This window comes from Salmo salar, chromosome ssa11 (genome assembly GCF_905237065.1).
Source record: "Salmo salar chromosome ssa11, Ssal_v3.1, whole genome shotgun sequence".
In the NCBI taxonomy this organism is placed as follows: domain Eukaryota; kingdom Metazoa; phylum Chordata; class Actinopteri; order Salmoniformes; family Salmonidae; genus Salmo; species Salmo salar.
In genome coordinates this window covers 84593848-84665936 of record NC_059452.1, presented here as the reverse complement: position 1 = coordinate 84665936, position 72089 = coordinate 84593848, and the positions used below count along the sequence as shown (strand labels likewise).

Genomic DNA, 72089 nt, shown 5'->3' with positions numbered 1-72089 from the left:
TGGCTTTGTAAGTTCAGAGATAGATTTCACTTCTCCCTTCTCTTTTTTCTTCTTTTCTTCTTTCTTTTTTCAGTATCTCTCCCCGTCTTTTTGCAGATGTTCCTGGTATCGTATAGGATCATTTTTTATTTTGTTTCTATGTCTGTGACCTCTTGTGCTGCTTATGTGACATCTTCTAAAAACAAAGAAAAATACTACTTAAGTTTTCAACTTGTGCACTCCTTGGAGTATTTTCTAAACAAATTTAAAACATGATTAAATAAGCCTAAAGTAAAAAAAAGTTATAACTAACAATATCATGGATTTTGGTCATTTCCACCACGTTCTATCATTTCTAACACAGTTAAGTTTGTGATGAAAATGACTGTGATGGAAATTATGTTTCTACAAGTTTTTGGAGAAAAATGACAGGCTGCTTAGCATGCCTTGGCTAGTATTACAGCTAGCATATAGTTTACACTAAAAACATAAAATATATACATATATTTTCTATTCTACCACATATTAAAGAAATTATAGCCTGTTTGGAAATGACTGACAATAAATATATTCTCTACACAAGCAATATTTATCTAGATTTGACTTAGATATCACATCTGGCACTTGTCATCTCCCGTCTGGATTACTGCAACTCGCTGTTGGCTGGGCTCCCTGCCTGTGCCATTAAACCCCTACAACTCATCCAGAACGCCGCAGCCCGTCTGGTGTTCAACCTTCCCAAGTTCTCTCACGTCACCCCGCTCCTCCGCTCTCTCCACTGGCTTCCAGTTGAAGCTCGCATCCGCTACAAGACCATGGTGATTGCCTACGGAGTTGTGAAGGGAACGGCACCTCCATACCTTCAGGCTCTGATCAGGCCCTACACCCAAACAAGGGCACTGCGTTCATCCACCACTGGCCTGCTGGCCCCCCTACCTCTGAGGAAGCACAGTTCCCGCTCAGCCCAGTCAAAACTGTTCGCTGCTCTGGCACCCCAATGGTGGAACAAGCTCCCTCACGACGCCAGGACAGCGGAGTCAATCACCACCTTCCGGAGACACCTGAAACCCCACCTCTTTAAGGAATACCTAGGATAGGATAAAGTAATCCTTCTAACCCCCCCCTTAAAAGATTTAGATGCACTATTGTAAAGTGGTTGTTCCACTGGATATCATAAGGTGAATGCACCATTTTGTAAGTCGCTCTGGATAAGAGCGTCTGCTAAATGACTTAAATGTAATGTAATGTAATCTGGAACAACTGCCTGCTGCAGCCATGTGCTTCAGTGTCACAATACATTTCCATGGTAACTAAATAACATTCTCTTGAAAAAAGTTTTTTAATGAGGAATTTGCCCTCGGTGGTTGAAATGACACCACTACCAAAGGACAGGTAGATTTTGTGTAAAAACAATATAAAGGGCATACTCACAATTATTATTGATATGGATTTTATTTAATTGACTCTTTCTCTAGTAGTAATTATTCATGTTTTCTCATAGAAAAACATACACTATAAAAAGTTGGGGTTCAACAAGGGTTCTTCTAAGATCCTCAAAGTTCTTCAAAGAACAGTAGGGTTCTTGGCACTGAAAATGCCCCTCCAAACAGTTCTTCCAAGAACCCCATAGGAGGTGGAGTTTATCGGGGAACCTCCTTAGTTGTGGGGGTTCTTCCAGGAACCTAACTGCCCAACTGAAACACTTTGATTTTAATTTGAAAGGACAGCAGGTGCAGGCACTTAACTGAAAAATGTAAAGATCTCCTCAATTTAAGGTAAGGTTTGTCCCTTATATGATCTAAATTGATATTGTTTTATGATGATACTATCTATCTTTTCATATTTGTGAAAATCTTTCTAAAACAGAAAATGGACAGAATTCAATGGAAATAATTAAACAAAGAGGTAAGACCATGTAGACTATAAGAATATGTTAAAGGCTAGGTGTATTGGGTGCAGATGACTGAACTGCTCAATGTTGTGTCTGTATCTGCAGGTACACAGACGAGGAGGCAAACAAAGGTATGGCAATTGGTATTGGTATGTTTTACAGATCACATTTACCATCCTCCTTCCTTACCTCTTCAATGAATATCCCATAGGCCTCTACATTATGGACAAGATATCTTTATGAAAACCATCATCAAAACAGTTTTCTTTTCATTCACATTCACCTCAAAAACCAAGGTATGAATTCTGTCCTGTGCATGTTTTGTTAATCATCTGTATAATTAATATTTTTTGGTTTCACAGATTTCACCCTCGCTACACCTCTGACGAATAAAACAGAAAACCTATTAGATCACCATGCGCTGCAAAATCATTCTGGCTATGGACAGAGAGAACATCAACACATTAACATCAACACGCCAGAGGATATACCCATTGGACTTGGGGCTCTACTGGGAGTTTACATCATATTTAGATTTTTTTTATTCTGCTTTGCCACTAAAATCATAATAAACACTGACAACTAAAATATTGTGTTATTGCTGTTATTGTTATGTATCACGCTTGCTCCCGCTCTCTCCCCCGGCGCTCGAGGGCGCCAGGCTGCCGAGCACTGCGCACTCCTGCCACCATCATTACGCACACCTGCTTACCTGTCATGTTCCCTGTCCGTTCCAAATGAAATGTTAACTCCCCGTACCTGCTTCTCATCTCCAGCGTTGGTCCTTACAGAATGCAGCAGCAATCAAATTAAGCATCGGGGAGGGCTGGCTTTTCGGTTGGTGGTGACATCGGGTCCGGGGGCTGCCGCCGATGGAACCGGGGGTGCCTTAGCTGGATCGTCTGGCTTCCTTGCCCTAGCCGGCTCGAGAGGTTCCCTTGTCCCAGTTGGCTCAGCAGGCGCTCATCCCACATCAGGCCTCACGCGGAGGTTTTTACGCCTCAGCTGGCTCACAAGGCTCCCACGTCCCAGCGGGATCGTCAGGCTGTCACACCTCAACCGGATCGTCAGGCTCCCCCGCCTCAGCCAGTTCGCCAGGCTCCCATGCCTCAGCCAGTTCGCCAAGCTTCTAAGCCCCAGCTGGCTGGTCCAGCGCCAATGCCTCGGCCGGCCTGTCAGGTTCATCCAGGTGGGACGCCAGGTGGCGCCCCTATAGGGGGGGGGACTGTCACGCTTGCTCCCGCTCTCTCCCCCGGCGCTCAAGGGCGCCAGGCTGCCCAGCACTGAGCACTCCTGCCACCATCATTACGCACACATGCTTCCCTCGTCACGCACATCAGCACCTGGACTCAATCACCTGTTTTATTACCTCCCCTATATTTGTCAGTTCCCTAGCTCTGTTCCCCGCTGCTGCATTGATTGTTGTATGTCCTTATGTTAGTCGGTGCAGACGCTGTACCTGTCCTGTTCCCTGTCCATTCCAAATTAAATATTGACTCCCCATACCTACTTCCCATCTCCAGCGTCAGTCCTCACAGTTGTGTATTATTAATCTATAAGGACATAGAAGTGCCCATAGTTGCAGAATCACCCAAATATACATGTAAGGTAGCCTGCAATCCAGGTCTGTTTATGCTTAGGTTTCACTCCTTGTACTCAGTGTCATATGCCAAACATGTGGCATTACAAGGAATTGGCAAGCGTTGAAATGATAGCCCAATTAGACGGATACCCATGCTACATGTAAGGCAGGTATCTTACAATGACAGTTGAAGAGAAACTTCTTTGAATAGAGGGTGGCATACTGTAGGTGCTTTTTATTTCAAATTACGAACTGATTACTAATTACTAAACATGGCGCATGGTTTACGCGCAGGAAAAAGTCATCCAGCTCCTTCATTCAAGACTTTTACGTGATTATAGACTATTCATAACGAATTCATATCGCACTCTAAGCACCACCGACCAAACCTTTTAAGAATATCCCAAACATTCATTGACGTCCTCTCTCAGATTGTGTAGACAACCTTAATCTGTCTGAAATGGTAATTTAGTTTTCCCATCAAAAGTGACAAACTTGTCTATATCATACAGAAGACTATTTTCACTTTCGCTTTATGATGCTTATCACCTATAGAAAACAGGCACATGCAAATATGAGCTCTACTTACCTTCCGAAGTGGGCTTTTGGGTCCCCAAAAATGTTTGTTTTACATATATATAAAATTAATTGTTGTTTGGTAACCCACTGTCTGCCACAAATCGTCGTGACGTCGTCAAACCGTCAGCTCTGTTCATTTGCTCTGTAGGCTACAGACTTCGGGCGCATCCTGTTGCGCCCCCCTTTTTAATTTTTTTTTTTAATATAAGGTAGAATAGTCTGTATACATACAAGAAGTACACAAATAGACAATGATAACATATGCTAGGAGGTACAACAAATTACAGATTACACAAATACCTTAAAATAAACACAAATATTGATTGCTTTAACAGCTTTCTTATTAGAAGAATGTTGAATGGTCTTAATGTACTGCTCGAATTCCTTATAGAAAACACGGAAGTGTGCTCTTTTATTAGTGAGTTTACATTTATGAATATGACATTTTGCCATTAACACAATTAGATTTATGAGGTAAAATTGTTTTTCTTTATCTTTATTATGGTTAAGGAAACCGAGCAACACATTCTCCCATAAAAAACAAAAGTCATCAAGAATATGAACAATTATAAAACTGTGAATATCTTTCCATAATTGTTTTACATGGAGACAATGCCAAAATAAATGCACCTGTTGCGCCTTTTTTCCTCCGTGCACCCGATTTAGGCTGCGTTATCGGTCGAGTGTGTGTAGCTACCTATATTGAACAAAAAAATATATACGGGACATGCAACATTTTCAAATATTTTACTGAGTTACAGTTCATATAAGGAAATCAGTCAATTGAAATAAATAAATTACGTCCTAAATACAGGGGTCCACTCACTGGGGAGCCAGTCCCAGCCAATCTGAATGAGTTTTTCTCCCACAAAAAGTGCTTTATTACAGACGCCATACACTAGCTACAGTAGTTAACTACATCAATCATCAACATCCAACCTGGTCTCAGAGCATTACATATTATTCGGTATGTATATCCGAGACACTCCATTTAGTATGATATGTTACATTTCGTATGGTATAGATTAATTTGTGGATGTCCATCATCCATTCCGTATAATATGTTACGAATGACAATTCTTATGATACGTTACAAATGTATCTTATGCTTCATGGAGTCGTGGCTGAACGACGACACTATCAACATACTGGTTGGTTATACGCTGTACTGGCAGGATAGAACAGTGGCGTCTGGTAAGACGATGGGCGGCGGACTATGTATTTTTGTAAATAACAGCTGGTGCATGGAAGTCTGAAGCTATTGCTCGCCTGAGGTAGAGTATCTCATGATAAGCTGTAGGCCACACTATCTACCTAGAGGGTTTTCATCTGTGTTTTTCGTAGCTGTTTCCATACCAACACAGACTGAGGCTGGCACTAAGACATTGAATGAGCTGTATTCCACCATAAGCAAACAAGAAAATGATCACCCAGAGGCGGCGCTCCTAGTAGCCGGAGACTTTAATGCAGGGAAACTTAAATCCGTTTTACCAAATTTCTATCAGCATGTTAAATGTGCAATCATATAGAAAAAAACACTGGACCACCTTTACTCCACACACAGAGATGCATACAAAGCTCTCCCTCATCCTCCATTTGGCACATCTGACCATAATTCTATGCTCCTGATTTCTGCTTACAAGCAAAAATTAAAGCAGGAAGAACCAGTGACTCGATATATAAAAAAGTGGTCAGATGAAGCAGATGCTAAGCTACAGGACTGTTTTGCTGGCACAGAGTGGAATATGTTCTGGGATTCCTCTGATGGCATTGAGGAGGACACCACATTAGTCATTGGCTTCAACAATAAGTCATCAATATGTCGTCCCCACAGTGACCGTACGTACATACCCCAACCAGAAGCCATGGATTACAGGCAACATCCTCACTGAGCTAACGAATAGAGCTGCTGCTTTCAAGGAGCGGGACTCTAACCCGGAAGCTGAAAGTAAATCCCGCTATGCCCTCCGACGATCAAACAGGCAAAGCGTCAATACAGGACTAAGATACATTTTTACATTTTAGTCATTTAGCAGACGCTCTTATCCAGAGCGACTTACAGTAGTGAATGCATACATTTTTTTTTGTACTGGCCCCCCGTGGGAATCGAACCCACAACCCTGGCGTTGCAAACACCATGCTCTACCAACTGAGCCACAAGGAAGGCCAAGATAGAATCATACTACACCGGCTCTGACGCTCATCGGATGTGGCAGGGCTTGCAAACCATTACAGACTACAAAGGGAAGCACAGCCGAGAGCTGCCCAGTGACAGGAGCCTACCAGACGAGCTAAACTAATTCTATGCTCGCTTTGAGGCAAATAACCCTAAAACATGCATGAGAGCACCAGCTGTTCTGGAAGACTGTGCAATCACGCTCTCCGCAGCTGATGTGAGTAAGACCTTTAAACAGGTCAACATTCACAAGGCCGCATGACCAGATGGATTACCAGGACGTGACCAACTGGCAAGTGTCTTCACTGACATTTTCAACCTCTCCCTGTCTGAGTCTGTAATACCAACATGTTTTAAGCAGACCACCATAGTCTCTGTACCCAAGAACACTAAGGTAACCTGCCTAAATGACTACCAACCCGTAGCACTCACGTCTGAAGCCATGAAGTGCTTTGAAAGGCTGGTCATGGCTCACATCAACACCATTATCCCAGAAACCCTAGACCCACCCTAATTTGCATACTGTCCCAACAGATCCACAGATGATGCAATCTCTATTGCACTCCACACTGCCCTTTCCCACCTGGACAAAAGGAACACCCATGTGAGAATGCTATTCATTGACTACAGCTCAGCGTTCAACACCATAGTGCCCTCAAAGCTCATCAATAAGCTAAGGACCCTGGGACTAAACACCTCCCTCTGCAACTGGATCCTGGACTTCTTGACAGGCTGCCCCCAGGTGGTAAGGGTAGGTAACAACACATTCGCCACGCTGATCCTCAACACAGGGGCCCCTCAGGGGTGCGTGCTCAGTCCCCTCCTGTACTCCCTGTTCACTCATTACTGCACAGCCAGGCATGACTCCAACACCATCATTAAGTTTGCCGATGACAAAACAGTGGTAGCCCTGATCACCGACAAGGACAAGACAGCATATAGGGAGGAGGTCAGGTACCTGGCCATGTGGTGCCAGGACAACAACCTCTCCCTCAACGTGATCAAGACAAAGGAGATGATTGTGGACTACAGGAAAAAGAGAACCGAGCACGCCCCCATTCTCACCGACAGGGCTGTAGTGAGAGCAGGTTGAGAGCTTCAAGTTCCTTGGTGTCCACATCACCAACAAACTAACATGGTCCAAGCACACCAAGACAGTCGTGAAGAGGGCACGACAAAACCTATATACTAGGCGGTGTCTATACTAGGCAGTGTCTATATCAGGCGGTGTCAGAGGAAGGCCTTACAAATTGTCAAAGACTCCAGCCACCCTAGTCATAGACTGTTCTCTCTGCTACCGCACGGCAAGCAGTACCGGAGCGCCAAGTCTAGGTCCAAGAGGCTTCTAAACAGCTTCTACCCCCAAGCCATATGACTCCTGAACATCTAATCAAATGGCTACCCAGACTATTTGCATTGCCCCCCTCCCCTCTTTTACACCTCTGCTACTCTCTGTTGTTATCATCTATGAATAGTCACTTTAATAACTCTACCTACTTATACATATTACCTCAACAAACCGGTGCCCCCGCACATTGGCTCTGTACCGGTACCCCCCAGTACAGTATATAGTCTCGCCATTGTTATTTTACTGCTGCTTTTTAATGACTTGTTACTTTTATTTCGTATTCTTATCTGTATTTTTTTAACTGCATTGTTGGTTAGGGGCTCGTAAGTAAGCATTTCACTATAAGGTCTACCTGTTGTATTCGGTGCATGTGACTAATCCAATTTGATTTGATTTGAAATTTGCCAAACGTTCAATATGTAACGAATTCGCTAAATGTAGCCTAGTGGTTAGAGCGTTGGGCCAGTAACTGGAAGGTTGCTGGATTGAATCCCCAAGCTGACAAGGTAAAAATCTGTCATTCTGCCCCTGAGCAACGCAGTTAACCCACTGTTCCCCGGGCGCCGTGGATGTTGATTAAGGCAGCCCCCCACACCTCTCTGATTCAGAGGGGTTGGTTTAAATGCAGAAGACACATTTCAGTTGAATACATTCAGTTGGACAACTGACTAGGTATGCCCCTATCCCTTACAATATGTTACGAATTTGCTAAACTTATGATATGTTACGAATTCAAGCTAGGTGGCTAACATTAGCAAGTTGGCTAATGTTAGCTAGGCTAGATTTTAGGGTTAGGCGTTAGGGTTAGCAAAAATGGGTAAGGTTAGGGTTTTGTGAAGGGTTAGCTAACACGTGTCGCCTAAGTAAACATCTGTCTTATTTAACCATACCAAACATAACATATCATACTAATTTGAAGTCGCAGATGTATTTTTACTATGTTACGTCTAGTCTATGAGACCAGGCTCCAACATCAATGATCAGTCTTTTCCGATGTCAATCGTATGTTTAGGAGGCACTGTAACTAGCTTGCTAACCATTTGTGATGATGAGTGAGTGAGTGTGTTGTTACAGAAATCCGGTACAGAAGCATTTGGTATTGTAACGAGACTGTACAGCCACCGAAACTCACACGTACAGGTAGTTTGTGAAAGAGATTCTTCTGTACTTTTGTATGCTTTTTATCCAGTAGGCTTGAAAGTAGAGCTCACGAGCCAAAAGTAGTCCCAGAAAAGTGAGTACTACATCAGTCACATATGTGCAAATATGTGCACCACATCATTGCTCTCGCTCGGGACATACTCTTTTCACAGCACTTTGATACAGTTACGGCCAGAAGTGATTTTCGTAGCAGGTTTTAAGACAGCATTTTTTGCTAACCGTAACCCTTTTCCTAACCTTAACCTCAGTCTCCTAACCTACCATGTTAATTATCCAAAGCGGCTACTTAAGTTCTCTTAACCTGCTACGAAAAAGCCGAAAAAGCCACTTCCGTTCTTAGCTGTATGCTCTGCTGTGTGTGAATCTTGCTAGCTGTCAATCAAATGGCGAGGGGCTGAAGCTCATTGGCTAGAACTCAAATTGCTAGGGGGCTGGCCCACATGGTGGAAAATGTATGAACTACTCATTGACACATCCAGCCCAAAGCGGGAGGTTACAAAAATAATTAGTAGTCACTAAAGTTACGGAGCATGTCTTTAACTAGCATAAACAGTCCAGCATAAAGGTTATTGTCCCCCAAGATGAAATCGAGGAGGGGACTGGGGACCTGTCTCTGTATGTCCATCTGTTTGTACGTTACAAGGAACCCAAACTGGCTGCGCGCATGCGCCATCGTGCATACATTTATTTTGTCCCCCCACACCAAACGCGATCACGACACGCAGGTTAAAATATCAAAACAAACTCTGAACCAATTACATTAATTTGGGGACAGGTCGAAAAGCATTAAACATTTAAGGCAATTTAGCTAGCTAGCTTGCACTTGCTAGCTAATCTGTCCTATTTAGATAGCTTGCTGTTGCTAGCTAATTTGTCCTGGGATATAAACATTGAGTTGTTATTTTACCTGAAATGCACAAGGTCCTCTACTCCGACAATTAATCCACACATAAAACGGTCAACCGAATCGTTTCTAGTTATCTCTCCTCCTTCCAGGCTTTTTCTTCTCTTGACTTTATATTGCGATTGTCAACTTTCATAAATTAGGTGCGTTACCGCCACCGACCTCGTTCCTTTTTCAGTCACCCACGTGGGTATAACCAATGACGAGATGGCACGTGGGTACCTGCTTCTATAAACCAATGAGGAGATGGGAGAGGCAGGACTTGCAGCGCGATCTGCGTCACAAATAGAACTGACTTCTATTTTAGCCCTTGGCAACGCAGATGCTCATTAGCACGCGAGAGCAGTGTGGGTGCAATAATTGAATAATATAGATTTCTACATTTATTTTGCAATGCTCACGCACGCAACACGAGCAATGTAGTCAGCCTGTTAGTCACACACGATATCTCAGACAACACTAGCCCGATTTTAACAAAACCTGGGTGAATGATGCGTCTTGCCATAGAGATCCGGCATTTACAAAATTACACTGATTGGCCCAAGGCGGGAGCTATAGTAATTAACTGAAATGTGTTAGTCACCCGCTATATCTCAGTTGGCCCAAGGGGGGGAGCGCTGCATCATTTGTGGGCGACGACATGTTTACCGTTGCCTTATTTCCCATTAAATAATCAAGTTGTCATTTATTTGGATGAACATACCCTTGCAAAAAAACATATGTCAAATGTGCAGTTTCACATGTGAAAATCACTTTTTTTTTCACAAGGACATATTGTTCTCTCTTACGATTCCCAAGCATGAAACGGAAAAGGGGATGTTCAGCTATATTGACGAAAAACAGATTCCAAGGGATCGAATGGTGGACTTTTGCACAGATGGGGCTCCATCTATCACAGGACGGCGGGCAGGCCTCTGCACTCTAGTTATGAATGTGTCTCCCTCAGCCATATGGAGGCATTGTATGATACATTCACTGAGCTATAATGGATACACCGAGACCATCTGGTGGCCAAAGAGCTGAGCCAGAATTCTGAGATATGCAGCAGGTAACTTTGATTGTAAACTACATTGCACACACCTGTTTGCAAAACTATGTAGAGATATGGGATCAGAGCATGACAATGTTCTATTTCACACCAAGGCTTGGTGGTTATCGTGGGGGAGTGTTGGAAAGATTTTTCAAATTGAGAGAGGAACTGTTGTCATTCACAATGGATGTAAAAAACAGACTTTGTTGACTTTCAATGTAATGAAAAGAAAATGTGTCTCCTGTAACGCCCTGGCCATAGAGAGGGGTTTTTGTTCTTTATTTTGGTTAGGCCAGGGTGTTACATTGGGTGGGCGTTCTATGCGCTCTAGACCTCCAGTGCGTCTTCAGGACCCGGTCTATCCTGTGCCTGTGCCTGCGCCCAGAACCAGGCCTCCTGCATGTCTCCCCAGCCTGGTGAATCCTGTGCCGCCTCCACGGACCAGGCCTCCAGTGGGTCTCCCCATCCTGGTCAGTCCTGTGCCTGCTCCACGGACCAGGCCTCCAGTGGGTCTCTCCATCCTGGTCTCTCCTGTGCCGCTTCCACGGACCAGGCCTCCAGTGGGTCTCCCCATCCTGGTCAGTCCTGTGCCTGCTCCACAAACCAGGCCTCCAGTGGGTCTCCCCATCCTGGTCTCTCCTGTGTCGCCTCCACGGACCAGGCCTCCAGTGGGTCTCCCCACCCTGGTTAAGCCTGTGCCTTCTCCACGGACCAGGCTTCCAGTGGGTCTCCCCATCCTGGTCTCTCCTGTGCCGCCTCCACGGACCAGGCCTCCAGTGGGTCTCCCCATCCTGGTCTCTCCTGTGCCGCCTCCACGGACCAGGCCTCCAGTGGGTCTCCCCATCCTGGTCTCTCCTGTGCCGCCTCCACGGACAAGGCCTCCAGTGGGTCTCCCCATCCTGGTCTCTCCTGTGCTGCCTCCTAGGACTAGGTCTCCAGTGGGTCTCGCCAGTCCAGAGCCGCCAGAGCTGCCCGCCAGCCGGGCGCAGCCATCACCGCCCGCCAGCCGGGCGCAGCCATCGCCGCCCGCCAGCCGGGCGCAGCCATCGCCGCCCACCAGCCGGGCGCAGTCATCACCGCCCGCCAGCTGGGCGCAACCAGGGTCGCCCGCCAGCCGGGCGCGACCATCACCACCCGCCAGCCGGGCGCAACCAGGGTCACCCGCCACCCGGGCGCAGCCATCGCCGCCCGCCAGCCGGGCGCAGCTATCACCGCCCGCCAGCCGGGCGCAGTCAGGGTCGCCCACCAGACCTGCGGCGCGGCCAGGTGCGCCACCTAAGAGGGCGACGCCGAGGGTGGAGCAGAGGCCACGTCCCGCACCTGAGCCGCCGCCGTAAGAAGGCCCACCCGGACCCTCCCCTTCAGAGTCAGGTTTTGCGGTCGGAGTCCGCACCTTGGGGGGGGGTACTGTAACGCCCTGGCCATAGAGAGGGGTTTTTGTTCTTTATTTTGGTTAGGCCAGGGTGTTATATTGCGTGGGCGTTCTATGTGCATTTTTCTATGTTGGTTTGTTTCATTGATTTTGGCCGTGTGGCTTCCAATCAGGCACAGCTGTAGAGTGTTGTTGCTGATTGGGAGTCACACATAAGTGCCTGTTTTTCCGTTGGGGTTTTGTGGGTAATTGTTTCTGTTTAGTGTTTTGCACCTGACAGGACTGTTTGGCTGTCGGTTTTCTTGTTTTGTTTTGTGTAGTGTTCTTTAGTAAATTAAAACTTCAATGATGAACACTAACTCCGCTGCGTATTGGTTCACTTTCTCAGACGATGACTTCAATGTTTCGTCTGACGACGAAGACAGCCGTTACATCTCCTTACTTAAGTAACAGACATACAGTATTTGGGAAAGCGAACAAACTGAACGCAAGCATGCAGGGGAAATATAAAACACTCTACAGATGAGTGACTGAATCAGCTAAATCCGTTTGACTGTGATCCTGACTGGCTCAGTTGACATGCCGGTAAGTGAAATCAAACAGCTGATTGAGCTGTCATGTGACCGAAGCATTCATGAGTCACTATGCAGGAGTTTTGGTTCCTGGGCTGCCTCCCTCCAAGCATTAAAACTCATCGTACGCTGATTCACTTTTCTCGTCTGCATTAAAAACAAATATCGTTCCAGGTTGGATGTGACAGGAGAATTGAGGGGCGCACTGTCGACCATGCCCCCTGACTTTGAGAAGCTCTGACGTGACATGCATCAAGCACACCCATCTCATTGGTGGTGGTGAGATAAGACAAATTATGTCAGACCAATTTGCAATTGACTGTCATAGCCCCACATTAAAAGTATGGAATAGTGAGTTGAGAATACAACCAAAAATACTGTTAGAATGTTTTGCAGTAGACTGCCATAGCCCCAATAAAAAAAGTTACAATTTGCTGTTTATTACATACATTTTTGGGGGGGTTGGGGTCACGAGTATTTTCAGATATCAAAATGGGGTCGTGGGCCAAAAAAGTTTGGGAACCCTCGCCTTAGCTGCTACATCCATTTTTGGACTTATAAATTAATGATATGTACCCATTAATTCTTGAAGAATATAACGTATAAATGCCCCATATTGGTTGTTTTGCGGTGTCGGATGTGGGACTGCATTAGAGCTGTCAAATCCAGAAGTGGCTCTTAGCATTATACATAAAGCAGACATTTCCATTGGCTTCACGGAGTCACATGAACAGAAATCCCATGCAGCCTTGTTTACAAGTTCGAACACTGGAATGTGAGATGTAATCTACACTTTGACTAGTATAATATAAATCCGAATTATTTTGTTTGATGATTTTTCAATTTGAGCGTAATTATTTCTATATAGCCTGTACCTTCTCATTCAGAACTTCTAATGCAAGTTGTGGTGGGTGTGGCTTCCTGACAATGATCTCAAGAACAGTTGCTCACTGATTTTATGACTCCAACGCAGTTCCACCTCCTACACAGTCAAAACTTCCGCTATGCGGGTGTCTGCTGTCACCGGTTAATGCTTGATCCGATTGAATCTAGGCATTAATTAAGGATTACTGCTTTAAACACGCTTAATAATGTTTAAATAATGTGTACATTTTTTACTTGAATAATGCTTACATACTGTACATACTTCTTATGTATATATTGTATTATAATCAAGGCTCACACCTTTTCTATCCATATACTGTCCCATACTATCCATATATTGTCCACATACTGTCCACATACTGTCCACATATGTCCATATACTGTCCACATACTGTCCACATACTGTCCACATATGTTCATATACTGTCCACATACTGTCAATACTGTCCACATATGTTCATATACTGTCCATATACTGTCCACATACTGTCCATATACTGTCCACATACTGTCCACATACTGTCAATATTGTCCTTATACTGTCCATATACTATCCATATATTGTCCATATACTGTCCACATACTGTCTACATACTGTCCACATACTGTCCATATACTGTCCATATACTGTCCACATACTGTCCACATATGTCCACATACTGTCCACATATGTCCATATACTGTCCATATACTGTCCACATACTGTCCACATACTGTCCATATACTGTCCATATATTGTCCATATACTGTCCACATACTGTCCACATACTGTCCATATACTGTGACGTCAATAAGGTATCATAGCTTTCATCTGGATTCACATAGTCAGTCTATGTCATGGAAAAAGCAGGTGTTCTTAATGTTTTATAAACTCAGTATATGATGGTGTGGACAGTATATGGACAGTATATGGACAGTATGTGGACAGTATGTGGACAGTATGTGGACAGTATATGGACAATATATGGACAGTATATGGACAGTATGTGGACAGTATATGGACAGTATGTGGACAGTATATGGACAATATATGGACAGTATATGGACAGTATGTGGACAGTATATGGACAGTATGTGGACAGTATGTGGACAGTATATGGACAGTATATGGACAGTATGTGGACAGTATATGGACAGTTAAATCCACTTTAATCAGTGTAGATGAAGGGGAGGAGACAGGTTAAAGAAGGATTTTTAAGCCTTGAGACAATTGAAACATGGTTTGTGTATGTGTGCCATTCAGAGGTTGAATTTTACCATACCCCATTCCTTTGAATGGGTTATGGTACATCACCAAGCTTAGGACCCTGGGACTGAACACCTCCCTCTGCAACTGGATCCGGGACTTCCTGACGGGCCTCCCCCAGGTGGTGAAGGTTGGCAACAACACATCCACCACTCTGACCCTCAACGCTTAGTCCCCTCCTGTACTTCCCGTTCACCCATGACTGTGTGGCCGCACACGACTACAGCACCATCATTAAGTTTGCTGACATCACAACAATGGTGTGCCTGATCACCGACGACGAAGAGGCAGCCTATAGGGAGGAGATCAGTGAGGTGGTGTGGTGCAAGGACAAAAACCTCTACCTCAATGTCAGCAAGACAAAGGAGCTGATCGTGGACTACAGGAAACGGAGGGCCAAGCACACCCCCATCCACATCGACGGGGCTGTAGTGGTGCGGGTCGATAGCTTCATGTTCCTCGGTATCCACATCACTAAGGAATTATCATGGTCCACACACCAACACAGTTGTGAAGCAGGCACAACAACGTCTCTTCGCCCTCAGGAGGCTGACAGTTTCATTAGAATTTTTAAAGGACCCTTGAATTTCTTTCTCAACTTCCTCTGGTAGTCTCTGAGCCACACATATTCATTTTCCTCATTCCTCTGGTAGTATTGAGCCACATATATACATTTTCCTCATTCCTCTTGTAGTCTCTGAGCCAGACATATTAATTTTCCTCATTCCTCTAGTAGTCTCTGAGCCAGACATATTAATTTTCCTCATTCCTCTGGAGTGTCACCTTTAGATGTAAATATTGCGGTTGTTTACCTTCCACAACCTTCCCACAATAAGTTGGGTGAATTTTGGCCCATTCCTCCTGACAGAGCTGGTGTAAGTGAGTCAGGGTTGTAGGCCTCCTTGCTCGCACACACTTTTTCAGTTCTACCCACAAATGTTCTATAGGACTGAGGTCAGGGCTTTGTGATGGCCACTCCAATACCTTGACTTTGTTGTCCTTAAGCCATTTTGCCACAACTTTGGAAGTACGCTTGGGGTCATTGTCCATTTGGAAGACCCATTTGGGACCAAGCTTTAACTTTCTGACTGATGTCTTGAAATGTTGCTTCAAAATATCCACATAATTTTCCGTCCTCATGATGCCATCTATTTTGTGAAGTGCACCAGTCCCTCCTGGAGCAAAGCACTCCCACAACATGATGCTGCCACCCCCGTGCTTCACGGTTGGGATGGTGTTCTTCGGCTTGCAAGCGTCCCCTTTTTTCCTCCAAACATAATGATGGTCATTATGACCAAACAGTTCTATTTTTGTTTCATCAGACCAGAGGACATGTGCAGTTTTATACCGGTTTTGGAGCAGTGGCTTCTTCCTTGCTGAGCGGCCTTTCAGATTATGTGAATATAGGACTCGTTTTACTGTGGCTATAGATACTTTTCTACCTGTTTCCTCAAGCATCTTAACAAGGTCCTTTGCTGTTGTTCTGGGATTGATTTTCACTTTTCACACCAAAGTACGTTCATCTCTAAGAGACAGAACGCGTCTCCTTTCTGAGCGGTATGACGGCTGCGTGGTCCCATGGTGTTTATACTTGCGTACTATTGTTTGTACAGATGAACAAGTTTTAATGAATCCAACCTAAGTGTATGTAAACTTCCGACTTCAACTCTATATATTTTACAGCATACATTGTTTTCGGCAAACAAGTCAATGTGTAGGCAATGAAACAGCAAGAGCCAACTGAAAGAGTCTGCTATTAGGTCTAGGTCCACGTGATGAAAAGGGGCCATATGAAATCCACATTCTCGATCACCTCTGTGGTCACCTGCCTCTGTGCAAGCATGATATGCTGTTTAGCTGTTATCTGACTGTATTAGATATTATCTGCAGGACAAGGTCCACCTCAGCCTAATACACAAGAACATACAAAGGTCAAAAATAAACGTTTAATTGATTCATGCTATGACAAAAGACAATGTCATTGGAATGTATTTTCTAATTCATGTTATATCAAAATTCTAATGCATTTACGTAGAAAAATATCCTAATTCGTATTATTTATTCATTTGGTCTTATATTATAACGGAATGAAGTAGCCAATTATGGATATGGCAGTGTATTAGGACAGCGGTTTCCAACCAGGGGAATTAGAACCCACAGGGGGTACTTGAGAAGACTCATGACCATAGGCCTACTGGTAACATGCACATGAGGGGGTACTTCAGGGGTACTCCAGGCAGAGCAAAATTCAGTTGGTGGTACAGTAACTGAAAAAGGTTGACAACCACTGTATTAGGAGGTAGTCTATCCCTAAAGGTCTGCCAACATCTGGTCTACTTTTTTCAGAGCCTGGTCAATCTGCTCCTGGCCAGTATCCCTTTTCTTCATAACCATGGTAAGGAAATCATCCATTTCATCATCCACCTCCATTGAAGAGGAGGGCCTGGGGAGCTGGGATGCTACAGGCAAAGGGCCTCCAAGAAGAGAGAAGAGGACACATTGCACAATATATATTACCAACTGATAGATTAAGTGGAGATCATGTTGCTGTCCTACACGCATGCCGGTGTGATTGGGATGTGTGAGTGAATTAGTGATATAGCAATATTTGTAAATAATAGGACAATTATTAGAGAAAAATGTATTAATAATAATGTTTAAGTCTGAAACTATGCCCCCATACACATTCCCCTTTATAATGGTTTACATTGTTCTGCCAGTCTTAAAAACAACTCAGTAAATAAGTGCAGTAAGAGAATCAGATCAAAAGTAGAGATTGTAACATGGTTTTAGACAGGGAACACACACTCTACACATCTTCAAATGTATTATTTAGCCTCTGAGCGAGATTGTTTTGGCTCATCCTTTTAAGAATCTCCAGTGTGATCTTCACAGTGCCTGGTCCATGTAAGCTGCTATCATCTTATCCACGGTGGTGTCATGAGTGTCATCATTCTCTACCTGGCCCTTTGGGATGGAGCGAAAGCCTTCCAATGCCTCCTGCATCAGGTGTCACTTAAATCTCTTCAGCTCTTTTAAGACCAGCTCATCCAGAATTCCCACCAGCAAATTCAGAACAGATGCCAGTGTAGGTCACTAGGCAAAAAATATTTGAATAGAATAGGGAAATCGTTTGATGAAGACACAATGGACATGCATTGGTTTAACTTTACATTACAGTGACCTTATTACTTTGTCATTATTCTTGAAATACAGTGTAGCAAGTACTGGCATTACTCATTACTACAATGTTACTGTAGGCTACTTAAAGTTACTTAGGGTTAAGGTTACGGCTTGGGTTACGGGTTAAGGATAGGGGAGGTCATGGTTACTTTTGTAAACATTGTAACTCTTTTCAACAATGAGTAATTACAATACTTGTTACACTGTAATTACACCCAGAGGTAGCATTTCTGGTGGGCAGAGACTTTAATTCGGGGAGACTTAAAACTGTCCTACCTCACTTCTACCAACAGCGCTAAAACTAGGCCACTTTTATTCTACCCACAGTAACGCATACAAAGCCCTCCCTCGTCTCCCTTGGGCAAATCTGACCTTGACTCCATTCTCCTGCATCCTGTTTACAACAAAAGCTCAAACAGGAGGTACCAGTGATGTGCTCAATCTCTCCTTATCACAGTCTGTAATTTCAACATGGTTCAAGCTGCCACCGTTGTCCGTGTTCCTAAGAGTTCCAAGGTAACCTGCTTAATGACTACCGTCCTGTAGCACTGACATCTGTAACAATGAAGCGGTTTGAAAGGCTGGTCATGATACACATCAACACCATTATCCAAGACACCCTAACTGTGTGAGAATGCTATTCATAGACTACAGCTCAACACCATAGTCCCTTCAAGCTCATCACCAAATGAGGGACCCCGGATACAACATCTCCGCCACGTTGACTTTCAACCCGAGGGCCCCTCAGGGGTGTGTGCTTAGTCCTGTACTCACGACCGACACTCACGACCGAGTTCCAAACTGCCTCTGGAAGCAACATCAGCACAAGAACTGTTTGTCAGGAGCTTCATGAAATGGGTTTCCATGGCTGAGCAGCCGCACACAAGCCTAAGATCACCATGGGCAATGCCAAGTGTCGGCTGGAGTGGTGTAAAGCTCGCCGCCATTGTGCTCTGAAGCAGTGGAAACGTGTTCTCTGGAGTGAGGAATCCCGCTTCACCATCTTGCAGTCCGACGGACGAATCTGAGAACGCTACCTGCCCCAATGCATAGTGCTTACTGTAAAGTTTGGTGGTGGAGGAGGAATAATGGTCTGGGGCTGTTTTTCATGGTTCGGGCTAGGCCCCTTAGTTCCAGTGAAGGGCAGTCTTAACGCTACAGCATACACTGACATTCTAGATGATTCTGTGCTCCCAACTTCGTGGCAACAGTTTGGGGAAGGCCCTTTCCTGTTCAGCATGACAATGCCACCGTGCACAAAGCGAGGTCCATACAGAAATGCTTTGTCGAGATCGGTGTTGAAGAACTTGACTGGCCTGCACAGAGCCCTGACCTCAACCCTATCGAACACCCCTTTGGGATGAATTGGAACGCCGAATGCGAGCCAGGCCTAATCGCCCAACATCAGTGCTGACCTCAATAATGGTCTTGTGGCTAAATGGAAGCAAGTCCCCGCAGCAATGTTCCAACATCTAGTGGAAAGCCTTCCCAGAAGAGTGGAGGTTGTTATAGCAGCAAAGGGGGGACCATGATTTTGGAATGAGATTTTTGACGAGCCGGTGTCCACATACTTTTGGTCATGTAGTGTACACTGGAGTTGCTTACCAAGACGACATTAAATGTTCCTGAGTGGCATAGTTAAAGTTATGACTTTAATCGGCTTGAATATCTATGGCAAGACTTTAAAATGGTTGTCTAGCGATGATCAACAACCGACTTGACAGAGCTTGAAGAATTTTTTCAAGAATAATGTGCAAAATATTGTACAATCTTGGTGTGCAAAGCTCTTAGAGGCTTACCCAGAAAGGCTATAATCGCTGCCAACGGTGATTTCTAAAAACATGTTTTCACTTAGTCATTATGGGGTATTGTGTGTAGATGGGTGAGAATTTCAGACTGTAACACAACAAAATGTGGAATAAGTCAAGGGGTATGAATACTTTCTGATGGCACTGTGCCATGTACACATTCACTCACACACTACATTGACACTCCCACACAAAACCCACACACATTCACATACATTGCATACGCGCGCACACACACACACACACACACACACACACACACGCACACACACACACACACACACACACACACACACACACACACACACACACACACACACACACACACACACACAACACATACGTATACCGTCACAACACAAACACACACACACACACACACATACATAAACATTACACACACACACTCACAGTTTTACACTCATAATTTTTGCTGCTTCTCTGTTCTTTATTTTACTCTTATTATAATCTATCCTGATGCTTAGTCACTTTACCCTGCCTTCATGTATCTATCTCAAATACCTTATTATAATCTATCCTGATGCCTAGTCACTTTACCCTGCCTTCATGTATCTATCTCAAATACTTTATTATAATCTATCCTGATGCTTAGTCACTTTACCCTGCCTTCATGTATCTATCTCAAATACCTTATTATAATCTATCCTGATGCTTAGTCACTTTACCCTGCCTTCATGTATCTATCTCAAATACCTTATTATAATCTATCCTGATGCTTAGTCACTTTACCCTGCCTTCATGTATCTATCTCAAATACCTTATTATAATCTATCCTGATGCCTAGTCACTTTACCCTACCTTCATGTATCTATCTCAAATACCTTATTATAATCTATCCTGATGCTTAGTCACTTTACCCTGCCTTCATGTATCTATCTCAAATACCTTATTATAATCTATCCTGATGCTTAGTCACTTTACCCTGCCTTCATGTATCAATCTCAAATACCTTATTATAATCTATCCTGATGCTTAGTCACTTTACCCTGCCTTCATGTATCTATCTCAAATACCTTATTATAATCTATCCTGATGCTTAGTCACTTTACCCTGCCTTCATGTATCTACCTCAAATACCTCGTACCTCTGCACATTGATCTGGTACTGGTACTCCCTGTATATAGCTCCACATTGGTCTGGTACTGGTACTCCCTGTATATAGCTCCACATTGGTCTGGTACTGGTACTCCCTGTATATAGCTCCACATTGGTCTGGTACTGGTACTTCCTGTATATAGCTCCACATTGGTCTGGTACTGGTACTCCCTGTATATAGCTCCACATTGGTCTGGTACTGGTACTCCCTGTATATAGCTCCACATTGGTCTGGTACTGGTACTTCCTGTATATAGCTCCACATTGGTCTGGTACTGGTACTTCCTGTATATAGCTCCACATTGGTCTGGTACTGGTACTTCCTGTATATAGCTCCACATTGGTCTGGTACTGGTACTCCCTGTATATAGCTCCACATTGGTCTGGTACTGGTACTTCCTGTATATAGCTCCACATTGGTCTGGTACTGGTACTTCCTGTATATAGCTCCACATTAGTCTGGTACAGGTACTTCCTGTATATAGCTCCACATTGATCTGGTACTGGTACTCCCTGTATATAGCTGCACATTGATCTGGTACTGGTACTTCCTGTATATAGCTGCACATTGATCTGGTACTGGTACTTCCAGTATATAGCTGCACATTGATCTGGTACTGGTACTCCCTGTATATAGCTGCACATTGATCTGGTACTGGTACTTCCTGTATATAGCTGCACATTGATCTGGTACTGGTACTCCCTGTATATAGCTGCACATTGATCTGGTACTGGTACTTCCTGTATATAGCTGCACATTGATCTGGTACTGCTACTTCCTGTATATAGCTCCACATTGATCTGGTACTGGTACTCCCTGTATATAGCTGCACATTGATCTGGTACTGGTACTTCCTGTATATAGCTGCACATTGATCTGGTACTGGTACTCCCTGTATATAGCTGCACATTGATCTGGTACTGGTACTTCCTGTATATAGCTGCACATTGATCTGGTACTGCTACTTCCTGTATATAGCTCCACATTGATCTGGTACTGGTACTTCCTGTATATAGCTGCACATTGATCTGGTACTGCTACTTCCTGTATATAGCTCCATTCTTGAGTATTTTATTTTATTCCTCGTGTTACACAAAAAAAAAATTAAACTCTGCATCGTTGGGAAGGGCTCATAAGCAATCACTTCACAGTGAAGTCTACACCAGCTGTATTCGGTGCATGGGACAAATAGAATGTGATTTGATAAGAGCGCACTGTAATGTAAAGTGTTACCCATTAATGCCATGGCAGAAAGGAAATGATCAATGCATACAGATGGGGCCACATTGACAGCATACACCCAGTTTGAGTCACTGCTGATTTGCTCTACAAACATAAAAAGATGACAATATCGTATTGATTGTACCCAACTTCCTATGACTGGAGAGATGTATGTTAAGCATACCAGGTATCATGGGCATAAAGGTCGGGGGGCCCGAGGCACATGCCCTGAATGCCCATTCGGGAAACCGGCAGTGTTTGCATAACTGCGCCACGTTGGGTAGGCTATTGGAGCTCCACAATGTCATTTAGAACGAAAAAATACAGGTAGTCTAATGTGAGTCGAAATCAAGGTAATGCCCACAGACACCTATTTAACTACAAGGGGGCATACTTTAGGGTTTTGGTTACTTTTAATGAAACATATCGCACTGTTCATTATGGCACACTGCCGGTTTACAAGCGCATAAAGACCATCAAACTCCTTCAATGACTTTTGAGGCCACTGATTATATATAGTATATTCATATAATAATTCAAATCACAAACAAATACCACGGACAATTAGCCTAAACCTATAGGAATATCTCAAACACCCTTTTACCTGACTTGGCGTTCTAGCTGCCTTCTGGAATGGTAGTCTTCCAAAGTTACGACTTTCCTTCTAGTTTATCCTACATGAAGCTATTTGTACAGTCATGGCAAAACGTTTTGAGAATGACACAAATATTAATTTTCACAAAGTTTGCTGCTTCAGTGTCTAGATATTTTTGTCAAATGTTACTATGGAATACTGAAGTATAATTACAAGCATTTCATAAGTGTCAAAGGCTTATGTTGACAATTACATTAAGTTGATGCAAAGAGTCAATATTTGCAGTGTTGACCCTTCTTTTTCAAGACCTCTGCAATCGGCCCTGGCATGCTGTCAATTAACTTCTGTCTCTTGAGGATTGACCACAAGTTCTCAATGGGATTAAGGTCTGGGGAGTTTCCTGGCCATGGACCCAAAATATATATGTTTTGTTCCCCGAGCCACTTAGTTATCACTTTTGCCTTATGGCAAGGTGCTCCATCATGCTGGAAAAGGCATTGTTCGTCACCAAACTGTTCCTGGATGGTTGGGAGAAGTTGCTCTCAGTGGATGTGTTGGTACCATTCTTTATTCATGGCTGTGTTCTTAGGCAAAATTGTGAGTGAGCCCACTCCCTTGGCTGAGAAGCAACCCCACACATGAATGGTCTCAGGATGCTTTACTGTTGGCATGACACAGGACTGATGGTAGCGCTCACCTTGTATTCTCCGGAAAAGCTTTTTTTCCGGATGAAACAAACAATCGGAAAGGGGATTCATCAGAGAAAATGACTTTACCCCAGTCCTCAGCAGTCCAATCCCTGTACCTTTTGCAGAATATCAGTCTGTCCCTGATGTTTTTCCTGGAGAGAAGTGGCTTCTTTGCTGCCCTTCTTGACACCAGGCCATCCTCCAAAAGTCTTTGTCTCACTGTGCGTGCAGATGCACTCACACCTGCCTGCTGCCATTCCTGAGCAAGCTCTGTACTGGTGGTGCCCCGATCCCGCAGCTGAATCAACTTTAGGAGACGGTCCTGGCGCTTGCTGGACCTTCTTGGGTGCCCTGAAGCCTTCTTCACAACAATTGAACCGCTCTCCTTGAAGTTTTTGATGATCCGATAAATGTTTGATTTAGGTGCAATCTTACTGGCAGCAATATCCTTGCCTGTGAAGCCCTTTTTGTGCAAAGCAATGATGATGGCACGTGTTTCCTTGCAGGTAACCATGGTTGACAGAGGAAGAACAATGATTCCAAGCACCACCCTCCTTTTGAAGCTTCCAGTCTGTTATTCGAACTCAATCAGCATGACAGAGTGATCTCCAGCCTTGTCCTCGTCAACACTCACACCGGTGTTAACGAGAGAATCACTGACATGATGTCAGCTGGTCCTTTTGTGGCAGGGCTGAAATGCAGTGGAAATGTTTTTGGGGGGATTCAGTTCATTTGCATGGCAAAGAGGGACTTTGCAATTAATTGCAATTCATCTGATCACTCTCCATAACATTCTGGAGTATATGCAAATTGCCTTCATACAAACTGAGGCAGCAGACTTTGTGAAAATTAATATTTGTGTTATTCTCAAAACTTTTGGCCACGACTGTACTTTCGTTTTCTGAGTCTACTTTAGCCTTACCAGCAGATGGTGACATGGTCTCTCCAACAGGCAGACTTCACTGGCCTTTTATTTGTATTTATTGTGCCTTTATTTAACTAGGCAAGTCAGTTAAGAACAAATTCTTAATTCTTATTTACAATGACGCCTAGGTAAATCAAAAGGGGATATTTTATATTTTTATCAAAGTGTTGTCAAAATAAACTGCAACATAAGCTAATCGTTTTTCAGTGTTTTATGGCCACGTTTGGATGCATAACATTGAGAAAAGAGGGGGAATTTTTATTATGTGCTTTCAAACAATTAATTAAAAACAGAGAATCTGCAAGACGCAGCTGTTGGCCTACTTCATCCAATTCATGTAAAATTGGTGGGCTGTAATAGTCAACCATCATGCTGCGTTGTCATCTGTCGTCATCCAGACAGGGCCGGGTTAAATGCCAGGTTACTCCACTTGTAGGTGGGGGAGGCCCTGTTAATGACATAGAGGGGAGTTGCCCGGCCCAGACCAGACGCACCAATACACCCTGCCAAGCAACACAGTCCTGTCGAATTAAACCCTCTCCTGTCCCGCATCACCAAAATACCCGCCGCGGCCTAGAAAACGTCTAAATCAGACAGAATAAGGTAAGAAATGCAATTTTTAATGTTAGACGTTGTGGAGCGCCACTCCGGTGCCTTTGTTACAATGACACATCAAGTCATTGCAGCAATGTATAAGCCATTTAACGCTCTGATTTAACCAGAACCGGACTGTTATATTATTGTTTTTATCATTATTATCTACGTAGACATTGTGGACCGCCCCTCCGGTGCCTTTGTTACAATGACGTATCAAATCAATGCAGAAATGTAGAAGCCATTTAAAGCTCTGATTTAACCAGAACCGGACCGTTATATTCTTTCGATTATCATTATAGTCTACGAGATATATTCTGAAAACGAAATTTGCAGTCAGTTCTATTCTACCTGGGATGTTTCGTTGGTTGGACACCATTTGCAGCAACTTTAAGTGGGAGGGGCGAGTATTTTTTTCCCCCTTCTCTTTATGGGTCCTCTATTTCGTCAATGTTGCTTTGATGTTCGTAAATGTGCGTAAATGGAGTAAAACAGCCATCGTTATGAATGACCAAATGTTAACATAGACACAATGATTTAAATTGAGCTATGCCAAATCATGATATCTGAGGATGTCATATATGGACAGAGACGAGAAAACGTGGATTAAACCATAGGAAAAGCAATGACATTTGCCAATAAAAGAGAACAAAAAGAAAAGCACGTCAAACAGAGGTCGAATTATATTTCCACGCACAATATATTTGATAACACCATTATTATATTAAGTATGTTATACTTTCATGCTGCCCCTGTAGTGTAAAGTAAACTACAGTTTATGAAACAGTAACTATTTTTTATAACATTATTTACATTTGTATAGACATTTTATATGCACACATTCTAGAAAGATTTTCTTGTTACATTATTTCTGGTCACTTTTCATTTTGGAATATCAAAATATTCCTCTTGTTAATGTATATTGTTGGAAAGGCTGAGAAAAGGTGTGTCAATCAAATGCCACACATTGCCCATTTGTTTAGGCCTACTGGGCATATCCCATCAACAGCTGGGCATTCTCCTATCTTTAAATGGACTTCGTAGACACCATAGTAACACTCACAACTCTAAAAACTGGTTTTGTGTATGTGAGACAGAGCACTCTGGCACTCAGTCAGCAGGGGAATTGTTGTGTCTAAATCTTACACACACAGCTGTGAGAGGGCCCAGACCAAGGCCAGCTGTCTGACACCCCAGATTTCAGCACACCTAATCCCCATGTGACTCACTTTATCAAACTTTATCCACTGTTAGCTGGAACAATAACCAATCATTAGCGTGTGTGTTTATCTGTGTGTGTTGATCTGTGTGTGTTTGTCGATTCTTTTATCCGAGAGAGAGAGAGAGACCAGTATGTAGTATGTGTAGCATGAATGTGTGTGTGTGTGTGGGGGGAGGAGTGGATATCTGAGGGAGAGGCCTGAGGGAGAGGCCTGAGGGAGGGGCCTGAGTGGAGAAAATGAGTCACCCCTGAATCCTCCACTAAGTGCTGAGAAATTTCTCTTGCAAACAGAATTTTAGATTATCAATGCATTATGCATTGATTTGATTTTAAGACGTAACACTTCAACTCTAAGATCTGATCGATGAGCAAAAATTAGGGAACATCCAAGCAGAAAAAGTCTAAAACATCCTCTCTCCTCATTTGTTTAATGTAATCAGTCACACGATTGGTTTATAGAAACAGCTATCAGTTCAATGCAGTGGATCAAATCCAGCACCCCCCTTCCCAGTTTGAAGGCTTTGCAGCAGCCAACCCAGAAGACATCCCAAGCTTTTCTGCAGTTCATCTCATACTGAGGAAAGGGCTGGTAGACGGGGGAGGGGTGCACCCTGCAGGCCAGCAGCAAGTCTCTGGGGGTGAGAATCCTGGAATGACTGACTCACTTTTACGTGGTTGTGGAGAAGAGGGAGTGGTTATGACTTGCTGAGGTCCTGAGATTTTGCATGGAGTAACTCAGTCTCTTTTTCCCATGTGCCAATGAGGCTGGGACCAGCAGTCACATGACCTGTTCTATTTATACTCCCTCCTGTGGAGTGTGGAGTCTACTAAACTACCCCCTCTGGGTCTCTGGCCAGAACACAGAGCAGATTATCATTAGAGAAGTGACTGAGTGTAGCTTGTGTTGAAACATAACATACACATAGTAACCTCTGCTAGTATAGCCCAGCTAGCAGTGGCATAGTTACTTCAATTGTTTAATCATATGTTGCACAATAGTAATTCAAATATTATTTTCAGAATATTGACAATCTTAAGGGGGTTAGCCATCAGTGACGGAGTTGAGAAGCCACTGACAGAGTTGACAACATACTCAAAACAGCCCCAGACCATTGTTCCTCCTCCACCAAACATTACAGTTGGCACTATGCATTGGGGCAGATAGCGTTCTCCTGGCATCCGCCAAACCCAGATTCGTCCATCGGACTGCCAGATGGTGAAGCAGGATTCATCACTCCAGAGAACACGTTTCCACAGCTCCAGAATCCAATGGGGGCGAGCTTTACACCACTCCAGCCAACGCTTGGTATTGCCCATGGTGATCTTAGGCTTGTGTACGGCTGCTCGGCCGTGAAAACCCGTTTCACGAAGCTCCTGACGAACAGTTCTTGTGCTGACGTTGCAGTTTGGTATTGAGTGTTGCAAGCGAGGACAGATGATTTTTATGCGCTACGTGCTTCAGCACTTGGTGGTCCCATTCCCTACCACTTTGGTGATGTTTCCACATCACAATAACAGCACATACAGTTAACCGGGGCAGCTCTAGCATAGCACAAATTTGATGAACTGACTTGTTGGAAAGGTGGCATCCTATGATGGTGCCACATTGAAAGTCACTGAGCTCTTCAGTAAGGCCATTCTACTGCCAATGTTTGTCTATGGAGATTGCATGGCTGTGTGCTCGATTATTATTATTTTTGTATTTAACCCTCGATCTTATCTCATCGCTGCGAAGGTCGAGTCATGCGTCCTCCAAAACATGACCACGCCAAACCATGACCCGCCAAACCACACCCGCCCACTTAACCCGGAAGCCAGCCGCACCAATGTGTCGGGAGTAAACACCGTTCAACTGACAAACCGAAGTCAGCCTGCCAGCGCCCAGCCCGCAGAAGTCACTAGAGCGCAATGAGCCAAGTAAATCCCCCCTGGCCAAACCCTCCCCTAAACCGGATGACGCTGTGCCGAGTCCCTATGGGACTCCAGATCACGGTGGGTTGTGATATAGCCCGGGATCGAACCTGGGTTTGTAGTCATGCCTCTAGCACTACAATGCAGTGCCTTAGACCACTGCACCACTCGGGAGCCCTTGTGTGCTCGATTTTATACACCTGTCAACAACGGGTGTGGCTGAAATAGCCAAATCCACTAATTTGCAGGGGTGTCCACATACCTTTGTGTATATATAGTGTATTTTTGCTTCTAAAAATAAAAGTTCAATATAAACAGTATGGAAAATTATGAATTTAAAAATCTCCAATAAAAACATCTATTCTATCAGATCTTTCAGCTCTCTAACAGAGTTGACGTTAGAAAGAAATCTGACGGAGTCAGCAAAATGTAACCTATTTGAACCAAAATGTATATTCTATTGTAATCTATCAGGCAGATGGAATTGACAGGTTATGGTTGTGACCATGGTGATTCCAATATTGTTTGTTTAAATCTATCAAAAGTAGAGAACTTTATAGACCATGAGTGGTCTTGTTGCACTACATGTAATAAGGATATGAAAAAGGGGTCCTTATGGTATAGATGACCTTGCTCATTCCTGATTCATTTAGGATTTTAGACAAATCTGACGGATTCTTTTAGGAATCCCAGTTTTTAGAGAAATATTGTTTAATGCCACAGACGGCTATTGCAAGAAACTACATCAAATCATTTTTAAGTTAATATCCATTATTTCCAGTTTTTAGAATTTTAAACAGTTTTTTGGAGAGTTTGAAATTGGCATCCTTTGCTCTGGATAAAGGCATTTTCAGGCATAGTGCCTACACGTAAATTAATAATATTGAAAGTATTTACAAAATTCCCAAAACAAAATATTTTCCTCCCCTTAATGTAAACGTTAAGCTCAAATAACGCAACAAAATAAAAAATGTTCTACTATAAAAACAAAGTTTCCCTGCCGAACAAGGATTGTCCCAACTTTCAAGAATCCCTGAGCTAATTTCCTGCTATTCTACACATTTTGCCATGAGGAATTTCCCGTAATGCAAATAGATGGAGGCATGGAAACACAGTGATCATCAGCTGTTGTTCTCTCTATCTGGAGACATGATCATGTTTGTGGTGTTGGATGGTGTTTCAGGTAACAGCTGAGTTGGGCTGTCTGTCTATATAGATCATTGTGAGCTTGCAGTAAATCTGACTTCATGATCTGGTGTTTATGAAATGGTTATATATTAAACTGAAACAGGAATGTATATGTTGTTTATGATCCAGGGTGTGTTCCCTGTTTGCTCTCCACAGTGGCAAATTTGTAAAAGGACAGATACCCGTGTGAACGGAAACAACATCAATATAAAACTTTTAGATGATCATGATGGCTAAGAGACTTACTACCATGTCTTCATGTCAGAAAAGAGAGAGTAAAAATAATGTGTGGCTGTTTGTGAAATAAGTCAAAGGTTTAAAAGAGGAGACTGAAGAACAAGGAACCCCAGATTCTTCGGGTCAGGGTTGCATGAATTTTGAAACAACGACTTCTCTCTCCCAAACAAGGTCACGAGCGGATTCTTTCCGTGGTTGTGGCCAGTGGGCTGTCAAGAAGAATGGCAAGGCCTGCTCTGATGCTGACGGTTAGTCATACAAACTGAGAAGGAGCCTGCTCAAACCGCAGTCTTTTTCTAAATAAATCATTTGGAGTCTAGAGTCGACAGGCACGCAGATTGGCCGCGGTGCAGAAAACGCTGTGTTTTTACTCTCTAGAGCACAGTCTTATTTAGGTGCACAGAACAGCCTGTGTAAGCTGTCTGGAACGTGAAGTGTGGATCTAATTGATTCAGGGTGTGTTATGCTGTGTGGATGTGGGCCTACAGTAATAGTCATTTTAAGTATTATTTTTTTGAACTGTTGTGTTTTAGAAAATGGATGACGTCACCACTTATCTTGATTAGTCACTGCTTACGAAAGCTGAACAAAAATATAGATGTCTGACACTTTCGCCTCATTGGGCAACAACTTACGGGTCTGGGTGCTGTGGAAATGTGTGGCAGGGCTACTGTACAGGAACCAACTGAGGCATGATTGCCTGGCAGCTAGACAACTGGCAGACATCTTGGAAATACTTTTCTATGGTCATTATAGTGACCTGCAAAGAGGATAGGAGGAAGGAGTTGTCTGCCAGTTAAACATTAACAGGATATGCTGCTAATGTCTTCAAAATCGAAAAAATGTCCACATGCCAAAGTGCAGTAGGTGGTAATCTCACTGAGTGTAGGCACCCACTTGAAGCTTTTAATAGAGCGCCTCTTGGCTTTTTGGTTTCTGATATGAATGAAGTGTGATATTTGTGGACCTGTCTCATTGGGCTGTGTGTGTGCACTGTGCTGTAGTTCATCTTTGGTCTCTCCCGGGGAGTCTCCCCTCTCTTCTCTACACACACTCATCCTGCAGTGGAGTCTGCTGAGGGGAGGATGGCTCACAATAATGTCTGGAACGATGCAAATGGAATGGCATGTGTTTGATGTATTTGCTACCAATGCACTTATTCCGCTCCAGCCATTACCACAAGCCCGTCCTCCCCAATTAAGGTGCCACCAACCTCCTATGTCGTCCTGTGGTGGCACCAGTGCTGGGGCTGTCTGTTCCAAACTGAGTCACAGCACTTCCTGTTCAGAGAGAGAAGGAAACACCCAGAGCACAGGGCGCCAATGAGTCATTACACCAACTGGACATTAATAACTCACTACTTGAAACTTTATATCCATGGCAACATCTCTGAGTAAAGGGAGTGGCTCCCCTCTGCAAACTATACCCACAAATACTAAAGATTGACTTTTATTGTTTTTCACTAGATCGATTTTGAAAGAGTCCTCACAGAATAACCCATTTCTCTTAGCAGTAATTGTCTTATCCTAACTATAATTGGTTAACAACAATCTTCTATACTGCTCAAAAAAATAAAGGGAACACTAAAATAACACATCATAGATCTGAATGAATGAAATAATCTTATTAAATACTTTTTTCTTTACATAGTTGAATGTGCTGACAACAAAATCACACAGAAATAATCAATGGAAATCCAATTTATCAACCCATGGAGGTCTGGATTTGGAGTCACACTCAAAATTAAAGTGGAAAACCACACTACAGGCTGATCCAACTTTGATGTAATGTCCTTAAAACAAGTCAAAATGAGGCTCAGTAGTGTGTGTGGCCTCCACGTGCCTGTATGACCTCCCTACAACGCCTGGGCATGCTCCTGATGAGGTGGCGGATGGTCTCCTGAGGGATCTCCTCCCAGACCTGGACTAAAGCATCCGCCAACTCCTGGACAGTCTGTGGTGCAACATGGCGTTGGTGGATGGAGCGAGACATGATGTCCCAGATGTGCTCAATTGGATTCAGGTCTGGGGAACGGGCGGGCCAGTCCATAGCATCAATGCCTTCCTCTTGCAGGAACTGCTGACACACTCCAGCCACATGAGGTCTAGCATTGTCTTGCATTAGGAGGAACCCAGGGCCAACCGCACCAGCATATGGTCTCACAAGGGGTCTGAGGATCTCATCTCGGTACCTAATGGCAGTCAGGCTACCTCTGGCGAGCACATGGAGGGCTGTGCGGCCCCCCCAAAGAAATGCCACCCCACACCATGACTGACCCACCGCCAAACCGGTCATGCTGGAGGATGTTGCAGGCAGCAGAACGTTCTCCACGGCGTCTCCAGACTCTGTCACGTCTGTCACGTGCTCAGTGTGAACCTGCTTTCATCTGTGAAGAGCACAGGGCACCAGTGGCGAATTTGCCAATCTTGGTGTTCTCTGGCAAATGCCAAATGTCCTGCACAGTGTTGGGCTGTAAGCACAACCCCCACCTGTGGACGTCGGGCCCTCATACCACCCTCATGGAGTCTGTTTCTGACCGTTTGAGCAGACACATGCACATTTGTGGCCTGCTGGAGGTCATTTTGCAGGGCTCTGGCAGTGCTCCTCCTGCTCCTCCTTGCACAAAGGCTGAGGTAGCGGTCCTGCTGCTGGGTTGTTGCCCTCCTACGGCCTCCTCCACGTCTCCTGATGTACTGGCCTGTCTCCTGGTAGCGCCTCCATGCTCTGGACACTACGCTGACAGACACAGCAAACCTTCTTGCCACAGCTCGCATTGATGTGCCATCCTGGATGAGCTGCACTACCTGAGCCACTTGTGTGGGTTGTAGACTCCGTCTCATGCTACCACTAGAGTGAAAGCACCGCCAGCATTCAAAAGTGACCAAAACATCAGCCAGGAAGCATAGGAACTGAGAAGTGGTCTGTGGTTACCACCTGCAGAACCACTCCTTTATTGGGGGTGTCTTGCTAATTGCCTATAATTTCCACCTGTTGTCTATTCCATTTGCACAACAGCATGTGAAATGTATTGTCAATCAGTGTTGCTTCCTAAGTGGACAGTTTGATTTCACAGAAGTGTGATTGACTTGGAGTTACATTGTGTTGTGTAAGTGTTCCCTTTATTTTTTTGAGCAGTGTATATATCATCCATACCATTTAACCCAGTGTGTGTGATTTCTCCATGCAGGCAGCATGGTGTACCATCCTGAGTTTGAGAAGGCTGGCCAACAGGCGGGCCTGCAGGTGTGGAGGATTGAGAAGTTTGACCTGGTGGCCGTGCCAGAGAACCTATATGGAAGCTTCTACACGGGAGACGCCTACCTCGTCCTCAACACCATCAAGCAGCGATCTGGGAACCTGCAGTATGACCTGCACTTCTGGCTGGGTGAGGACAGAACCAGGAGCAGGATGGGTTGCATTACAAAGCCTGGTGGATATGATTGAGGTCATAGAAATATAATTACTAGAACGGGAATTTTTCTTGATGTCAATGTACTGTGATGGGTGGCCTGGCGGCCATATTGAGTGTAATTCTATCTCTATGATTGATGTACACCGGCAGAGTGCTGAGTCAGGCCCATTTTATTGTATTGATCATGCCAACTTTTAGGTAGCCTGTTAGATTGAACCTTAGCAGAATGTTATGGGAAATGTACTAAGTGAGTGATGCCCAAACTAGGTTCATTCATTGTACCGGTATGTATTGGGTTTTGCTTTAGTGAAATAGTAATCTGTGACATCTGTGAAATCTAGCAGACTAAGCAGCCATTGGGGGTTGGGCCTCCATTGACAGACCAGAGAGCAAAACGTTGTAATTCAGTGTGTAACGTCCGTGGTTTCTCTGCTCCAGGCGATTTCTGCACCCAGGATGAGAGTGGAGCTGCAGCCATCTTCACAGTCCAGATGGATGACTATCTGGGGGGTAAACCCATCCAGTACCGCGAGGTCCAGGGACATGAGTCCAAAGTATTCCTGGGTTACTTCAAGGCTGGACTGAAGTACTTGGTGAGATATTATTTGAGATCATTTTTTTTGGCATTATTGCTACAATCCTGTCCATGACACATGATATTGCATTCATACCTCAGGCAGGGTTATTGTTATGCACTATGCAGTAGTCTATACCTGAATGGTTTTGGAGTAACCAACGTAATCAACCTTTTAATGGGAATAAAGTATAAAGTATTCCTCCATACAATTCCTAGAAATTGGAATTGAATGGAAGAAATGTGTCCTAGAAATGTGAATGACTCCATTAAATGTTTTTTATTTATTTAACTAGGCAAGTCAGTTAAGAACACATTCATATTTACAATTACGGCCTTCCCGGGGAACAGTGCCTTGTTCAGGGGCAGAACCAAAGAGTTTTACCTTGTCAGGGATTCGATCCAGCAACCTTCCGGTTTCTGGCCCAACGCTCTAACCACTAGGCTACCTGCATAATAACTGTACCATATCATTTTTCACTGTTTTAGAAAGGAGGTGTGGCATCTGGGTTCAAACATGTGGTCACCAACGAGGTGGTTATGCAGCGGGTGCTGCAGATCAAAGGTCGCCGTGTTGTCAGGGCAACGGAGGTGCCTGTCAGCTGGGACAGCTTCAACCAGGGAGACTGCTTCATCCTGGACCTAGGAAGCGTGAGTTACCATCAGCCTGAGGGAGACAGTGTACTTTTAAGTTTCATATAGGACATGGCGTCATCAAACATTGGTGTCACATTTAAATGATAAAACGGAGAAGCATGCACAATGTAAGTTTTACATCTTGCTTACAATAAAATATAAACATTTAATAGAGAGATTGTACAAGTACCCTTAGAATTCTTGCAAACTAATTCCTGGTCGATGCTGACCACATAATAATAATAATACAAAAATTGGATTTTATGCGCCTTTCGAAAAAAACAAGAATACCGTACAGCAAAGAGTATAAAACAAAACAAGAATAATCAAATAAAATGAATAAAAGCTCCTTAGTTTATTCCTGTCTTTGTGTTGTGTATCCCTCCTCCCACAGGAGATCTACCAGTGGTGTGGCTCCCAGAGCAACCGCTTTGAGAAGCTGAAGGCCACCCAGGTTGCCAAGGGTATCCGTGACAACGAGCGCAGTGGGCGAGCCCGCGTGTACGTGTGTGACGAGGGGGCGGAGAGAGACAAGATGATAGAGGTGAGATCATAAACAACTAAAGAACAGGAGGGTCTTCCTACTCTATTTATCTCTCTCTGTGTCTGTGATTTGTTGATGTCTATTATGGTGTTTAATGGATGTTTGAATGAACTCCAGCTGTGGTAAAATTATTGTTTTATTTTCTGAAGTATATCTAAAAGGGATATTCTCTGTGCGTCTTCAGGTTCTGGGAGATAAATCAGACCTGCCTGAAGGATCCTCTGATGACATCAAAGCAGATGCCTCAAACAGGAAGATGGCCAAACTGTACAAGGTTGGAGAACAGTGAACAAACCACTGAAACGAACATCCAACTGGTCTAGTTGCATTATGAGGACTTTTCACATTCACCTGTGCCTAACAAGAGAAAAACACGTCGCTGAACTCTCCTCTACAACTCTTCTTCTGTCTCTCCTCCTCTCCCCCAGGTGTCCAATGGCAGTGGAGACATGGCCATGTCCATGGTGGCAGCAGAGAACCCATTCTCCCAGAGTGCACTGGAGTCCAGCGACTGCTTCATCCTGGATCATGGCTCTGATGGCAAGATCTTCGTCTGGAAAGGTCTGTTGGGGTCACCCAATATCAAATATTATCATCAGCTGATTCAGCAAGTCAATTAAAGCACAATAGCTAGACTTGTTTTGGCATGGTATGGTTGCTTTCATGTCCATTTGGTAACACTTAAAGTGTAGCGTTACAGACCACATTTAAAGAATGAGACATTGAACAGTGTCACATGATGAACTCCCACAGAGATAATATGATGCAACTGGAAGGGGGTTCTTCTTTCAAAAGATAATGGTACTCTGTTATCAACCATGCTGACAGTTATACGTAGATGTTGATTTTCAGTCTTTAGAGTTTCTAAGTGGTTTAATTAATTAAACAATTTTTTTTGTATTTCTCTTCCCTCTCCCACGCACTCTCACCCAGGCAAAGAAGCCAACCTGGAGGAGCGTAAGGCAGCCATGAAAGCAGCAGATGAGTTCATCAAGAAGATGGGCTACCCCAAACACACCCAGGTGCAGATCTTGCCGGAGATGGGAGAGACGCCGCTCTTCAAGCAGTTCTTCAAGAACTGGCGTGACAAGGACCAGACAGAGGGCCTGGGCGTGGCCTACGTCTCCAACAGCATCGCCAAGATAGAGAAGGTGTCCTTCGATGCCGCCACGCTCCACGACTCCCCTGCCATGGCTGCCCAGCACGGCATGGTGGACGGCGGCAACGGAGAGAAGCAGGTGAGCGGACGAGAGGGGCTGGAGCATGTGTAGACAGCAAGCCTTCCCATTAATCTTTCTTAGAGTAACTATCAGGATGATTATTGCTATTAGTAACTATCAACTTTACACAGTAGGTCTATTATACAGTAATAGCATTCTGTGAGGTACTGTGAGGCAGTCATGTGTGGGTTTCAGCCCAATGCAGTCAAAACAGGAAGGATATTAAATAGTAAAACAGATAGCAATCAAATGAGAGGGACATGATTATGCATGATACACGCTGTATTTACATATACAGCTTTGTTTCAGTAGCCTGCCACAACTAGGGGTCACATCATGTGTATGTTTGTGTACAGATCTGGCGTATTGAGGGATCAGACAAGGTGGAAGTGGACCCCTCCACACACGGACAGTTCTATGGAGGAGACAGTTACATCATCCTCTACAACTATCACCATGGAGGACGCCAAGGGCACATTATCTACATGTGGTAAGATAGACATTAAAGTAGAATTAAAATGATGGAAAATAAGCAGTAGAAACTATCATAAGATATATTTTGCATGCTAACTGGAGTCTTTCTCAGGCAGGGAAGTGATTCTTCCCAGGACGAAATTGGTGCTTCAGCCATCTTGGGTGCCCAGTTGGACGATGAGCTTGGTGGTGGGCCTGTGCAGGTAATGAGTGGGTGTTTGTGTATGGAAGAAGTGGCTTTCTTTTCCCATCACATATTCCTTTTTTCTATACTTTCCTCTTGGCCTCATCTGTATTCAGCCCAGTAACCTCCTTCCTTACCAGTGTGTCCGCTCATTCTCCCTTTTCCTCCTCTTCCTCATCCGCTCATTGCTTCCTGTCATTTCCTGACTCTTTGTTTTTTCCAGGTTGCTGGGGCTCCTATTACCACCCAGGTACTCCCCTGTCAGGGCTGCATGACTCAGTACATAGCCCAGGCATGGGGGACTTAGAATCTGTGTATTTAACTGATATGGCTCAATGTGTTTACAGAGAAATCAAACAGGACATTCCAAAGCCATGTTTATGAGGGAGTTCCCTTTGCTCTCACTGATTCTGTTGCATTATCTATTTAACTAGGCAAGTCAGTGAGGAACAAATTCTTATTTACAATGATGGCCTACCCTGGCCAAACCCTCCCCTAATCCTAACGACGCTGGGCCAATTATGCGATCACGATCGAACCCAGGTCTGAAGTGATGCCTCTAGCACTGCGATGCAGTGCCTTAGACCGCTGCGCCACTCACGATCAATCTGACACATACTACTGTTCCCAGACCAGCCTATTTTCTGGCCTGCAGTGGGGGGAAAGAGCTCTCTTGCTTGTCCTTAAGAACTTAGTTCTACTCAAGCAAGGACCATTGCATAGGTTATCTAGAGGCGATTCAGGTTACCAGTGATTCTAGGTTATCTTGTATGCTGCAGTTCTTTATGATTTAACTAGATCATGCCTTGGCTCTGTATAAGGTTTGATGCTTTGGGGATGTCTGCGACCATCTCTTGCTGTGTGTCTGTCTGTGTGTGTCTGTCTATGCCTGTCAGTGTCTCACCCTCCTGTCTATATACAGTGTGAAAATGTTTGCCGTGCACTGCGTAGTTATGTTATTGATGTGTTTTAATGCACGACTAATAGTGATCCTAAGTTTGTGTAGAAGCCCACCAGGGTGGAAACTTCCATCACAAACCTGTTTATGTTCCAAGCAACTGTCCATGAAGTCGAAACGCTGATGACACAGGTCATCTCCCATACATTTGTAACAGTATAATTCATAGTCATGCAAAATAAACAGCATTTAGACTAATTTAATGCATGGAAATAAGTCAGCACAACATAACTTGTGAGGCAAGGTTCCATGTTTTTCAGTACAGAGGCTCCTTATTTCACTCAATATGCACGTAATATCTCTCTAACCCTCCGTCCAGCAGTCTCCAATTTTGGGAGAAAAAATCTGAAACTAGGCTTTGTGCAGGCCCACGCAGGTCCCAAACATTCAGGAATGGTGTTGAGAGGAGAATAAACACACTCGAGTGACTGAACAGTGAGATAGCCACACAGTCCATCGGCCTGGGAGGGGGAGAGAAGGCCCCCATTGTGCTGGGGGATGACGAGGCAAGCTGGCTGCATCCAGCAAACAGGACGCCCTGCTGTCAGACAGCTAGACATACAGACAGGCGCACAGCATGCTGGGAGATTAGGGTAGGGAGCGCCATGGAACACTTAACTCTGTCAGAGTTTTCCTACGCTGTTGTTGTTCAGAGCTCACTGCTGCCACCCTGTGGGATATTATTGTAGACAAATGCAAGGCTGCATCACAAATATGTCTATAGATTTCCAAGTAGATGTAATTCAATACAATTATATTCTTCCAAATATCCACTGCTTCTTGATTTTCTCTGCATTTGGTCTCAGAATTTCTTATTGCACAGATAATTATTTTTGTGAAATGATACAGCATGAATCACCATGACTAACAATGTGTCCAACTACTGTACATCACAACAGTATAGATGTTTGTTAACTAGTTTGCTCTGTGGTCCAGGTGAGGGTAGTCCAGGGCAAGGAGCCAGCTCACCTCATGAGCCTGTTCAGGGGGCAGCCCATGGTGGTATACAAGGGAGGTACGTCCAGAGACGGGGGTCAGTCCGCTCCTGCAGAAACACGACTCTTCCAGGTGCGCTCCAACTCTGCAGGATGCACAAGAGCTGTGGAGGTGAGTAACATGGAGAGGGTGCCCTGTTTTTCTGAAATTAGCTACTCAACTGCACTATATTTAAATACATGACACTCGTGGTCATTTTCCACACACCATGTTTCATCCACCCACCTCTAGGTTGATGCTGTGTCCTCCAACCTGAACTCCAACGACACCTTCCTCCTGGTGACCCCAGCAGCCTCGTTCATGTGGGTGGGCCAGGGGGCCAGTGACACTGAGAAAAATGGCACCAAGCAGCTCTGTGACATTCTGGGGGTGTCCTCCTCAGAACTGTCTGAGGGTGGAGAGACTGGTATGTACTGTACATTGTGGCAATGAACTTAGGCTTTTCTTTGCTCTGTGGCTGGCTGTAGCATGTCCTAACCAACTGCCTGCTGTGTGTCTCTGTGCAGATGACTACTGGGAGGCTCTGGGAGGGAAGGCAGCGTACCGCACCTCCTCCAGACTGAGAAGCAAGGACAGGATGGACGCCCATCCACCCAGGCTCTTTGCCTGCTCCAACAAGACCGGAAACTTCATTGTGAGTCCCATATTATTACTTTCAGCCATTCGTGGTTAACCTGGTCTTTCTAATGCTCCTGGTTTCCTCCACCCAGATTGAGGAGGTACCTGGGGAGATGACCCAAGAGGATCTGGCTACCGATGATGTCATGATCATGGACACATGGGATCAGGTAGATACATTAGCATGTGGTATTTTCTAAGATGTGAATATGATTAAGTGTGGAGATGTATTAACAGTAACACAGTGGATAACAGATTCATTTTAATGTCACTTTAATAATGTTCTCATACTATTTTACCCACTTCATGTGTATATACTGTATTCTAGTCAAGGTTCATCCTATATAATTACTGCTCTACACACCTTTTCTATTCATATAGTGTCCATCATTTCTATACATATCATCATATACATACATGTTTTTATTTTATTTCACCTTTATTTAACCAGGTAGGCCAGTTGAGAACAAGTTCTCATTTACAACTGCAACCTGGCCAAGATAAAGCAAAGCAGTGTGACAAAAAACAACACAGAGTTACACATGGGATAAACAAACGTACCGTCAATAACAATAGAAAAATCTATATACAGTGTGTGCAAATGGAGTAAGGAGGTAAGGCAATAAATAGGCCATAGTAGCGAAGTAATTACAATTTAGCAAATTAACACTGGAGTGATAGATGAGCAGATGATGATGTGCAAGTAGAAATACTAGTGTGCAAAAGAGCAAATAAAGTAGATAAAAACAATATGGGGATGAGGTAGGTAGTTGGATGGGCTATTTACAGATGGGCTGTGTACAGCTGCAGCGATCGGTAAGCTGCTCAGATAGCTGATGCTTAAAGTTAGTGAGGGAGATATAAGTCTCCAACTTCAGCGATTTTTTTGCAATTCGTTCCAGTCATTGGCAGCAGAGAACTGGAAGGAAAGGCAGCCAAAGGAGGTGTTGGCTTTGGGGATGACCAATGAGATATACCTGGAGCGCATGCTACGGGTGGGTGTTATGGTAACCAGTGAGCTAAGATAAGGCGGAGCTTTAACTAGCAAATACTTATAGATGACCTGGAGCCAGTGGGTCTGGCGACGAATATGTAGCGAGGGCCAGCCGACGAGAACATACAGGTCGCAGTGGTGGGTGGTATATGGGGCTTTGGTGACAAAACGGATGGCACTGTGATAGACTGAATCCAGTTTGCTGAGGAGAGTGTTGGAGGCTATTTTGTAAATGACATCGCCGAAGTTGAGGATCGGTAGGATAGTCAGTTTTACGAGGGTATGTTTGGCAGCAAATCAAATTTATTTATATAGCCCTTCTTACATCAGCTGATATCTCAAAGTGCTGTACAGAAACCCAGGCTAAAACCCCAAACAGCAAGTAATGCAGGTGTAGAAGCACGGTGGCTAGGAAAAACTCCCCAGAAAGGCCAAAACCTAGGAAGAAACCTAGAGAGGAATCAGACTATCAGGGGTGTCCAGTCCTCTTCTGGCTGTGCCGGGTAGAGATTATAACAGAACATGGCCAAGATGTTGAAATGTTCATAAATGACCAGCATGGTCAAATAATAATAATCACAGTAGTTGCCGAGGGTGCAACAAGTCAGCACCTCAAGAGTAAATGTCAGTTGGCTTTTCATAGCCGATCATTGAGAGTATCTCTGCCGCTCCTGCTGTCTCTAGAGAGTTGAAGGAGGCTTTGTTGCGAAATAGGAAGCCAATTGTAGATTTAATTTTGGATTGGAGCTGCTTAATATGAGTCTGGAAGGAGAGTACAGTCTAGCCAGACACCTAGGTATCTGTAGTTGTCCACATATTCTAAGTCAGAACCGTCCAGAGTAGTGATGCTATTCAGGCGGGCAGCGATCGGTGGAAGAGCATGCATTTAGTTTTACTAGCATTTAAGAGCAGTTGGAGGCCACGTAAGGAGTGTTGTATGGCATTGAAGCTCGCTTGGAGGTTTGTTAAAACCTCTTACATCTAGACGTTCCGCTAGCGGAACACCTGCTCCAATATCCAATGATAGGCGTGGCGCGAATTACAAAACCTTAAAAATCCTATTACTTCAATTTCTCAAACATATGACTATTTTACAGCTATTTAAAGACAAGACTCTCGTTAATCTAACCACACTGTCCGATTTCAAAAAGGCTTTACAACGAAAGCAAAACATTAGATTATGTCAGCAGAGTACCAAGCCAGAAATAATCAGACACCCATTTTTCAAGCCAGCATATAATGTCACCAAAACCCAGAAGACAGCTAAATGCAGCACTCACCTTTGATGATCTTCATCAGATGACAACCCTAGGACATTATGTTATACAATACATGCATGTTTTGTTCAATCAAGTTCATATTTATATAAAAAAACAGCTTTTTACATTAGCATGTGACGTTCAGAACTAGCAAACTTCCGGGGAATTCGCTAACATTTTACTAAATTACTCACGATAAACGTTCACAAAAAGCATAACAATTATTTTAAGAATTATAGATACAGACCTCCTCTATGCACTCGATATGTCCGATTTTAAAATAGCTTTTTGGTGAAAGCACATTTTGCAATATTCTAAGTACATAGCCCAGGCATCACGGGCTCGCTATTTAGACACCCGGCAAGTTTAGCACTCACCAAAATCATATTTACTATTATAAAAGTTTGATTACCTTTTGTTGTCTTCATCAGAATGCACTCCCAGGACTGCTACTTCAATAACAAATGTTGGTTTGGTCCAAAATAATCCATCGTTATATCCGAATAGCGGCGTTTTGTTCGATGCGTTCCAGACACTATCCGAAATGGTAAAGAAGTGTCGCGCGCATGGCGCAATTCGTGACAATAAAATTCTAAATATTCCATTACCGTACTTCGAAGCATGTCAACCGCTGTTTAAAATCAATTTTTACGCCATTTTTCTCATAGAAAAGCGATAATATTCCGACAGGGAATCTCCTTTTCGGCAAACAGAGGAAAAAAATCACAAAGGCGGGGCGGTCGGGTCATGCGCATAAGCCCAGAGTCCCTTGATCGGCCACTTGAGAAAGGCGATAATGTGTTTCAGCCTGGGGCTGGAATGACGACATTCTGTTTTTTCCCGGGCTCTGAGAGCCTATGGAAGACGTGGGAAGTGTCACGTTAGAGCAGAGATCCTTAGTAAAAGATAGAGATGGAAAAGAAGTTCAAGAAATGGTCAGACAGGCCACTTCCTGTAAAGGAATCTCTCAGGTTTTGACCTGCCATTTGAGTTCTGTTATACTCACAGACACCATTCAAACAGTTTTAGAAACTTTAAGGTGTTTTCTATCCATATGTAATAAGTATATGCATATTCTAGTTACTGGGTAGGAGTGGTAACCAGATTAAATTGGGTATGTTTTTTATCCAGCCGTGTCAATACTGCCCCCTAGCCCTAACAGGCTAAGAAGTAGTTGGTAAACCAGGTGAGGCAGTCATTTGAGAAACCAAGGCTATTGAGTCTGCCGATAAGAATACGGGGATTAAAAGAGTCGAAAGCCTTGGCCAGGTCGATGAAGACGGCTGCACAGTACTATCTTTTATCGATGGCAGTTATGATATCATTTAGTACCTTGAGCGTGGCTGAGGTGCACCCGTGACCAGCTCGGAAACCGGATTGCACAGCGGAGAAGGTACGGTGGGATTCGAAATGATCAGTGATCTGTTTGTTACTTTGGGTTTCGAAGACTTTGGAAAGGCAGGGCAGGATGGATATAGGTCTGTAACAGTTTGGGTCTAGAGTGTCACCCCCTTTAGGAATCTCGGACGATACGAAAGAGAGGTTGAACAGACTAGTTATAGGGGTTGCAACAATGGCGGCAGCTCATTTTAGAAAGAGAGGGTCCAAATTGTCTAGCCCAGCTGATTTGTACGGGTCCAGGTTTTGCAGCTCTTTCAGAACATCTGCTATCGGGATTTGGGTGAAGGAGGAGCTGGGGAGGCTTGGGCAAGTAGCTGCGGGGGATGCGGAGCTGTTGGCCGGGGTTGGGGTAGCCAGGAGGAAAGCATGGCCAGCCGTAGAGAAATGCTTATTGAAATTCTCAATTATCGTGGATTTATCGGTGGTGACAGTGTTTCCTAGCCTCAGTGCAGTGGGCAGCTGGGAGGATGTGCTCTTATTCTCCATGGACTTTACAGTGTCCCAGAACTTTTTGGAGTTAGAGCTGCAGGATAAATATTTCTGTTTGAAAAACCTAGCCTTTGCTTTCCTAACTGACTGTGTGTATTGGTTCCTGACTTCCCTGAAAAGTTGCATATCGCGGGGTCTATTCGATTCTAGTGCAGTACGCTACAGGATGTTTTTATGCTTGTCGAGGGCAGTCAGGTCTGGAGTGATCCAAGGGCTATATCTGTTCTTAGTTCTACATTTATTAAAAGGGGCATGCTTACTTAAGATGGTGAGGAAATTACTTTTAAAGAACAACCAGGCATCCTCTACTGACGGGATGAGGTCAATATCCTTCCAGGATACCCGGGCCAGGTCAATTAGAAAGGCCTGTTCGCGGAATTGTTTTAGGGAGCGTTTGACAGTGATGAGGGGTGGTCGTTTGACCGCGGACCCATAACAGATGCAGGGAATGAGGCAGTGATCACTGAGATCCTGATTGAAAACAGCAGAGGTGTATTTGGAGGGCAGGTTGGTCTGAATAATATCTATGAGGCTGCCCATGTTTACGGATTTAGGGTTGTACCTGGTGGGTTCCTTGATAATTTGTGTGAGATTGAGGGCATCTAGCTTAGATTGTAGGATGGCCGGGGTGTTAAGCATATTCTAGTTTAGGTCACCTAGCAGAACGAACTCTGAAGATAGATGGGGGGCAATCAATTCACATATGGTGTCCAGGGCACAGCTGGGAGCTGAGGGGGGTCTATAACAGGCGACAACAGTGAGAGACTTATTTCTGGAAAGATTCATTTTTAAAATTAGAAGCTCGAACTGTTTGGGCATAGACCTGGAAAGTATGACAGAACTCTGCAGGCTAACTCCTCCCCCTTTGGCAGTTCTATCTTGATGGAAAATGTTGTAGTTGGGGATGGAAATCTCCGAATTTCTGGTGGCCTTTCTAAGCCAGGATTCAGACACGGCAAGGACATCAGGGTTGGTGGAGTGTGCTAAAGCAGTGAGTAAAATAAACTTAGGAAGGAGGCTTCTGATGTTAACCTCTATGGGCTAGCGTCCCACCCGTGGTGCACTCCATCAACAGCAGGTGCATTTCAAGAGCGGCAAATTTGAATCCAAATAAATGTCAAAATTCAAATTTTTCAAACATACAACTATTTTACACCCTTTGAAAGATAAACATCTCCTTAATCTAACCACGTTTTATGATTTCAAAAAGGTTTTACGGCGAAAGCATACATTTAGAGTATGTTAGGACAGTACATTTACAAGAGTTGTGTGTAATGTTTTGTCAATTCAAAGACAGGGTCACCAAAACCATAAAACCAGCTAAAATGATGCACTAACCTTTTACAATCTCCATCAGATGACACTCCTAGGACATTATGTTAGACAATGCATGCATTTTTAGTTCTATCAAGTTCATATTTATATCCAAAAACAGCGTTTTACTATGGCATTGATGTTGAGGAAATCGTTTCCCTCCAATAACCGGCAGTCAAGTCAGCGTCACAAATTAAATAATTAAAATTAGAAAACATTGGTAAAATATTATATTGTCATTTAAAGAATTATAGATTTACATCTCTTGAACGCAATCAACTTGCCAGATTTAAAAATAACCTTACTGGGAAATCACACTTTGCAATAATCTGAGCACTGTGCCCAGAAAAATACGCGTTGCGATACAGACTAGACGTCATGTTGGGGAGATCTAAAATCTAAAATACTATGTAAATAATCCATTACCTTTGATTCTCTTCATCAGATGTCACTTCCAGGTATCACAGGTCCATAACGAATGTAGTTTTGTTCAAAAAAGCTCATCATTTATGTCCAAAAATCTCCGTCTTGTTAGCACATGATCTAAGCCAGCCGGACTTCTCGTCATGAACGAGGGGAAAAAATATATTTACATTCGTTCAAACATGTCAAACGTTGTATAGCATAAATCATTAGGGCCTTTTTTAACCAGAACATGAATAATATTCAAGGTGGACGAATGCATACTCTTTTATAACGTATTGGAACGAGGGTACCCAACATGAACTCGCGCGCCAGGTGTCTAATGGGCCATCATCGTTCCATGGCTCTTGTTCGGTCAGATCTCCCTCCAGAAGACTCAAAACACTTTGTAAAGGCTGGTGACATCTAGTGGAAGCAATAGGAAGTGCCAAAATATTCCTCAGCCCCTGTGTTTTTCAATGGGATAGGTTTAAAGGTAATACAACACATCAGGTATCCACTTCCTGTCAGAAAATGTCTCAGGGTTTTGCCTGCCAAATGAGTTCTGTTATACTCACAGACACCATTCAAACAGTTTTAGAAAATTTAGGGTGTTTTCTATCCATATGTAATAAGTATATGCATATTCTAGTTACTGGGTAGGAGTGGTAACCAGATTAAATCGGGTATGTTTTTTTATCCAGCCGTGTCAATACTGCCCCCTAGCCCTAACAGGTTAACATGCATGAAACCAAGACTTTTACGGTTACATAAGTCAACAAATGAGAGCGCCTGGGGACACACAGGGCCTGGGTCAACCTCTACATCACCCGAGGAACAGAGGAGGAGTAGGATGAGGGTACGGCTAAAGGCTATCAAAACTGGTCGTCTAGTGCATTGGGGACAGAGAAGAAAAAGAGTAGATTTCTGGGCATGGTAGAATAGATTCAGGGCATAATGTAGAGACAGGGGTATGGTAGGGTGCGGGTACAGTGGAGGTAAACCTAGGCATTGAGTGACGTTGAGAGAGGTTGCATCTCTGGAGACACTAGTTATGCTTGGTGAGGTAACCGCATGTATGGGATGTGGGACAAAAGAGGTATCTGAGGCATGTTGAGTGGGGCTAGGGGCTCCGCAGTAAAATAAAACAATGATAACTACTCTAAACAACAGTATACAAGGCATATTGACATTAGAAAGAGACATAAAGCGAGCTATAAAGCAATCACAGGTGTTGATTGGGAGAGCTAGCTAAGAAAACAATGGGTAAGACAACAGCAGCTAATCAGCTAAGAAAACAACAACAGGTAAAATGGCGATGAATGGGCAGAGAGGGTCAGTTAACTATACACAGGGCCTGAGTTCGAGGCTGGGGCCGACAGATAAACAAAATAAACAAAATGGAGTACTGTGATTAATGAACAGTCCAGCAGGCATCATCTATGTAGCCAGGTGATCATAGGGTCCAGTGAACAGCAATAGATGAAACAGGGAAGCCGTTAGGTAGTCGTTACTACGCTAGCAAGCGGGAGACACAGCATTCAAAAAGATAGCAGGCCGGGGCTAGCAGAAGCGTCTTCACCGACGTCCTGCAAAGGCCAGTTGAAGGCACAACGGACGGAATTACGTCGGCAGACCAGTCATGATGGATCAGCGGGGCTTCGTGTCGTCAAAGGGTCCAGGCCAATTGGCAAAAGGGGTATTGTAGCTGGAGTAATTTTGTTTGCTAGCCGGGAGATGCACCTGGCTCGAGGCTAACTGGTGCTAACTTCGGGACAAGGGCGTTAGCCACTATAGCCACTTGGTAGCAGCTAGGTAGCTGCGATGATCCGATGCAAAGGTCCAGAGCTTACGGCAGGAATCCGGTGATGTAGTGGCTTCTAGTCGTGTTAGTGAAGAGTCCGGGAGTCATCAGCTGGGTAGCTGAGTGATCAAAGGGTCCACTGAGCAGGCTGGGAGATGGGCCTGGCTCAAGGCTAGCTTCGGGGCTGGGCCACTCAGTAGTTGCTAGCTAGCTGCGATGATCTGGAGTAATAGTCCAGAGCTTACGGCAGGAATCGGTGATGTAGTGGAAAAAAGCATTCTGGTATGCTCAGGGTTGATATCGCGCTGTGCAGACTGGCGGGTATTATCCAGGCTAAAAGTGGCTGGTGTCTGAGCTAAAGGTAAAGGCCGCTAGCAGTGGCTAACAATGACTAAATAGCTAGTAGCTAAGTAGCTGGTCAACATCTGATGGCTAGCTTCTGATGGAGGTTCTAGCTATAAGGTCTAAAAACAGCAGATCCGTATCACATTGGGTGAGGCGGGTTGCCGGAAGGTATATTTTATTTAAAAATGGAAAAAGAGATTGAAATATATTGAAATATATATATATAAAAAAAGACGAAAAAAACAAAATTTACACGGGACAATGACAAACACATCTGCACTGCTACGCCATCTTGGATCAAGTGCATTCGGAAAGTATTCAGACCCCTTCTCTTTTTCGACATTTTGTTACGTTACAGCCTTATATGCCCAGGGTCCCTGTGAACGTGTCTTAGGCATGCTGCAAGGAGGCATGAGGACAGCAGATGTTGCCAGGGCAATAAATTGCGATGTCCATACTGTGAGATGCCTAAGACAGCGCTACAGGGAGACAGGATGGACAGCTGATCGTCCTCGCAGTGGCAGACCATGTGTAACACCTGCACAGGATCGGTACATCCGAACATCACACCTGCGGGACAGGTACAGGATGGCAACAACAACTGTCCGAGTTACACCAGGAACGCACAATCCCTCCATCAGTGCTCAGACTGTCCGCAATAGGCTGAGAGAGGCTGGACTGAGGGTTTGAGGACAACAAAGTCAAGGTATTGGAGTGGCCATCACAAAGCCCTGACCTCAATCCCATAGAAAATTTGTCGGCAGAACTGAAAAAGTGAGTGCGATCAAGGAAGCCTACTAACCTGACTGGTGATCTAAGACCTAAGTGACCTAAGAAAGATAATTTTTACTAGGATTAAATGTCAAGAATTGTGAAAAACTGAGTTTAAATGTATTTGACTAAGGTGTATGTAAACTTCCGACTTCAACTGTAGTTTACTGTCTGGCCAGGCTCGTCTCGAGGGCCCGCTGATAGCATCAACTATTCTTGACCCAGGCAATTCCATGCGAGGTGTCCCCGGGAGCCACACTCAAAACACCTCCTTTGGTCTTCATCCACCTGGCGTCATCGGCGGCAGGTCGACTCTCCCCCGGCTGTCTCTCCGCGGGTCTGCAGTCCTTTAGCCCGGCTGACTGTCAGATTGGGGAGTACATTGATGGGGTCATCCATCCGTCCCCTCCGACGGCTCCCAGACTCAGCCTGCGTCTTGTTCAGCAGGGCCTCAGTATTCTGGTAACGTCTCCACGGCTCCCAAGAGGTCCTCCAAGATCTGGGGCGCGCATAGGCTTGGCGCCCTCTTCATGTCATGAGATAGCGCCCGTAAGAAGTGATCCATGACCACTTTGTTGATAATGGGGAGGTTGTACCCATAGCGGCTGAGTACCTCCCTCTTGACGTAGTCGTAGTTAGCCGCCTGTTCGGTGTTGAGGTAATAATATGCCTTTTGGGCGTCTCCGGACAGGATCAGTGCCAGCAGACTCACCCACTTTGCCTTGGGCCATCCTTCCTGAAGTGCTGTCCATTCAAACGTGCAGAGGTAGGTCTCGATGTCGTCATCCTCCGTTAGCTTGATTAACTTCTCTAGGGCCAGTGGGACGATTTCGTCCCACCTACGTAACAGCCAGTGGAATCCCGTGGCGCGTTATTCAAATACCTTAGAAATGCTATTACTTCAATTTCTCAAACATATGACTATTTTACACCATTTTAAAGACAAGACTCTCATTAATCTAACCACAATGTCCGATTTCAAAAAGGCTTTACAACGAAAGCAAAACATTAGATTATGTCAGCAGAGTACCCAGCCAGAAATAATCAGACACCCATTTTTCAAGCTAGCATATAATGTCACATAAACCCAAACCACAGCTAAATGCAGCACTAACCTTTGATGATCTTCATCAGATGACAATCTTAGGACATTATGTTATACAATACATGCATGTTTTGTTCAATCAAGTTCATATTTATATCAAAAACCAGCTTTTTACATTAGCATGTGACGTTCAGAACTAGCATACCCCCCCGCAAACTTCCGGTGAATTTACTAAATTACTCACGATAAACGTTCACAAAAAACATAACAATTATTTTAATAATTATAGATACAGAACTCCTCTATGCACTCGCTATGTCTAATTTTAAAATAGCTTTTCGGTGAAAGCACATTTTGCAATATTCTGAGTAGATAGCCCGGCATCACAGGGCTAGCTATTTAGACACCCACCAAGTTTAGCACTCACCAAAGTCAGATTTACTATAAGAAAAATTGTATTACCTTTGCTGTTCTTCGTCAGAATGCACTCCCAGGACTTCTACTTCAATAACAAATGTTGGTTTGGTTCAAAATAATCCATAGTTATATCCAAATAGCGGCGTTTTGTTCGTGCGTTCAAGACACTATCCGAAGTGTAAATAAGGGTCACGCGCACGACGCATTTCGTGACAAAAAATGTCTAAATATTCCATTACCGTACTTCGAAGCATGTCAACCGCTGTTTAAAATAATTTTTTTTATGCCATTTTTCTCCTAAAAAAGCGATAATATTCCGACCGGGAAAGCGTGTTTACGTTCAAAGAGAGAGAAAATAAAAGCATGGGATCCCCTCGTGCACGAGCCTGAGTCTCATAGTACTCTGACCGGCCACTATCCAAACGCGCTAATGTTTTTCAGCCAGGGGCTGCCTCGATATCATTCAGCTTTTTCCCGGGTTCTGAGAGCCTATGGGAGCCGTAGGAAGTGTCACGTTACAGCAAAGATCCTCAGTTTTCAATAAACAGAGCCAAGAAGAACAAGAACTTGTCAGAGAGGGCACTTCCTGTAAGGAATCTTCTCAGGTTTTTGCCTGCCATATGAGTTCTGTTATACTCACAGACACCATTCAAACAGTTTTAGAAACTTTAGGGTATTTTCTATCCAAAGCCAATAATTATATGCATATTCTAGTTACTGGGCAGGAGTAGTAACCAGATTAAATCGGGTACGTTTTTTATCCGGCCGTGTCAATACTGCCCCCTAGCCCTAACAGGTTAAAAACTGACTGATTGGGATGCAATTCGGTCTGCGTTTCTCCTCGCAGCTTCCTGACTTCCTCAAGCAGGCTTCTGTAGACACTGTTCTTCCAGCGTTCGTTCCTGGCTGTACTGTTGTGCTTGTTGGGCCCGAACTAACTGAGCAATCAACTCGTCCATGCTGATACTGCGTAAACGTCAACCCTGGTCTGACCACGTTGTCAGACTTGCCTGCATTCTCCACCACTTGTGGCAGACCAAGGGGTTTGATCAAGACTTTTACACAGATCAGACACAGAGATAAATGTGATAAACACCCTTGAAACTGATGTATTTAAAACAATAAAGGAAAAGAAAAGAAGCCAGTCTCCTCCAGGAGACCTCTTCCAGGTTACCACCTTCTGGGCTCTGGGGAATGCTGTCTACTCTGGTGTAGAACACCGAGCCCCTCGGTTCTAGAAGACCGTGAGCATGTCTATCCGGTAGCAACCTCTCACTACCTCCAACCCTCCCGTGTGCTGCCCTCCTGGTAGCTTAATGGGCCCCGTATGGCTGGTGAGCAATCAGCCCCTTGGTTACTCACCAGCCTCAATCAGCCCCAATTAGTCTTGGCCGGAGGACCCGTCGAGATCTGGCACATCCAGCAGAGAGGGCCACCGCTGCGTGATGTAGACTCTCTGTCACCAGGCCTCGACGAGTCTCCCCCTGGTGGCTTGTCCGCGGTATGACACAGTATTGTTAGGTATTACTGTTGGAGCTAGGAACATAAGCATTTCGCTACATCCATGATAACATCTGCAAAATATATGTACACGACCAATGAAATTGATTTGAATTGCTGTACATAGTCTAATGTAGGTTGAATATCCTCTTCTAGGTGTTTGTCTGGATCGGGAATGAAGCCCATGAAGAGGAGAAGACTGAGGCTATGGCCTCCGGTAAGTGAATATGCAAAACTGTTGCTGAATTTAATTATTCATCCATTATCATCTAGACTGTTTTCCATAGAGAATGTACATGGCATGCTGCCTCTTGAGTGCATTACTCATGTCATGACCAAAATCATTTGATTGAGAAGTTTACCACTGGGAAAACTGCCCTCTATAGAACCCTCATTTAATCCCCTCCTCCCCTAGCTGTGCGTTACATTGAGTCAGACCCTGCCAACCGTGACCGCAGGACCCCCATCGTGAAGATCAAGCAAGGGTTCGAGCCGCCCACGTTCACCGGCTGGTTCCTGGGCTGGGACCATGAGTACTGGACCAGCGACCCCCTGGAGCGTGCCATGGCTGAGCTGGAGCTCTGAACCCTCACCTTTAACTCCTAACCCTGCTGCCTGGCTCTACCACACACACTGAGCAGCTCCAGTCATGAGACTTTCAATGGTTGAACCCTTTATGCCCTCCCAACCTCCTTACTTCTGACTGCCAGTGGGAGAAGGATGCTTTTTCTAAAAATAAAAACAGATATATCAAGAGAGTAGAACAGGCTTTCATACACCTGTTGAGCTGACAGAGAGCACTGGTGCACTATATTAATCTCTCCTGATAATACTTTATTAGCTTTTATACATATGCAAATAAGCATGTAAGTGACCAATAATAAGGGCTTAAATAGAACCGCAGGCTTAGATAAGGGAATCTGCATGGATATTTAAATATATTTTATGTGTGAGATATGTTATACATTTATTTCTATGATGTCAACAGTAGACTGTTTCTCGCTATTCAGAATATCACAATTTCAACATGAAGAACCTAGCATATTACACTGAACAAAAATATAAACTCAACATGTAAAGTGTTGGTCCCATGTTTCATGAGAATGAAATAAAAGATACCAGAAATGTTCCATTCGCACAAAAAGCTGAGGAGTATTTCTGTTTGTAATAAAGCCCTTTTGTGGGGGAAAACTAATTCTGATTGGCTGGGCCTGGCTCCCAAGTGGGTGGGCCTATGCCCTCCCAGGCTGCACCCCTGCCCAGAAATCCATAGATTAGGGCCTAATAAATTTATTTCAATTGACTTTCCTTATATGAACTGTAACTCAGTAAAATCTTTTAAATTTTTGCATGGTGCGTTTATATTTTTGTTCAGTATACAATCCTCTGAACCAACAGAGGCAGGGAGTAATGCAGGAAAACACACTGCCAGACATAACCCCACCCAAGTAATAAAACCATTATAGCCTTAATCTATAATACTTCATGTTCAGTATGACATTACTCATCAATTCAGCGGTTCTCTGCCATAATGGAAAGGAATGCAGGGGAGAGGGACTGAACCAGCCAGTTTTGTTTTTATTTGTTGTGTCACAACAGGAGCACCCTTCATTTCTTACATTTTTGTTATTTATTTAACCTTTAACTAGGCAAGTCAGTTAAGAACAAATTATTATTTACAATGACAGCCTACCCACAGCTGTCAATGGTTTTCCCAGGCCTTAGTGCTTCTATTCTAGATGTCTCACTCCTCTCCTCACTGGTCAGTGCATGTTGGCCTGTCTCTGTCTGTAGCCTTACAATGTGGTTCTTCATCGGGAATCCAAATCTTTGCTGCTATAACTCTCATATCGCCACCACATCACACCTGTCAATTGTTTCAATAAAAAACCCTATGTCACCGACACTAGATGTGTTGAGGGTTGTCTCCATCGTATACCATTTCAAGTGTGTATATACTTTTTATTTAAAGGTTGAATCATAGTGGAAAGAACATGCTACAGCTTTGACATACATACATACATACAAGTTCAGGTTTTGTAGTACAGGTTAATGATGTGGATATGAAAATATTAACTTGATATAGGGCTGGGCGATATGGCCTAAAAGTAATATCTACATTTTTTTCTGAGGTTTGGACGATTCACAATATATATCTTGATATCTTGTTTTTCTCTAAACAAATTAAAAAAGGCCAAGACATAATTACATTTTCTTCATTCAAAGAAAAAAAATATACAAGGCCTCAAGGCCTATTTGTGCAAAACAAATGAACACACCCACACGTCTATTCTATTGTTTAGGAATGTTTGACCAGTAGCTGTTTGAATATTTAATTTATATAATTAATTTTGTTAATTTGTTATAATTAAAACAGCCTGTGGTTATTTGCTATTGGATTGGCAGAATGACACAACTACTAACACATTAGCCTACATCTGGGGCTTATTCACCCGTATGATCATCGAGGCAGACATTTAGTAATTTCCAGTCTTCATTGATGTAGTGTACTGTCAAACTTTGGTACGGCTCTGACGTTCTGCTCGATCGGCTGTGGTGGAAAAATAAACACTACCCAGCTTCTCTGCGACTCTCGCGGGTAGAAGTGTATAATCGCGACAGGAAATACTTGCGGTTTGGCAGCTGATATTTGTGGTCAACTGTACCTAGCAGCTTTTTAAAGCCTGACTTTCCTACTGTAAAGATTGGAACCATATCTTTCGCTATGTAATAGGTCAATGCATCCGTTCTCCTTCCACCTCAAACGTTTCTTGTATTAAGGGATTACGTTTGAAAAGGATGCGGCTAGGGTAGCTTGTCTTTTAACAGACGTTTTGGGAATCAGGCGACTGGAATCATCATTGCGTAGTCTCACGCATTCCTCCCATTCCACCGCGTTTCAGTTGCAGGTGATGGAAGGGGTTGGTTGTGCTGCTACTTTTCGTAGCAATTCTCTTGCGACACATTTTTGCACAGGACATTCGTTTGCTTAACATCAGACCTCTTAAACCCGAACCCCTTCCATATTACATAAAAAAATATATTGTTGCCCTTTTTGGGGATGATTTCATCCTCACGAGAGGCTGAGCTGGCTCCCTCACTTTCCATGTCGGTGGAACTCTTACCGCCGCGGTTACAATTTGTGAAAGGCTGTCTAGGGTTGTGATTGGTGGATAACCTCTATGCACGTGTTATCACGCAATTGGGACATGATTCGACATTGGGCTGACAGAAGAGACAGTGAGATGCTGCATTTGTAAAACGTTACAACGTTATAACAGAACCTCGATTATTGCGATACAGGCATTTTCCATATCGTGCTAAAACAAACTCAAATATATCGGCCAGCCCTAACTTGATAAGAAATCATTTCAATATGATGAAAATAGGCTACAACAGAGCGGTTTAGTAGCATAAATAATAATGGAAGAATGTCCTTTACACAAACAGCAGAGAAAACATAAAACACATACCAGGTTTAATACAGTAAAGTACTTTATACTGTATAGGTTCTGTAAAAACATTTGATCACAGTGCTTTTCTGATTCAAAGACATCTTTGATTTGGATCGAACCGATCACTAAACTCTCTGTGCCAATACAAGCACTGATCACAACTCTCCAAAGATGATATTTATTAAATATAGCAATAAATGAGTATGCTATCAGAAAATGGAGGACCAATTTCCAAATCCAATACAAATTACATTTCGCTTCTTTCACACTCAAGAGTGTGGTTATAAAATACTGCTATTTGAAAACATTAAAATGCATTTCCAATTTCCATCCACATATGCATAGAAACGACATGAAATGAGTACACTGACCCCATAGCAATGACTTAAGGCTTGAGCGGTTTAACATGGCCATAGTAAAGAAGTTGCTCCCATAGAGACAGACAAACAGGGTCCCCAGTACATCCTGGTCTCAGCCTCATAGCAGTGCAGGAAATGCCACACCTCAGTAGAGCCTGTTTCTCTGTTCACTTCAATTGCGTTAACACACACATAACATGTTTACATTAAGTTCTTTGACGCACAAGTTTAGCCAACTGTCCTCCTCTGCACCAGCTGGCATTGACCTAAGAACATTTGGCAAAAGGGAAATTGTTCACTCAATCACAGCCATGACATTTCTACAGCAGATTCGCAAAGCAACACACTATGATATATGTATGATATATGATAAACGTTTGTTTCTTGAGTGTGTGTGTGTGTGTGTGTGTGTGTGTAACAGCAATTACAAAGCACCCATCAGGCTCTCTTCAGTCTCTCTTCATGAAGGCCTGCATCATGTCCATTGGCAGGGGGAAGATGATGGTAGAGTTCTTCTCGGCAGCAATGGTGTTGAGCGTCTGGAGGTAGCGCAGCTGTAGGCCAGACGGAGACTCAGCGATTACCAGGGAGGCCTCCTTCAGAGCCCGTGATGCGTTCACCTCCCCCTCCGCTGCGATCACCTACACACACAGGACCCAGGGGACAGCAGGAAGGGAGGAGGGGGACAGATACAGAGAGAAAGGAGAGATGGGGGGGAAAAGAGGGACCATTAGTTAATGAAGAGAGATGGCGAGAGAGAGAGAGAATTCCACAGTATGCACAGAACAAGTGAATGTGAGTATATAGAGAGAAACCAGAGAGAGAGTGGATGATTAAATAAATAAAATAAATCCAGGAGAGACCTCATCTTTAACCAGCAGATTCAACATGTGAAGATGGTATCTGATCAGTGTAATGGCCGATGGGAGGAGACTCGGTTAGAGGTGCCCCAGCTTGTGACCTGCTTTGCTCTCGCTATCTATTCTAGCTTAACGGAAGGGTTTTTACGGAAAGACCACTGGTTGCTAAGGAACAAGGAAGATGACGTCTTGACCCTACACAACAATATTTTCATCTGGATGATATATTTTGAGAGTAAATCAAGCCAAGAAATAACAAAACTGAGAAGACAACTGGAATTTTCACTCAGAAGAAAAGGATTTACCTCAAAAATAGACTTAATGCGTGTATGTCCGAGCGCGTGTCAACCTGGTCTGTATGTGTCAACCTGGTCTGTATGTGTCAACCTGGTCTGTATGTGTCAACCTGGTCTGTATGTGTCAACCTGGTCTGTATGTGTCAGTGCAGTACCTTGGCCCTGGCCTCGCGGCTAGCCTCGGCCTCTGCTGCCATGGCCCTCTGGAGCTGCTGGGGCAGTTTGACGTCCTTTATCTCCACCCGCTCCACCTTGATACCCCAGTCATCTGTAGCATCATCCAGGGTGGACTAGGGACAACACGGGTGGTAAAACATTCAGCTCCACATCCAATAGGTAACCTCAGGTCATAATAGGCCCAGAACACCCCTTCCTTACACAGCATCTCTTTGAAGACTAGATGACATATCAATCTGACATACAGGTACCCTAGGGGTTAGAGCATTGGGTCAGTAACCGAAAGGTCGCTAGTTCGGATACCTGAGCAAACAATGTGAAAAATCTGTCGATGTGCCCTTGAGCAAGGCACTTAACCCTAATTTGAACCGGCGCCGTACTTCTACGGCTGACCCTGTAAAACAACACATTTCACTGCACCTATCCAGTATCTGTGACAACAATACATCTTTATATTAAACTGATAGAGATCCAAATGCTACTGCAGCAGTACGTCTGGAGGATGAAATGTCTTGAGACCAGGTTAAAAACAATAAGGCCATAACCGGAAGATCAACGAATGAGTATTCTCCAATCCTAACCTTACCCATTACAGTGCACATTCTAAAAACAGAGCCATTCAGTGAACTCTCGCAATATCTTCTTCTGTATTATGGCAATTATGGCTTGCTGTTCAACACTAAATAAAGAACTATAATCTACACAGTCCTCTAGTACATGCATGATGTGGAGTTGTGCATGTCAGCATATGGTCAGTACAGAGTCATTAGTGGCCGATGTGGTTCAGTACCTGCATGCTGTGGGCGATCTCATTACGATCAGATAGGATCTCAGCCAGGTTCTTGGTTCCCAGGACGTTTCTCAGGGTGGTTTGTGCCAGGAGGCGGGTGGCAGCATCAGCGTTGGTGATGTTGGCCACAGCCAGAGTGGCATTCTGAACACGGTAGTATACCACACCATCAACACTGACCGTCACTGAGTCCTTAGTCAGAACCTGATGAGAGGGGAACAATCAGTTACACTGACAACACTGTGTATTACATGATAGGTTAATCATGGTAATACGGGGGGGGGGGGGGGCTCACCTCTTGTGGGGGGATGTCGAAGGTGATGGTGCGCATGTCCACATTGATGAAGCTATCTGTGCAGGGCAGGATGAAGAACAGGCCTGTGGGGTGTGACACACACACACAAATTTAACAGCAAAGCTTAGAGCTACTCAATATCACAAAAGTTGAGAAAATGTAATTGTCAGTAAGGGTAGCATAAATCATTTAACATACAGTCAGTAAAACTGAATAAATGTCTGGCATAAGACTACATTCAAGCCTGAGTTCCATTAGTCACACGACTGCTGTTGGTCATGACTCTATACATTTGCTAAATTCATGAACACCTATTTGTTTGCACACACTCAGGTTCAGCATGGTACAATATAGTAGAGGTCGACCGATTATGATTTTTCAACGCCGGTACCGATTATTGGAGGACCCAAAAAAGCCACTACCGATTAATCGGCTGATTTATTAAATACATTTTTTTTTTTGTAATAATGACAATTACAACAATACTGAATGAACACTTATTTTAACTTAATATAATACATCAATAAAATCAATTTAGCCTCAAATAAATAATGAAACATGTTCATTTTGGTTTAAATAATGCAAAAACAAAGTGTTGAAGAAAGTAAAAGTGCAATATGTGCTATGTAAGAAAGCTAACGTTTAGGTTCCTTGCTCAGAACATGAGAACATATGAAAGCTGGTGGTTCCTTTTAACATGAGTCTTCAATATTCCCAGGTAAGAAGTTTTAGGTTGTAGTTATTATAGGAATTATAGGACTACTTCTCTCTATATGATTTGTATTTCATATACCTTTGACTATTGGATGTTCTTATAGGCACTTTAGTATTGCCAGTGTAACAGTATAGCTTCCGTCCCTCTCCTCGCTCCTACCTGGGCTCGAACCAGGAACACATCGACAACAGCCACCCTCGAAGCAGCGTTGCCCATGCAGAGCAAGGGGAACAACTACTCCAAGTCTCAGAGCGAGTGACGTTTGAAACGCTCTTAGCGTGCACAACGCTAACTAGCTAGCCATTTCACATCGGTTACACCAGCCTAATCTCGGGAGTTGATAGGCTTGAAGTCATAAACAGCGCAATGCTTGAAGCATTGCGAAGAGTTGCTGGCAAAACGCACGCAAGTGCTGTTTGAATGAATGCTTACGAGCCTGCTGGTGCCTACCATCGCTCAGTCAGAGTGCTCTATCAAATCCTAGACTTAATTATAACATAATAACACACAGAAATACGAGCCTTAGGTCATTAATATGGTCGAATCCGGAAACTATCATCATCTCGAAAACACAACGTTTATTCTTTCAGTGAAATACGGAACCATTCTGTATTTTATCTAACAGGTGGCATCCGTAAGCCTAAATATTCCTGTTATACTGCACAACGTTCAATGTTATGTCATAATTACGTAAAATTCTGGCAAATTAGTTCGCAATGAGCCAGGCGGCCAAAACTGTTGCATATACCCTGACTCTGCGTGCAATGAACACAAGAGCAGTGACACAATTTCACCTGGTTAATATTGCCTGCTAACCTGGATTTCTTTTAGCTAAATATGCAGGTTTAAAAATATATACTTCTGTGTATTGATTTTAAGAAAGGCATTGATGTTTATGGTTAGGTACAGTCGTGCAACGATTGTGCTTTTTCCCACAAATGCGATTTTGTTAAATCATCCCCCATTTGGCGAAGTTGGCTGTCTTTGTTAGGAAGAAATAGTCTTCACACAGTTCGCAACGAGCCAGGCGGCCCAAACTGCTGCATATACCCTGACTCTGTTGCAAGAGAAGTGACACAATTTTCCTAGTTAAAAGAAATTCATGTTAGCAGGCAATATTAACTAAATATGCAGGTTTAAAAATATATACTTGTGTATTGATTTTAAGAAAGGCATTGATGTTTATGGTTAGGTACACGTTGGAGCAACGACAGGCCTTTTTCGCGAATGCGCACCGCATCGATAATATGCAACGCAGGACACGCTAGATAAACTAGTAATATCATGAAAATAAGAATGTGTGCTTAACTGACTTGCCTAGTGAAATAAAGGTGTAAAAAACAAAAAAATAATAACAAAATCGGCCAAATTGGTGTCCAAAAATACCGATGTCCGATTGTAATGAAAACTTGAAAATCGGCCCTAATTAAAATCGGCCATGCCGATTAAATCGGTCGACCTCTACAATAAAGTACAGTAGAAACGCAGAGTGCAGGGCATGATGGTGTGTAAGAAAGAGTCTTAACAGAGGCATATAAAACTTCACTTGTGTATACATTTCCTTCTCCTTCTATAATAATGTTTCCTAGCTGGGACTTTAGCCCAGTGCCAGCTGGCCCTGGTAATACTGCAATGTAGGAGTATGCTCTAAATTTGCTATGAAAAGCATCATGGGATATGATGGAAAATTCCATGGATTCCCACCCTAAAAATGGCAACAACTTGGTTAAGGCTAATGCAGAGCAAGACCAATGCATAAAGCATCAGGGAAAGATATAGCATAAAAAGTAATGACTACTGACTAGCCTATAGTCTGACCTATAACGGTTGATCCTGTTAAAAGATCTTATCCGGCAGTTGGACAAGACTTTCTGCGGAGGGCGAGGGAGAAAGAGCGTGGAGATGAGCAGAGTTTACTTGGGGAAACCAAATACTAAACTAAACGTTGGTGTTTATGCCTGGGCTCTTAGGGCAGATGAGGAATGTGAAAGTCCCTCCGTGATAGATGGAGAGGGTCTATTATTACCCCAGGCTGCTATCATGTGGCTGTTCCAGAATCCCGCGAGATCATGTTTCATCCATGGAGAGCATAACAGAAGGCTTCCCACAAACATAAAACAGACTTGAGAGTTTGAGGTCCATAGCGTGGCTATGGTAGATTAGATGGCCACAGTAGTCTACTTTACAGTTACATTAGTACCACCCCTGCACAAGTAATTCCATGTCACCTGAAATCCCTGGAGGTTGGAGATTTGTGTGGTAATAGCGTATCTTCCACGTTGTTAAAGGGATAGTGCGAGATTTTGGCAGTTAAGCCCTTTTCTACTTACCCAGAGTCAGTAAAAGTGAAGAATATTTGGTTCATTTGGCTCCCTGACTTGCATACTGTTACTATTGCATTTTTTAACTATAGACAACAATTATCTGTAAATAAGTTATAAAAAAATTCTCGAAAGATGACAATTCCTCACAGAAGGAACCATTTTAAAAAACCAAAAGGTTGCAAGATCGAATCCTCGAGCTGACAAGGTAAAAATCTGTCGTTCTGCCCCTGAACAAGACAGTTAACCCACTGTTCCTAGGCCGTCATTGAAAATAAGAATTTGTTCTTAACTGACTTGCTTGGTTAAATAAAGGTAAAAAAAAATAAATACATTTTTAGTGAGGAGAGAGAGACTCATTCTGGTCCCTGCAAATGTTTTCAGTGTTCAATCTCTTTACTTAAAAGTAAATCATTTCTTCAGGTAATAATTAAAATAGGCTCCGGTCAGCATTCTTGCCGACAAACTTGACCCAGTTGACGGGGCAACTACTTATTTGAAGTCTGATATGCCAGTTGTGTCTTAGAAAATAAATGAGGCCAGCATTTTTGTAGGCATTTTCATGTATGCTATGTCCTGGACAGAGTTGATAAAAAGTCATACAAAATAAGAAAAGGTTATATTGAAATGCCCCTTGACTCAAGTACACTAAATAGCCACAAGTATGTGAACACCCCTTCAAATGAATGGACTTGGCCATTTCAGCCACACCGTTGCCGACAGGTGTATAAAATTGAGCACACTGCCATGCAATCTCCATACACAAACATTGGCAGTAGCTGCCCGGTCAACTGTAAATGCTGTTATTGTGATGTGGAAACGTCTTGGAGCAACAACGTCTCAGCCGCGAAGTGGTAGGCCACACAAGCTCACAGAACGGGCCCACCGAGTGCTGAACTGCATAAAAATCATCTGTCCTCAGTTGCACCACTCACTACCGAGTTCCAAACTGCTTCATGAAATGGGTTTCCATGGCCGAGCAGCCGTACACAAGCCTAAGAACAACATGCCAATTGTAAAGTTTGGTGGAGGAGGAATAATGTTCTGGGGCTGTTTTTCATGGTTCGGGCTAGGCCCCTTAGTTCCAGTGAAGGGAAATCATAAAGCTACAGCATACAATGACATTCTAGATGATTCTGTGCTTCCAACTTTGTGTCAACAGTTTCTGGAAGGCCCTTTCCTGTTTCAGCATGACAATGTTCCATTGAAGTTTCCCTTGTGCCCCCATGCACAAAGCGAGGTCCGTACAGAAATGGTTTGTCGAGATCGGTGTGAAAGAACTTGACTGGCCTGCACAGAGCCCTGACCTCAACCCCCTTCGAACACCTTTTGGGATGCCAACTGCAAGCCAGGCCTAATCAGTGCCTAATCTCACTAATGCTCGTGGCTGAATGGAAGCAAGTCCCCACAGCAATTTTCCAACATACCCCCGGACCCCCACAAAATCTCACACTAGTGTAAATACAGCTAATTAATCAGCCATCTTAGGAATGCCACTACAGTGGGGGAAAAAAGTATTTGATCCATTTTTTACATTTTACATTTTAGTCATTTAGCAGACGCTCTTATCCAGAGCGACTTACAGTGGTGAATGCATACATTTCATTTCATACATTCTTTTTTTTTTTTTTTTTTTGTGCTTGCCCCCTGTGGGAATCGAACCCACAACCCTGGCATTGCAAACACCATGCTCTACCAACTGAGCTACAGGGAAGGCTGATCCCCTGCTGATTTTGTACGTTTGCCCACTGACAAAGAAAGGATCAGTCTATAATTTTAATGGTAGGTTTATTTGAACAGTGAGAAACAGAATAACAAAAATATCCAGAAAAACACATGTCAGAAATGTTATAAATTGATTTGCATTTTAATGAGGGAAATAAGTATTTGACCCCCTCTCAATCAGAAAGATTTCTGGCTCCCAGGTGTCTTTTATACAGATAACAAGATGAGATTAGAAGCACACTCTTAAAGGGAGTGCTCCTAACCGCAGCTTGTTACCTGTAAAAAAGACATATCCACAGAAGCAATCAATCAATCATATTCCAAACTCTCCACCATGGCCAAGACCAAATAGCTCTCCAAGGATGTCAGGGACAAGATTGTAGACCTACACAAGGCTGGAATGGGCTACAAGACCATCGCCAAGCAGCTTGGTGAGAAGGTGACAACAGTTGGTGCGATTATTCGCAAATGGAAGAAACACAAAAGAACTGTCAATCTCCCTCAGCCTGGGGCTCCATGCAAGATCTCACCTTGTGGAATTGCAATGATCATGAGAACGGTGAGGAATCAGCCCAGAACTACACGGGAGGATCTTGTCAATGATCTCAAGGCAGCTGGGACCATAGTCACCAAGAAAACAATTGGTAACACACTACGCCGTGAAGGACTGAAATCCTGCAGCGCCCGCAAGGTCCCCCTGCTCAAGAATACATATACATGCCCGTCTGAAGTTTGCCAATGAACATCTGAATGACTCAGAGGACAACTGGTGAAAGTGTTGTGGTCAGATGAGACCAAAATTGAGCTCTTTGACATCAACTCAACTCGCCGTGTTTGGAGGAGGAGAAATGCTGCCTATGACCCCAAGAACACCATCTCCACCGTCAAACATGGAGGTGGAAACATTATGCTTTGGGAGTGTTTTTCTGCTAAGGGGACAGGACAACTTCACCGCATCAAAGGGACGATGGACGGGGCCATGTACCGTCAAATCTTGGGTGAGAACCTCCTTCCCTCAGCCAGGGCATTGAACATGGGTCGTGGATGGGCATTCCAGCATGACAATGACCCAAAACACACGGCCAAGGCAACAAATGAGTGGCTCAAGAAGAAGCACATTAAGGTCCTGGAGTGGCCTAGCCAGTCTCCAGACCTTAATCCCATTGAAAATATGTGGAGGGAGCTGAAGGTTCGAGTTGCCAAACGTCAGCCTCGAAACCTTAATGACTTGGAGGCGATCTGCAAAGAGGAGTGGGACAAAATCCCTCCTGAGATGTGTGCAAATCTGGTGGCCAACTACAAGAAACGTCTGACCTCTGTGATTGCCAACAAAGGTTTTGCCACCAAGTACTAAGTCATGTTTTGCAGAGGGGTCAAATACTTATTTCCCCTCATTAAAATGCAAATTATAACATGCGTTTTTCTGGATGTTTTTGTTGTTATTCTGTCTCTCACTGTTCAAATAAATCTACTATTAAAATTATAGACTGATCATTTCTTTGTAAGTGGGCAAACGTACAAAATCAGCAGGGGATCAAATACTTTTTCCCCCCACTGTATGTACTGAGGGAAAACGGTCAACAAAACCCTCAGCATCCCTATTCCACTCCAACTACAAAGAGAGAGGAGAGGCATGCTCTCTGCTCAGCACATCAGTTAGAGAAATTAGGAAAGAGATTGCAACCAACCATTGCAAATACCCATTAAAACATCATGGCTACGCATGTCAAGTAGGGATAGGGTTAGCATCAATCAAAGGGTAATATCATCAGGGTGAAGGACAACAAACAAAAAATACAAAAGAAAGATAAGAGAGAGCAGAGGGCTGAAGAGGGATGTGTGTGTTTATTCTGCACTACCAATCCAGCACCATAACTAGGTCCACTGCTGCTCATCAAGATGGCAGTCTGTAGACAGGATAGCAGTAAAGCTCTCAGATCACTTTAATTCAGACAAGAGCTTTAGTTTAAGACTCTTAAGAGCATTAGTTCATTGATTGCAATTGGTGCCAAATTCTGTAGTGACCGTATTTGTTGAGTAACAACCCCTTAAAAGTTCTGCTAAATTATTCTATGAAGATTTGCAGGGAACATATTTACATATTCAGTTTATCATACCAGATACACCAGACATCTTTTACAGTGTAACCAAGGCAAACATCTTACCACACAAACTATACTTAAGGAAAGAAAGTGTGCTTGCTGAAAGCATGTGTGAACCCTGGAATTCTGTGTACATTCTGGAATTCTGTTAACACATAAGTTACTACAGGACAAAATAGTTTAAACTAGGACACAGGATGTGCAGAACTGACCCGTTGCAGTACACCCCTGCACAATGGTCCAATGGAAGTAGTAGCACAGCAGCACACAACAATGTAAAACAAATAGGTCAAAGCAGATGTACCCCTAACCACATTAACACTGAGAAGAGGCTTGACTCCTCCTAACATATTTTCACAGTTAAGATGGTTTTAAGACAGGCCCACATACTGTTTACTGCAATTTTCATCCATCTCATACTGTCTGTGATCATAATATGTTTAATCAGGGGTTTTGGTACCTTTTTGGTAAGGTAAGTATGGGACCTTGAGAGAATCATAGCAAATATGTACAGTGAAACTTTCTCCAGGGACAGTGTATGTGAAGATGGTGATGGGGAGTGTCTCCATTACCTGGCCCTTTGGCTCCTCCTCGTACGATCCGCCCCAGGCGAAAGATGATGGCCCTCTCATACTCCTTCACAATCTGGGAGAGAAAGAAACACAGGCTTAATAAGTTGTCCCCTAGCCCTTGTTTGACATTTCTCACTCTACCTTCACTGATCAGTCAATATTGAAATACCACTGATTGGGTATCAACAATCCCCCCCCTTTTTTTACTTTAAAGTGAGTATATATATCTAACAATACAACTCTGTCAGCTGGTGTAGCATTAAGAGGAGAGAAATCCAATTTCCATGGGAATAAAGGCATGCTGGTAAGTGATCAATTTATAGAATAAATAGACTCACACAAATGACACCACTAACCAGTTCTCAGTTCACGCATCATCTATCTTGTGTGGATGTATAGGTAATAACTGTACCTTAATACACGTCCATATAGAGAGAGGCAGAGTTGCAAGCATCAGAAGGATGGATAAGATGACTATGATCCAACCACATAGGCCATTGTCAGTATCTGAGCTCTCCAAGGCTGAAAGACAATACAAAAACATACAAACGGAGTAAAATACAACCGAAGATAGAAAATAAACCTTTTCACATCCCAGCCATTACAAGAGCAGCCCCTTCAACATCATGCATTTCTGGGAACTTCTTTAGTCTTTATTTTTCATTTGGATTCTTCTGTGAATTGCCAAGTGAAAGGGGGATACCTAGTCAGTTGTACAACTGAATGCATCTTCCACATTTAACCCAATTTTATTTTATTTTTTTAGACAGGCAATTTTGATATTTTTCCCACTAATTGGTCTTTGACCAACCAGATCAGCTCTGAAAAAGATCTGATGTGGTAAGACCTGATGTGATTGGTCAAAAGACCAATTATGTAAAAAAACATCAGAATTGGGCTGCCTGTGTAAACGCAACCTTAATAACCTAAATTGTGCATCAGATACATAGACTACAAACAGTTAGGCTGAAATTTGTTTTAGAACTACCGGTAACACCCAGAAACAGTGTGCATGTGTCTCATGTCAGCAACCAGCGGAAGCATCCCATCTAGGTTACTGGGACATCACACTAATCTTTCCCTAGATTCACACCACAAACCACCCACCCACCACACCAACCAATCAGATTAGAAGGAAAATAAACAGCCTAGAAGAGATTCAACTTCTCCACTGGGACTTTTTTAATTAAATTTGGCAAACGCAAACCCCTAAAGTTTGACTCATTGAATTAAACCTATAGGCTACATAGCTAACAAGCATCTATCCCTTTAAGGAGACTACCTGTATCAGAATCAGCAAGCAAGCTTCTTGAGCCTACAGAGAAATGTCATACAAAACATTCACATTCCAAGCCTTGAATGAGGGGGATACACTCATATAATAGCCCAGTTAGCAAAACCATTCTGGTGCATTCTAGGGCTAATAGTTACTAATACTAACTGACACTAAACTAAGTTATGGATTTTATCTGGCAAATCTACATTGGGCAAATAACTCAAACAATGTGGCTGACCGGCAAAGTAAACTGTCTGGCGGTCAGAGAGCTACTCCTACTACTACCTAGCAGGGCTGTCGCCCTACCCAAGCTCAAGACCAAAAATGTAAACGTAGGCTACAAAAAAGTAGACTAAAATCATTCCAAACCCAATTAAAATGCATTGGCAGTTTAGCATATTGTTTGGCTGGCTTTAGGACCACGTGCAGCATCTCTCTGAGAGAAGCTGCCAGCCTGCCCGCCATTCGCTCAGAGAGCGCCAGACAGTTTACTTTGCCGGTCAGCCACATTGTTTGTTGAGTTGCAGCGGTCAGTGAAAAGCAGTTAAATATTTAAAAGTACAATCGTAGGAAAAACAGTTTAGAAAGCAAATGGCTTTTGCTGAAAAGAGAAGAAATAGACAACTGTCTCAACTCCCAATTGAGTGAACAGTAGCCTATTTATCTTATTGGCACCAGTGGAGAGCATCAGCCATATCTCCAGTGAGTGTGCGCATATACACTTTCTTTATCATTGGATCACTACCACTGGAACGTGTTTTTGGGGACAATAATTTCCTCCTCCAGGCTAGATGGATGTCATACTGTACAATTTGCTTCTCCCCTTTTCGTAGACCTAGATTAGATGGTTGATCTGTTTGTCAGTGTCAGCAGAGTAGGCTACTAATTTGTGTCATTTAAAAAAAAGATGTTGCTTATGTCTCCAGTCATAAAGTTTAGTAGAATTACATGAAATGTGTTTAGAAAAAAGCCCACATTTTTCCTGTGCAACGAAAGGAGAAGAAACGTGCTCAGGCATGCATTGTTCAGATATATTATTAGCCAAAATGATGACTATGCAATCTTCTCACATTAGGAATAGTAGCCTAACATGCTGACCACTCCGCTCGCGGTCGGTGCGGTACATGTTATTCAATCACTGCGCCTCAGCGAGCGTCTGCGTGGCCTGGCGCTAAAATAGAAATAGGTCCTATTTTTGACCCTCAACGCACTGCAAGTCCGGCCTATCCCATCTCCTCATTGGTGTTTAGGAGCATATACCCACATGGGTGACTGAAAGATGAACTGACATCCACACTCCAGCCGGTTGTAGTAACGCACCGTAAAGTTGGTTGCCAATCGCCATATAAAGTCCAAAGAAGTAAAAAAGAAGCCTGAGGAAGGAGGAGAGATGACGAGAAAGGAATTCAGTTTACCGTTTTATCTGTGGATTAATTGTTGCAGTAAAGGAACCTTGTGCATTTCAGATCAAATAACAACCCACTTTTTATATCCCAGGACAAATTAGCTAACAACAGCAAGCTAGCTAGCTAAATTGCCAGAAATGTTTCATACTTTTCGACCTGTCCCCAAATTAATATAATTGGTTCAGAGTTTGTTTTGATATTTCAACCTGCGTGTCCTGATCGTGTCTGGTGTGGGGGTACATAATCAACATGCGCATGTCCAGTTTGGTCAGCATGTAACTGACATTAGTCTGCAAATGTAGTGATCCCCATTGCCTTTAGAAATCATTCACACCCCTTGACTTTTTCTAAATGTTACAGCCTGAATAATTGTTTTATTAAATGTAGATTTATTTTGTCACTGGCCTACACACAATACCCCATAATGTCAAAGTGGAATGATGTTTTTAGAAATGTTTACTAATTCGGGATTTGCAATAATGCCGTGTTCAAAACAGTTCTATTTTTGTTTCATCAGACCAGAGGACATTTCTCCAAAAAGTACAATCTATGTGCAGTTGCAAACCGTAATCTTGCTTTTTTATGGCGGTTTTGGAGCAGTGGCTTCTCCCTTGCTGAGCAGCCTATTAGGTTATGTCGATATAGGACTCGTTTTACTGTGGATATAGATCCTTTTGTACCCGTTTCCTCCAGCATCTTCACAAGGTCCTTTGCTGTTGTTCTGGGATTGGTTTGCACTTTTCACACCAAAGTACATTCATCTCTAGGAGACAGAGCGCTTCTCCTTCCTGAGTGGTATGACGGCTGCATGGTCCCATGGTGTTTATACTTGCGTACTATTGTTTGTACAGATGAACGTGGTACCTTCAGGCGTTTGGAAATTTCTCCCAAGGATGAACCAGACTTGTGGAGATCTACAATTCTTTTTCTGAGGTCTTGGCTGATTTCTTTAGATTTTTCCATGATGTCAAGCAAAGAGGCACTGCGTTTGAAGGTAGGCCTTGAAATACATCCACAGGTACCCCTTCCAATTGAATCAAATGATGTCATTGTCTGCTTATCAGAAGCTTCTAAAGCCATGACATAATTTTCTGGAATTTCCCAAGCTGTTAAAAGGCACAGTCAACCTATTGTATGTAAACTTCTGACCCACTGGAATTGTGATAGAGTGAATTATAAGTGAAATAATCTGTCTGTAAACAATTGTTGATAAAACTCATCAGCCATTGGACATAAAATTACACAACAAGTTGGAAATTGCAAATTCAACAATGAGTGGTTTGGAAGGAATCCGTGGCTAACTGCAAGGATTGCGAAGCAATCAATAGCCTGCTATTCAGTGGAGTGAGTGTGTGGTCCCAATTCTCGGTTTAAGGTTCTCTTTTCCGAGCTTAAAATGGTAAACATTCAACATTGGTCATGCTGTCAATCCAGCATGATTTCTGCTGCGCTCAAAATAACAACTCATAACTGGGAAATCTAACTTCAGGGAGTTCAAGACAACTGGGAACTCAGGAAAAAAATGATCTCTGACTGGGAAACTACGTTTTGAACGGTCATCCAACTCGGAATTGTAAGTCGCGAACTAGGGCCTCTTTCTAGAGTTACGACCTGATGATCACTGACGTCATCATTATTCAACCGTATTTTTTCCCCCCAGAGATCCCAGTTGTCTTGAAAGCACCATAAATCCAGAGAATGCTAGACTTTGATGACAAAATTTGCCCACGAAGGACCACCGTGCCACCTTCCTGTTCAAGTGAGCACAGCACAACAAGGTGAGTCCAAAAATGTATTGTATGCTGCTGCATGAATGATGTAATATGCCAGGGTGATATGTATACTGTAGCTAAGAAAGTATGTTGTGTAGTAAGCCGTTAGTAGCCCATGTGCCTCACCCTAATAATTTGGTACATTTTCCCCTCATAATTTCGCCTACTGTTCTGACTTGGTGGTGCACAGGCCTATAACCAGTTTTAGAGAAATGTAATCATTAAATATTGTAAGAGCTTTCATTGTCTGCTTATATGCCCCCTTTATTTATCCTACAGTTCTGATTTTGTGTACAGGGAGAACACTGTAAGAACGGCCCACGTTCTGAATTCTGTCGCTATACATTTCAAAAGTGCTGAACAAACAGTTAATGACTACAGCCGTCCTAGCTCGCTCATTAATGTCTTAATCAATTTTACGTATTGCCTTCCCCTTATGCTGCTTATTGTCAGTAGAAACCACATTTGTTTAAGCAAGTCAGCTATGTTTTTTAAAAGGCAGTAATTGAGGCTGAATGAACTGTATCGCTGCCAGACAAGGCTCCGCTGATAGCCAGGTGTAGCAGTGGTAAGGTGTTGGTGGTAAGGTGTTGGTACTCTGCTGTTGGGACAACTTTATGTAGGCCCTAATAGTTTGTGTGCACCGTTTGTCACCATTTATAGTGCAAGTAATGTATTATTTAGTGTTGTGTTGTGGCTTTGCTGGCATGCATCCCACCCCCCAAAAAATAATTTGCCCTACCAAGATTTACATGCTAAAATTGCCACTGTATGTAGCTTACGTTGATTGGACTAAATTGTTTTTCGTGTCTTTTAGTTGTCACTGTATTATGTGATATGATGCTGAAATGGTGTTGGAATAGTGGAGACAGTTCTTGAATCAATCAACATGTCTCAATCAAAATTGTATAGCCAGAAGTACAGAAAAGAGTGGGAGTCTGTACCTGAACAAATGTCAAATCATATTTTTTTTGCAGAGCTGGCCAGTCAATTTAAGTATTGTGTATTCTACGCAATGACATCACGTCGTCATTTAGCAACAAATCACTCTGCCTCTAGCAACTTACCCTGAAAATGAGTTGGCAACACTGCACCGGATAGAGGTTGCTCTCCGATTTTGTGATACAACAAAGGGGGGGTTGAATTTATTCTGCACCTGTGTCTTCTTATTGTCTCGGCCTTTAGGCCTATATAATCACGGTCGTAATGCATATGAAATAACAGGTTCTAGAGCAAACAACTCAATTATCACAACACAGGTTGTAATATGGCTATTTTTCTGACTTTTCCCTGGTGATTTTATCCACGCACCGCTATTGGAAGCTAGTAGCTTCTGCACAACACTGTAGGCAAAATGTGTAAATGCAACAATGTAATTGTAATCTCAAACTTTAACTGTTAAATCAGCAAGTCTGCTACATTGTGGCAAAAATGCGTGGGCCGCTGGACTTGCATGACACAGGCGTGTTTTGTTGGGCGTGTCCATGTCCCACTACTTTTTTTTGTTCATGTGTTGTCTAAAGAAAGGCTAATGTGGCCATTTTGTCTACAAATATAAACATATCCACCGGCTTTAGTAAATAAACCGGATTACCTGCTTGACGTTCCCGTCTTTTACTCTCTCTCGACTGGGTTTCTTTGCCGTATTCTTCCATTGTAAAATACAGTTCAGTCTCTGATCTCAGAGCTGTGGCTTCAGGTTAGTATGTTTGTTGCTGAAAACCAGCTTGCGTTTGAGTCACAATATAGTAGGCTCCCTCTCCCGATGACGTTTTAATATATTTTTTCTTAGTTTTCATGCACTTTGTCACCCCCTACTGGGTATAATAGGTCAACCACTACAATGAAATGTGCCCATAGAGATGTACGAAGGACTCCAGTGCCAGAAAGCTCGTTTTACGTTTTAGCATGGGCAGCACCATTGAGGACTTTCACCATTTTGTAGTAGTCAACTGGGTGAACTTCCTATAGGTTAAGGAAGTATCACATAATTCCACCCAGATCATCAGGAGGGATCAGCCAATTAATTATACTTGTAAGCAAACATTCAATAACTACAGGTTACCATAAATCGCCAACCTTGGCTTTCTACCTGTTCAATAAACACATTCCAGGTGGCAGTATGCACCTTTTCAGTTTGCTTGCCAACTCAGAAGTAGTAGAAGAAGAAAATTGACCACTTTAAAATGGAGATGGCATCAATGATACTAATGCTCTCTCATAGATGCCATGATGGGACAGATAAGATGTTGCATCCTCTAACTATCTCTATGAATGTGCCTTTATCCTAATAGTGGGGTGGTGTATCTGATAAATTGTTAACTTTTTGATAAAAGCACCAAATTTGGCAATGATGTAGATTTATGTACCCTGAAAATATTTAGATATGGAGCCACCCCAGATTTGGCCTATTGGGGGTGTGGCAGCCATTTTTTTTAAATGGCCCCTGACTGTAATACTATTTCACAAATCAGAAGGACTGCTTTGAGGTCAAGGGAATTTGTCATGATTTATGGACCCTGAAAATATATTTAAATATGGAGCCACCACAGATTTGGCCCCTGGAAGCCGTAGCGGCTATCATTTGAAATGGCTGCTAACGGTAGCACTATTTAACAGTTCAGATGGATTTTTTTGTTGTTGAGACAAACACACCAAATTTTTCACAAAGCTAGATTTATGTAGCAAGAAAAATTTGATATGGAGCCCCCACAGATCTGGCCCCTTGGGGCTGTAGCAGCCATCATTTGAAATGGCTGCTAACGGTAGCACTAATTAATAGTTCAGATGGATATTTATTGTTGTTGAGACAAACACACCAAATTTGTCACAAAGCTAGATTTATGTAGCAAGAAAACAATTAGATATGGAGCCACCACAGATTTGGCCCCCTGGGAGTCATGGGGCAGCCATTTGACTAAATGGCCGCAGACTATACCACTATTTTACAAACCTTTAATCTACAAAACGTGGCCTGTACTTCTTGGCCTGGATCTCCTGAAAACCAAAAGGTTTAAAGGCCCAGTGCAGTCAAAACCATATTTTTTCTGTGTTTTAGATACAGTTGCCAGTTTATTAGGTACACTACCTCACAGACAGTGAGTCACGTGGCTTGCAGACAGGCATTGAGGCATTCTGTTGCTGTTCGATTGAATGTTAGAACAGGCAAAACGAGGGACCTAAGCAACTTTGAGTA

At 43.4% G+C, this 72089-nt stretch overlaps 3 protein-coding genes across 5 annotated transcripts in view; 1 reads left to right on the top strand and 2 right to left on the bottom strand.

The window, feature by feature from the left end:
- The window catches only part of LOC106563229 (caspase b), a 7992-nt gene extending 3766 nt beyond the window's left edge, over window positions 1-4226 (bottom strand). Inside the window, exon 1 of one of the 2 annotated variants that reach the window (XM_014128616.2) lies at window positions 4042-4226. The gene's annotated coding sequence lies outside the window, so the exon portion shown is untranslated. The remainder of the gene's footprint in view (window positions 1-4041) is intronic. The other variant, XM_045690002.1, reaches the window with a different exon arrangement.
- A 20414-nt stretch (window positions 4227-24640) lies between these two features.
- Window positions 24641-52678, top strand: LOC106563231 (gelsolin). Of its 2 annotated transcripts, XM_014128618.2 has the most exons (17): window positions 24641-24866; window positions 32603-32800; window positions 33266-33420; window positions 33891-34052; window positions 34432-34581; window positions 34766-34855; window positions 35010-35142; window positions 35515-35819; window positions 36158-36291; window positions 36388-36478; window positions 36683-36709; window positions 38354-38524; window positions 38645-38819; window positions 38920-39047; window positions 39124-39201; window positions 50929-50989; window positions 51188-52678. In XM_014128618.2, exons 2-17 carry the CDS (start codon window positions 32608-32610, stop codon window positions 51355-51357), a joined length of 2223 nt encoding a protein of 740 aa, XP_013984093.2. In that variant the 5' UTR covers window positions 24641-24866; window positions 32603-32607; the 3' UTR covers window positions 51358-52678. The 2 variants fall into 2 exon arrangements, with proteins under 2 accessions (XP_013984093.2, XP_013984094.2); XM_014128619.2 differs by lacking the exon at window positions 36683-36709.
- Window positions 52679-54233: 1555 nt separating this feature from the next.
- On the bottom strand, window positions 54234-70678 carry LOC106563232 (stomatin). The gene is made up of 7 exons (XM_014128620.2): window positions 70488-70678; window positions 64852-64961; window positions 64440-64512; window positions 57005-57087; window positions 56710-56913; window positions 55898-56032; window positions 54234-55227 (listed from the first exon to the last, which is right to left on the bottom strand). The coding sequence occupies exons 1-7, from the start codon at window positions 70546-70548 to the stop codon at window positions 55036-55038; spliced, it is 858 nt and encodes a 285-aa protein (XP_013984095.1). The 5' UTR covers window positions 70549-70678; the 3' UTR covers window positions 54234-55035.
- Window positions 70679-72089: the final 1411 nt, after the last annotated feature.

Coding starts and splice junctions, on each gene's coding strand:
- LOC106563231 (XM_014128618.2), top strand. CDS start 32,608: ATGGTGTACCATCCTGAGTTTGAGAAGGCTGGCCAACAGGCGGGCCTG. Junction 38,525..38,644: donor GATGCACAAGAGCTGTGGAG/GTGAGTAACATG, acceptor ACCCACCTCTAG/GTTGATGCTGTGTCCTCCAA. Junction 39,048..39,123: donor ACAAGACCGGAAACTTCATT/GTGAGTCCCATA, acceptor TCCTCCACCCAG/ATTGAGGAGGTACCTGGGGA.
- LOC106563232 (XM_014128620.2), bottom strand. CDS start 70,548: ATGGAAGAATACGGCAAAGAAACCCAGTCGAGAGAGAGTAAAAGACGG. Junction 64,962..70,487: donor AAGACGGGAACGTCAAGCAG/GTAATCCGGTTT, acceptor ATTGTCTTTCAG/CCTTGGAGAGCTCAGATACT. Junction 55,228..55,897: donor GCCGCGAGGCCAGGGCCAAG/GTACTGCACTGA, acceptor CTGTGTGTGTAG/GTGATCGCAGCGGAGGGGGA.